At 44.5% G+C, this 72,089-nt stretch overlaps 1 protein-coding gene across 3 annotated transcripts; it reads right to left on the reverse strand.

Moving 5' to 3' along the window:
* Window positions 1-954: 954 nt before the first annotated feature.
* Window positions 955-49,279, reverse strand: TADA2A (transcriptional adaptor 2A). 3 transcript variants are annotated; one of them, XR_005885919.1, is made up of 17 exons: window positions 49,216-49,279; window positions 45,830-45,942; window positions 39,820-39,926; window positions 38,166-38,225; window positions 32,723-32,814; window positions 30,873-31,030; window positions 29,707-29,795; window positions 28,233-28,305; window positions 16,055-16,118; window positions 14,350-14,393; window positions 12,006-12,116; window positions 9,861-9,932; window positions 7,637-7,769; window positions 6,789-6,832; window positions 4,397-4,470; window positions 2,657-3,036; window positions 955-2,094 (listed from the first exon to the last, which is right to left on the reverse strand). XR_005885919.1 is itself a non-coding variant. In XM_041000614.1 (16 exons), exons 2-16 carry the CDS (start codon window positions 45,852-45,854, stop codon window positions 2,851-2,853), a joined length of 1,332 nt encoding a protein of 443 aa, XP_040856548.1. In that variant the 5' UTR covers window positions 45,855-45,942; window positions 49,216-49,279; the 3' UTR covers window positions 2,444-2,850. The 3 variants fall into 3 exon arrangements, 2 of the variants coding, with proteins under 2 accessions (XP_040856548.1, XP_040856549.1); XM_041000614.1 differs by lacking the exon at window positions 955-2,094 and having other exon boundaries at window positions 2,444-3,036; XM_041000615.1 differs by lacking the exons at window positions 955-2,094; window positions 49,216-49,279 and having other exon boundaries at window positions 2,444-3,036; window positions 45,830-45,953.
* Between the last annotated feature and the right edge of the window lie 22,810 nt (window positions 49,280-72,089).

Below are 72,089 nucleotides of genomic sequence, written 5' to 3' on the forward strand. Positions count from 1 at the left end.
ATTGGATAACACTTGTGTGAGAACAACTGGATGGATGCCATTTGTGTGACTGATTGGATATCCTTTGCAGGAGAACGACGGAATGGATACCTTTTGTATAACTGATTGTATATCATCTGTATGAGAACAGTTGAGTGGAAAGCATGTGAATTAGAAAACTTGGTGGGATTAAAAAAAAAAAAAAAAAAAGAGTTCCTGGCCCGGCACCGTGGCCTAGTGGCTAAAGTCCTCACCTTGAATGCTCTGGGATCCCATATGGGCACCGGTTCTAATCCCGGCAGCTCCACTTCCCATGCAGCTCGCTGCCTGTGGCCTGGGAAAGCAGTCGAGGACAGCCCAAAGCTTTGGGACCCTGCACCTGCGTGGGAGACCTGGAGGAAGTTCCTGGATCCTGGCTTTGGATCGGCATAGCATCGGCCGTTGCACTCACTTGGGGAGTGAATCATCGGACGGAAGCTCTTCCTCTGTCTCTCCTCCTCTCTCTATATCTCTGACTTTCCAATAAAAATAAATAAATCCTTAAAAAAAAAAAAAGAGAATTCCAAACAAGAGTATAGAAACAGTTGATGGGTTTTGTTGATAAGCTCAATACCTCCTTCCTTATCCCATATGACCCTCAGTTTATAAAGTCTGATGCCACTAATAAGCTACTGCTTTCGGGCCCAGCAGCTAAAGTCCTTGCCTTGAATGCTCCAGGATCCCATATGGGTGCCAGTTAGAATCCTGGCAGCCCCACTTGCCATCCAGCTCCCTGCGGGAAGCAGTCGAGGAAGGCCCAAATCCTTGGAAGCTTGCACCCGCGTGGGAGACCCTAAAGAGGCTCTTGGCTCCTGGCTTTGGATTGGCTCAGCTCTGGCCCTTGTGGTCACTTGGGGAGTGAATCATTGGATGGAAGATATTTCTCTGTCTCTCCTCCTCTCTCTATATATATATGACTTAAAACAAAACACACACTTTGACTTTTGACCATCAGAGTCCACACGTGTTATTATCAGCTCTGTGCACCAAGTCTATCGCTGTAAGATCAGTGACACTGAACAATGTTCTTTATCCAAAATACAGCTTGGTTTTGGGGAAACCAATTAAGTTTTTACATTTTTACAAAGTTGAATTCCTACTGTTTGAAATCTAGTCATTTGGAATAAGTCAGTAAGTTATTTTCTTACTACCTTCTACTATGTCATTTTCATTATCAAATGATTCCCCGCAACTTTTTCAAGTGCAAGGTTTCCATTAGACAGTCCTCCCATTCAGCTACCACAGCTGCCCCCTGTGTGTTCCAGCCAAATCAACCTCTTGGCACAATTTCCTTACTCCCATTCCTGCCTCCACTTGTCTCCCACCCCCTATGTCTGGAACAGTCTCCCATTCCATCTGCCATTTGTTTCTCCCCCTCATTTTTTTTTACTGCCTCAAAAGCCCACCTCTCCAAAAAAGCCCTCCTTATTGAAGGACTCCTCAATCTACAACAGACATCGCATGACACTGACATCTAATGCAATGAAAATTATCAGAATAGGAATCACCTTCCATCAAAAACGGGTAATCCCTTCATAGCCAAATAGGTTGACAGCAGTGGTGGAATATCTTAAGAGAGATGACTATGGAAAGAAAAGAGCCTATTTCCACAAGCCATAGTTAAACTCGAAGTCCCCCATCTGAATTCCCTCAGATCCTAAGAGTGTCCTTTTTCTCTTCCTCAAGATGAGGTCTATTAGCCAGCTGCACAATCATTTACCTCAGGAAACATGTGAGCAGGTGCTTTCCACAAAGTACACACTGTTTTAATAGATGTCTCCCTGTTGGAGGAACAGCTATCGGGCACAAGTGGCGCAGATTCTATACACAACTCTGCTTCTGATGGAAATGAGATAACCATGACTCTGAGTTTGGCTGCTGCTTCTGCAGAAAGGCTTGAGGATCAAATTTCAGATGTGGTGGGACTACTCACCCTTGTATCTAATGAGCCTCGCATACGAAGCTGCTTTACGCTTGTTTTAAAACAGCTTTTATTGCAGGCCGGCTTTCCACCCTTGAGAAGCCAGGGTCCAACCTCAGTCCAAGCAAAGCCGAGATTAGTTGCATCATCTGCATCTTCAGTGGAAACCCAGGGAAGAACAAGGTGAGTTCAGGACACGTGCAAGGACAGTGCAGCGCATGGGGTGGGCATCTGACACCCCGATATCTGACACACCCACAAATTAAATAGCAAAAACATTTTAATCCATTAACTCTAAAAATAACAGAGACATTTCATATCTGGTGCCACCTCCTCAAAAGTCTACTGCAGAACAGGCAGCTAGACTGGGAAGTACAAAGCCAGACATAACAGTTAAAAATGCAGCTTGGATAAGACCAGCTGGGGAGACCTTCCTCCCCTCTGCTCTTAAATATAAGTTGTCAGCTTAAAAAAAAAAAATCCTTGGAAGGAAAGACAGCTTTCTCACACTCTAAAAACCTTTCTCTTTATTTAAAATCCGTCTGCAGCCTGAAGGCAAAACAGGTACGAGACCAACTTGGATCTCAAGTACAGGGATTTGAGCTGGACTCTTGACCAAAGACTGTGGTTTGGTTTTACTTCTACCAGTACTGTGATGTGAGGTACTATGGTTCTGCTTTTAGTTACAAGAGGTGCTAGGAATGAGTGCCCACTCACATTTAATAATAGCATATGCAGCACAACACCGACATCAGGAGTGTTTCAAAGCGGGGTGGAGAAGGTAGTGGGTATTAACATGTCTTCAGGGTTCCTTGTCCCTCCGCCGCTTTTCACATGGAGAACTCGGGGCCCGCACCGTCTTGTGAACCACATTCCAAATGTGTGATTTCTGACCCCAGCCCATCAGAGCCTCAGGCTTTAGTGATGTGTCCTTCTCGGATGAGGAAATCATAGATTTTCCGGGTTTTGTTCACGTCTATCTTGATGAGTGCTCTTGCCTGGGCCAGCCTTAAGCCTCCTTGCTTGTTACATTCATTCAAGAGTGCAGATTTGTACTCTAAATAGGCTCCAGGGACCAACCTCACCATCTGACAGAGCTGCAAGACACGACAAATTTCACAGACATTAACATCTGTCATTCTCACAGTTTAATTCGGCAGGTTCAGAAAAAAAAAGGTGACCTCATCCTCCAACTATTTATAGGAGCTGTGGGGTGGCCGGGCCACATTCCATTTAGTCTCCTCTATTGAGAGAACACTGCCTAAGGACAGACACCCAGGAAGAAAGGGCCAGGGTGCAATGCCACGAGAGCCTTTGGCCAGGGCAGGCTGCTCAGGGACCTGCGTTTGGAAATCCAAGGATGTGCTCAGAGCAGTTGCTGGCTCAGGCAGGAGTCAAGCTCCTATGCCTGGGACCATGTGAAGAGTTAGGGAAGCATCCAATGCACAGTACAACAGGCATGCCGACACCTGGACTCTCACGTGTGGATCACAGCATTTTTAGAATTGGCATAAAGCAGCAGCCCCTGCTTTTGTGGCATTTCCTTTTTTGGAGGGAAAGGAGATATAGAGACAAGCAGCAGCCACTGTAATTAGTAAAAATCTAGGAAGTTGGCTCAATTCCAGTTCACTTGCCATTACCCAGCAACAAGTATTCTGAGGTCATCATCATGTGGGGAAAGACAAAAATGCTTGCCCATTCCAGGCCATTCAACACTTCAATCAGACTGTCCTGTGACATTCTTCAGCAATATGTGGATGCAACACATATTTCCTTCTATTATCAGACCACTCTTTACTGTTCTGATGGATGAATAGGAATAGTAGCCCTCCCAGGGAACTGAGAGACTGCGAGGGGAGATGTAAAAGGAACAAGACAGATTCTTGGAAGGGACTGCAGAGTCAATATGCATTGCAAACTTTTGATATTGCCTCGGATGAAGTTGGATTTAATATTTAGAACACCCAAAAAACCCACCAAGACAAATGGTGGCTGCACTGGCAAAGAAGTGGGTCATGGCATCTTTTTACGGTAAGAGTCATGAGTTAGCATACAAAGGGGCTGACACTGTGGCACAGTGAGGTAAGCCATTGCTTGTGGCACTGGCATCCCATGTTGGAGTGCCAGCTGGAGTCTTGGCTGCTGTTTCTGCACATGGGAAGGCAGGGGAAGACTGCTCAAATGCTCAGGTTCCTGCCACTCAGCTGGGAGCACAGGATGCGGTTCCTGGCTCCTGGCTTCTCTGGGCCAGCCTGACCTTTGCAGCAATTTGGAAAATGAAACAAGATGGAAGATGTCTTTCTGTCACCCTGGGTCTTTTAATAAATACACCTTCCAAAATTTTTCTGTGGAAGTACAGAGTTTGTTTTCATATGAACTTGTAATGTGTTTTTGGTTACAACTCAAGTGAACAATCTGTCCCTCTTTCCTCTAACCCCCTTCCCTCCTTTATCTTACCTCTTTTTCTTTTTCATTTAGCTTCTCTGTGCCAGGGAGGCCAGTGAGGTTCAACGGTGGTGCACTCCGTCTACCTACAGACACCAAAGAAAAGCAGTGACAACTGGTCAGGTATAAACTATAATGAAGTCCAGTGCAGGCAGACACGCTGAGTATGGGATTGTAATACCCTGAAGTGAGAAAGCTCAAGCCAGCCCCTTGGGACTGCTTAGTGGCAACATGGTTGCTGCAGCGCTCACCTGAAAATGAAAATGACAATTCATGTATCCTGTGCTATGCTGAAATGCAGGTACACACACATGCACCTTAGCATCCAGAAAACCTACTCCCTGCAGCAGAGACCATCAAACCGAGGACAATGTGCCTTCTGAAGCTTGGATGTCATCCAGCGAAGGTCACACAGTGCCTGCCTTGAGAGCTGCTGAATGGAAAGAACCGCTCTGCACCAGAGACATTCCCTAATTCTCACAGGCTGCCAGCAGGACTCTGTAAACATGGTAATTAACCAAGTACCTTAAGCTTTCAGATCAAAGACAGACTGTTAGGCCAGCAAAAAGCCCTTCTTATTTATTATGTGAGTGAGTATCTGTTCCTTCAAAAGTAGCCCTGTTTACCTGCAAGATCCACTCCTACGAACAATGAGCCATTATATCGCAAAGCAGGGGCTAAGGTCAACTCACATAACTGACAAAGAAACCCAAGCAAGAAGTCACTTGCCAAGCCAAGAGGAGAGGCGTGATGTGCAAAACTGTTCTGGTTGTGTTTGGGATAAGGATTCAGCTGGGGATGCACAGAGCAAGGTACGCAGAACAACATGCGGAATGCTCATCAGTTTCACAGTTCTTTTGGGTTGGGCAAATAAAGAGGAGGGACTGTTACAAGCTGATCTATGGGAAAATAGGGCTTTCAGGAGTACCAACAAAGGAAAAAGGTCCAAATGGTCCAAAAGAAATAAGATCTTTTTTTTCAAACATATTTTTATTTTTGAATTATATGTACAATTTCATATAGGCTGGGATTCCCACCCTCCCCCCAAGAAATAGAACGTTGTGATGTGGTGCCTCCTAAGTCACCAGATGTTAGGCTACAACTAATGATGCCAGACTTCTCATATTTCATTATCTTAAGAATAACCAGGAGCCCAAATGACCAGGGGTCTCCTCAGCCTAAGGGTGAAGAAGCCCATGCCAGCCCAGTAAGAAACCGTAATTGAGTGCAGATGATCCAGAAACTCAAACACCAGAACTGAATGATCATGTCAATTAACCAATCATTTTAATTAACCAGTATTAAGTTGCTTGTATATTTTGTGTTTAGAGGAGTAGTTCAAAGTAAGAAATCTGTAAAATCAAACCTGGATTTCAGTCTTGGTGACTCCTTAAACATCTCCCTTCTCTCTCTTAAGCTTTAAGGAATAATTACTTGAACAGAGGAATAAAAGGAGAAAAGAAACCTCAAAACACACCAAACACCCCCTAAGGTGACCTTATCTGAATCCTTTCTGCGCCCCAATTTATTCAGAGGTTTCAGAAAGCCTGCTGTCCAAGCCAACAGGGAATGGCAGAATGGCTGCTCTGTCTCAGATGAAGAGAATGATCCGCATGTTCTAATGAGGCACCACAGCCAGTCTCTCGCACGCAGCAGCGGGAGATGACTGCCAAGAGGAATAAGCATAGCACTCCACGGGGAACGGTGTCGTGCTGCAGCGGGTAAAGCTGCTGCCTGCAACGGATGAGCACGGATTGGTGTCCAGGCTGCTCTGCTTCCAATCCAGCTCCCTGCTAATGGCCCTGCGCCCACACGGAGATCCAAAGGAAGCTCCTGGCTTCTGGCCATTTGCCGGGTGAACCAGGAGTTGGAAGATCTCGCTTTCTCTATAATTCTACCTTTCAAATTAACAAATTATAAAAAATACAACAAACCAAAAGCAAACCACTTATGATCTCGGCTCAGAGATTTACAACTGATGTCTCTCCAAATCTCCAGTCACTGATTACCACACACCAAAATCATCAAAGAGCAAGCAGTTTCATCCTGTTCTGTATACTGACTTCAAAATAGGACATGTCCAAAGAGGTAAAGCTAAGAAACAGAAAAATCTTATTAAGAAGCTTTCAGGTTTCTGGCAGGGACATACTGGAAGCATACAACCTTTTATCCTTCAGCAAGCGCCATAAACTAACCGCCCACTGACACTGGTGAAAGCAGAAGCTCCCTCTCCGCTGTTCTCCCTGCCTCTGCCGTCCTCCTCTCCACTCAGGAAGACTCTGCAATCCTGCAGACGCTGGCCAACTGGAAGAACACCCGATTCCCACACTCTGCTGCGTGTCTGCCCCACCCGAGGGAGGATTCTGGGTCACAATCACACTGAGGACGCAAACCTGACAATTACCTGAATTTGAAGCCATCGGAACAGACGGACTCAGGCCAGAATCACTGCAGTGAAGAAGAGGAATTTAGATTTAGGTCACAGCAAACAAGGTCACTTGCAAAGCCCCTGTGGGATTAGGGACCATTCAGCAGGTCAGTGGCTTTGAAGAAAGGTAAGGAGACTGCATTATGTTTTACAGGATATCTCACTATACTTACTAGGAAGGAAAATCTGTCCTGAGAGAAAATTTAAAACTCCTTCACCCATTAAGAAGAGCTTTTAAGAAGATACATTACAGTATGCATCTCCATTCGCAAACAAAAGATGGACTCCCAATGAAACTATTAAATATTTCTTAACAATAGGATACTGGACTTCCTACCACTGTCTGTATTTACCTACGATGCCACCATACACTTAATGATGGACTTGTGACTGTTACGAAGGACTATACATTACAACAATGCGGGGAAAAACAGTCGGGGAAGGGGAATAGGGAGGGTGGCAGGGAAAAATCCCTGAGCCCATGGAACTGTAGCATGAAAAATAAAAATTAAAAAAAAAATGGAATAAAATGAAAGTTATTAGCCCTGGAACATCACTGACATCACTGGGGGCAGGGTTAGGAACAGGATTCTCAAAGATCACATCAACAGACACAAAGAACAAGGAGGCTGGGGAAGCTCGCTAATTGCTGAAAATACAAAGTAACATAGGGGAATTTTAGAAGCCAGCTGTATTTCTTAAAACTGTCAACACTGCACTGTTTCTAAGGTGGACAGCATTCACCCGCATCTAGGGCACCAGGAAAGGGTTCAAAAGCACCCGCAGCAGGCCACAGCACCCGGAAGGGGGTGTTGACTGCTCACATGTCAGCCTGCCGGCGGAGCCACTGCTGGCACGCCCCGCTGTCCTGGATGTACTGGAGAACCTCAGAGAGCATCGTGCGTTTAAGGCGCTCCTCCTCTCTCGTCTTCTTCAAGTGATCATAGGTTCTGGCACCTGAAAGGACAGAAAAGACAATGAGGGCGTGGCACAGAAGCCTAGAGGCTAAAGTACTCGCGTTGCATGTGTCAAAGCAGTTGAGGACGGCCCAAGGCCTTGGGACCCTGCACCCACGTGGGAGACCTGGAAGCTGCTCCTGACTCCTGGCTTCAGATCGGCTCAGCTCTGGCCATTGCGGCCAATTGAGAAATGAACTAGTAGATGAAAGATCTTCCTCTGTATCTCCTTTTCTCTGTATATCTGACTTTCAAATTAAAATAAATAAATCTAAAAAGAATTATTAAAAAAAAAAGAAAAGATGATGACTGTACTGACAACAAAGCAGAGCTGAGGAGATTCCGGTTTGTTCTCTCTTGGTTCTGCTTTCCCAATTATTCTTCCAGAAGCAAACAACACCAAATGCAATATTTTTATTCCCTTTCTACCATTAAGCAATTGGCTACTTCTCTTAAAAACTTTCTATTTGTGCCTGGTGTGGTAGCCTAGCGGCTAAAGTCCTCTCTTTGCACACACTGAGATCCCATAAGGGCATTGGTTTGTGTCCTGGCTGCCTTTTTTCCCATCCAGCTCCCTGCTTGTGGCGTGGGAAGGCAATCAAGGACTGCCCAAAGCTGTGGGACCCTGCACCTGTGTGGGAGACCCAGAGGAAGCTCTTAGCTCCTGACTTCAGATCAGCTCACTTCTTGCTGTTGTGGCTGCTTGGGGAGAGAACCAGTGGACAGAAGATTTTTCTCTGTCTCTCCTCCTCTCTGTATATCTCACCTTCCAATAAAAATAGATTAAAAAAAAAAACCACTTTCTATTTATGTTATGTGCTTATGTTATGCTTTCTGTTCTTTTTAAAAACTTATATCTCTTTCAATGTCACAAGTCATAAATGTACGTTACTTCAAACAAATCAGAATTTTTAAAAAAGTCACTACTGATTACTTTCCTTCCAAATATTTGCCAAAGCCTAACAATTCAAGGTACTAAACTTGGGCCTTTATACCTGAATGCATCCAAGAAGTTACATAGTATTTGTCTACAAAGGTATCCAGCTTACACATCACTGTAACAATGGGTGCAAACTGTTTAACAGAGCAAAGTCTTGCCAAGCTCTGGAGGCTCTGGGCTCAACACGACAGTGACATATCAAATGTCAGCCCAAGTAATTCCACTTATATCTTATGTGTAGTTTGAGGCTTCACATAAAGTTCACTTCAAACATATTTCCACTGTTGTGCCAGGATGAACTTATCCCCACAGGGCCATGCTACAAGCACAGCCGCCTCTGGTGGGTGGTAACTAACAGCCTTCACACAGGAAGAGGGAGTGAATGCCAAAGATCATTCCAACACCAACAGCAAAACAACAGAAACCGCCATTCATGCAGGATTTCCATGAGCCAGTTACTGCACTACACTTTCACACAATACCTCTGCCTTCATCTTCACACTTACTTGAGACTAGAAAATTCAGACTAGAATAGAATCTCAGAGCCAGTAAAGAGGAGAGCCTGAAGTCGGTCTATGATGTCCAAGAGCACACCTCAAGCCTCTGAATATTATATTAGCACACTGCCTTCCTCTATTACTTACTTGCTCTTTAATCTCTTTAAGCCTTAGATTCTTCAATAAATGAAAATAACTGTACTCCGTAAGTTTGTCATGAGAATTTCATGACATAATCCAGGTGAAATGCTTAGCACAGGGCTTGGTGTGTGGTAAACATCTGACAGATGTTAGCTGCTATTAATACAACTATGCCCATTATTTAAAGTTACTAGAACGCAAGTACCACAGCCAGTTGAGTTTGGTTAATAAACCTTAATAGTGAAGAAATTTACAAAGGTGACTAATGCTTGAAATATAGAATCCATTTTTATTAGGAACCATGGCAGACTCCTTAATATAAAGTATCACCTCTCTTTATGTTTCATGACCTTTATTCTACCTCAGGTAATCCAAACAAAGGTATTTACAGGAGTAAAATACATGAAATTTTCCTGGAAAGACTGAAAACCCATTCTGAAAAAGGAAAGCATGCTTAACAGAAAATAAGCAGACACTTGCCCTCTAAAACAGTACAGGGTTGCAACATACTTACTACAAAAATTGGTGATGCCTGCTGTCCTATATTCCTGGAGTCTCTTGATTTCCCTTCGAAGCTCAAATTCCACTGTTTTTCCAAGAAGAATAGAATGAAAAAAAAAAAAAAAAGGACAACATGAATGTGCTGTGTGTTTTCAGCCACTCTGCTGTGGAGAAGGCTAGGCAATTACACTTAAGAGAATCCTATCTGTTGGTAATGTCTCGTTAGAACTTTTACCTAAGAGCTAAGAAAAAATTATTCCAGTTATCTGTACAGTTAGCAAATAAATAGATCTCTTCCTTAAAAACTTACAGTGGATTGACTGAACTTGTCTCTAAAGGTAACATACAATTTAAAGCTATGTTCAAAGTGAAATAAGAATCTTTTATCCATAGCTTTATTCCCCAAATGCCTACATCAGCCAAGGCAGGGCCAAGGTGAAGCCAGGAGCCTGGATCTCTATCCGGGTGTCCTATGTGGTGCCAGCGACAAAATGAGCCGAGCTAACATGTGCTGCCTCCCATGGTACACATTAGCAGGGAGTCGGGTTAGATGCAGAGGCTTAGAACTTGAACCAGGCACTCTCATATGGGTCCAGGCATCCTAAGCAGTGAATCTAAGTTTTTAAGGATCTGAGTTTTCTTGTTGTATATATCTTCCATTAAAATTCCTATTCACATCACCAGTCCTATTCTAAAATCTGTCTCTGGAATTACCTAATGTGGCCCTGATGCAAGAGAAGGACAAAAGCTCTCCACTCAAGCTCCAGTTAGTTCCTTTATAGCTGTTCTCCTACGGTGACAAAAGAGCACGGAACTGTCCATACACCAAAGATTTCTGCCCCTGTTCAGGGATCACACTGCACTATATGGCTTATGATGTGATACAACACTCGCATGTGGCAGTTTTTGAAGCAGAGGACAAAGGAGAGCCTGCGCATCTTTGGGGCACAGTTTTCCAAAGTGATACATAAATTGGGAGTGACACAAACCAGGACAGAAAGTAACTGATCAATCAACTGGGATAATGACAGCAAAAGTGTCAAAGAAGATGCTGGTGAGGACAACCACCTTGGCTTACATAATGTCTGTGGTGCCAAGCAAGCAGCAGCTGCAAGAGGAAGACAGGATGGAGAGCCATGGCAAAGGACCTGGGTTCCACTTCTGATCTAGCTTCCTGCTAATAGACCTGGGAAAGCAGCAGAGAATGACTCAAGTCCTGTGGCTTGTGCCCCCACAAGTCTTGTGGGAATTCCGGAAGAAGCTCCTAGTTCCTGACTTCACACCAGCTCACTTCTGGACATTCTGGTCACTTCAGGAACGAATCAGTGGATGAAGATCTCTTTATCTAATAGACTTAATCTAAGTCTATTCCCACAAGAATAAGAAAAAAAAAAAACCAAACTATTTTATTTATTTCTTCTGGGTCTCTCATGTAGGTGTACGAGCCTAAGGATTTGTGTCATCCTCTGCTGCTTTACCAGGCCATTGGCAGGGAGCTGGACTGAAAGTGGAGCAGCTGGCATTCAAACTGGTGTCCATATGGAATGCGGTGTCTTTATCTGCTATACCACAGTGCTGACCCACCTCTGTTCCCATGTTTAAGCCAAGCTTTGATACGGGTATGTGGGGTTTATTATATTGTATTGTCTTGTTCTACTTCCACAGTCTCACAATAGTCTCACAGACTCACAGTCTCATGGCAATAGGAGGAATAAAGACAAATTATTTCTTTGGGTCTAGCTCAATGGCTTGATTCGCTAATCCTCTACCGCCAAGCACTGGGATCCCATACAGGCAGTGATTCAAGTCCAGGTTGTTCCATTTCCCATCCAGCTCCCTGCTTGTGGCCTGGGAAAGTAGCAGAGGATGGCCCAAAGCCTTGGGACCCTACACCCATGTGGGAGACCTGGAAGGAGCTCCTGGCTCTGGATTGGCTCAGCTCCAGCTGTTGCAGCCACTTCGGGAGTGAGCTAGTGGAGGGAAGATCTTCTCTCCTCTCTGTAAATCTGCTGTTCCAATAAAAAAAACCCTTCTCTTTTTTTTTTTTTTATAAAGAAAAAAATACCTCTTCGTTTATAAAACTTCATATAACATACATGATTATTTCTAAATAGACACACACACAGATACTTGGTTAACAAGGTCTAAAACCACCTACGTGCATGACTTTCAATGAACTTGTCATGTTCTACTGGTCCCACAATCCTTGCAAATCGCCTCATTGTTTCATAAAGGTCTTGAACCTCCTTGGGGTACCGCCGTTCCATCACTACAGAGAAAGTAAAACACAAGTATTTTTGGGAGCAAGTGAGATCCTTACATTTTCTACTTTTTTTTTTTAATAACAAGGGAAATGACACATTTTTATTCTTGACTTCACATAAGTAACTCACCCATGACACAAGCATAACGTTATGAATGTCAAAATATTAACCACAATAACAGCATCAGAGCAGCTACAAAGATCTCCTTATCACTGGAGACTATCTCTACTCCCTGGCACTACTGGGCTCCACACCTCATCGTCAGGGTAAGAAATCCTGGCAGCCAGGGAAAAGATAAAGGTAGATTGTGCCTCCTTAGAAAAAACACAGGCCAAAATTTCTGCAATTAGGAATCTGGAAACATGGTAGTTGAAGCAAAAGAGGCATAAGGGCTGGGAAAAAATGTGTGCTCTCCTTCATGCTCTACTTGGAACCGTCTCTTTACTTACACTTCCCAAGTAAGGAATGTTTCTTTACTCTCCATGTGGGCCATACTGCCTTTCTCTGGACGAAACTAAGCATTGTGCTTTAATTCACTACTAATGACGCTGTACTTCCCTGCTATACAGTACATGGTCTCACATGCACCGTAACCTTAGTCAGTGACTCTGGAGACCATTGCTGCCTGAACTTGCTATCAAAGGAGGCACCTGCCCAGGTGGGGAGCCACTGTCAAAACTGGAAGGCTGGCACAGCCAGGATCTCTCAATCTGCTATTTGATCATTTTAATCATCAGATAATCAACAAGGTAATAAGATTAATTCTGTATAGTTTAAAGCTACAGGCTTTCATTAAATAATGACAGTTACTCAAATCCTCTTTCTAGATGAATCTTCTTGTTCTCCTGCATGACACATTGTTACCTACAAATACCAATGATGGATTGGATGATCAGCCATCGACTTTTATTTTCACTACAGAAAGAGCCCTCACCATGGGGGCAACACTAATGAATCTGGAGTAAAATTTTTACAATTTGAACAAAAAATTTCCACAACTATAATAAAGTCCCCAGTATATTCAGTGTAGTGGCAACTGAGTACCTCTAAAACCTCAATGCACTTTCTACTTCTACGTCTGAGAAGGGGGCTTCCCCTCAGCCCTCTCCTCGGGAAAAACAAACTGAACAGAGACATGAAGCCAGAGTGACCTCTGTGTGCCAGGTAAAATAGAATTTATGCAAAAGTCAATGTCTACTAGAATAAACATCAAAATAACTGATGTTTATATACGGAAAATACAGGAATTCAGGTAAAGGAATCCAGGATCCATACTACAACACTATGGCTAATTATCATCTATTGAAATCTGATATTAAATTATTGTTATAAATCCATAAGTCTTCTTGAAGACAGAGTTAAACAGGCAAGCTCATACACTGCTAGAAGGAATATAAATTCATACAATCATATTTTAGAAAGCAATCTAGCAGTGTAGGCCACAGATTTTTTAATGATCATAATTTCTGGCCTATTCTATGTCCAGGAATATAACAAAGTAATCAAAACAAACCAAAACCAAAAACCCCACCAAAACCTAAATATAGACATATATTTATTATTCACAAACAAGTTTTATCACATGATTAATTCAATGATTTAAAAACTGAAAATTGGGCCTGGCGCGATGTGTAGCAGTTAAGGTCCTCGCCTTGAACGCATCAGGATCCCATTTGACTGACTATATAGTAGAAAAAAAGAGACGTGGCGAAAAATTTAAAATGGTAATATCAAAGTTAACAATTTTAAAGCCATTATATATTATTATCATTATACAATGTTAAGTGGCATTTGTGTTTCTCTACCACCACGTAAAGTTATAGGCACTCTGCTGCTGTTTCTAAAAATACTTTTAACAAGTTGAAGATCAAGGTTATTCTAACACATTTCAAAATGATTATCCAGCAATTGATCCATTAATATTCATGCTGTAATTACTACACTAATTTTAAAGAAAGAATTCTCATTTAAATGTTGTTGATTATATATTAAGAGTCCTTACCTCCCACTACAGATCAGAATGCCTTGAAGACCTTAAAAGTACAGATGCTCTAGCTCTATTCCCAGTGATTCAGATTTAATAAGTCTGGAATGATCATCAAAGCATCAAAATTTTAAAACTTTTCTAAGTACTAGCATGCAACCTGGATTTATAAGAAACACTGTCATCAAAAATTTGTTAAAAACGACTCAAAGGTAATGAGAAAAACTGCACAATAAGCAAAAGATAATACTTACACTGAAACTTCCTGAGGTTGATTAATCCATGATCTCGTATAATTCTAAAATGAGAACCACGATCACCTGTTAGGATTAGTTTCACAGTAATATCCCCTGCACGTACCTTTTCTCAGACATCCTAGACACCCTGAGGTGTAACATCAAGGTCCGAAGCAGGCAACCCCCACAAACCCATGCACAACAGTGCGTCGCTAGCAAGAGCTCGGGATCTCCTGCACAGCAGGCATAGTTGCCTCTCAGTAACTACTTAATCGGTGAATGAATCAACTGTCTCTCACAAAAACTGAAAAACATCTGTCAGCCACTTAAGGGGAAACAGAAGGGAATCTCTGTCTGCACCATAAAATCAATCCATTCCTCTTGTGGAAATGCTCACTGAGAAGGACCACGTTATGGAAACCACGCTAACCATAAAGAGGCACCATGATCACGCAGGCACCATCACACCACCATTCCCACGGCACTCAAAAGCACTCAAGTAAATACACTTGGTGCAAGCAAAATGCAAGGGCATCATGAAACAGGAGATCTAGTAACAACCTCCACAATCGGGACATGCAGCACCCTTGTCTTAACGTGTGTTTTAAGCAAATTAGAATTTCAGCAAACTACACTGGGCTATGTGACTACAGCCCATAATTTCCATCACGGGTGTTCATGGGCAGCATGAAGCTTCTCAGAGCACCAGGTAAGCCACCTTGGCACTTTCATGGCTGCTAACTTCAGACACAGAACACAGCCATTTTTAGTTTAAATCACATCTGGGTTCCTCAAGAATGTCCCCCACAACCCTCCCCTTTCACCTGCAGAGACACCTCAACGTCTATAACCAGTAACATGACAGCAGCCTCTATGTCTACATACACACAACCCCTCTGGAAATCTCTGGACTGTTAAAATCTCTATAACCCACTAGGGGACTTAATCTGCAACATCTAAGCCTGAAAACATAAACATTAAACATAAACATATTCTTTCTTTTTTTTAATTGAAAGGTTGAGTTAGAGAGAGGGGTCGTCCATCTACTGGTTCGCTCCGCAAATGGACGCAATGACTGGGACTGGGCCAGGCTAAAGTCAGGAGCCAGGAGCTTGCTCCAGGTTTTCCATCTAGGTGAGGATGTTCCAAGCACCTCGGCCATTGGACGTTCCCAGGCCAATAGTAGGGAGCTGGATCGAAGTGGAACAGCCAGGACTCAAACTAACACCAATACGGAATGCAGCAGATTAGTCAGCCAAGCCATAGTACCGACCTTTGAAAGTGTTTTTTTTTTCTTTAAAGATTTATTTATTTTTATTGGAAACTCAGATATACAGAGAGGAGGAGAGACAGAGGGGAAGATCTTCCATCCATTGATTCACTTTCCAAGTGGCCAAAATGGCCGGAGCTGAGGTGATCAGAAGCCAGGAGCCAGGATCAGACCCATCTTCTGGGTCTTCCACGTAGGGGCAAAGTCCCAAGGCTTTGGGCCATCCTCGATTGCTTTCCCAGGCCACAAGCATGGAGCTGGATGGGTAGCAATGCCACCAGGATTAAAACCTGTACCCGTATAGGACTTGGTATGTGCGAGGCGAGGACTTCAGCTGCTAGGCTACCGTGCTGGGCCTGATACATGGGATGAGATATGAGTGGAGCACTGCTACGGACTAGACGCTGTCAACAGTTTACAGCTCCAAGAAGGCTGGCAGTTTTTCATACTTACTTTTTTCGTCTTTGTCTCTCCTTTAATCTGGAATGATAGATATCTACCACAGCCATCTTCAGTGCTACAATATATACATAAAAACAATATATATAAGTAACATAAGCAAATCTTTGACAAAAATTATTCTTTGATCCAAACCATGAACATATTTCTAACTATTCCACACTCACTAGTCTAAGAAATTTCTCTATCAGGAAATATAAAGACACCCTGGCATATGAATTTTTCCATAAAAAAAATTACAGTGAAGTTCTTTTTCCCTATGCACATATTATGTCCAGCCTCATGGCTGTAAGCAGGTAAAGCTGTTGGCCTGCAATGCCAGCATCCTAAATGGTCACTAGTTCAAGTCCCCAACTGCTCCACTTCTGACCCAGAGCCCTATGATTGGCCTGGGAAAAGCAGTGGAAGATGGTCCCAGTGCTTGGACCTCTGCTACCCATCTGGGAGACCTGGACAAAGCTCCTGGTTCTGGCTGGCTCGGTGCTGGCTCTTGTGGTCACAGCGGAAGTAAACCAGAGCCTCAAAGATCTTCCACCCCTCTTTTTCCTTTCTCTGTAACTTTTTCAAAATATATAGACAAATCTTTAAAAAAAATAATAAAACTTTCAGCTTTCTACTAAACACCCCTTTTGGACAACTACATAGGTTAATTCACATGGAGAATGTCTAAACAGAAATCTCATCTATTAGAGTGATCTTAAAAATGAATATCTTGGGCCCGGCAGCGTGGCCTAGCGGCTAAAGTCCTCATCTTGAACATCCTGGGATCCCATATGGGCGCCGGTTCTAATCCCGGCAGCTCCACTTTCCATCCAGCTCCCTGCTTGTGGCCTGGGAAAACAGTCAAGAACAGCCCAAAGCCTTGGGACCCTGCACCCGTGTCGGAGACCCGGAAGAAGTTCCTGGATCCTGGCTTTGGATCGGCATAACATCGAGCTGTTACGCTCACTTGGGGAGTGAATCATTGGACAGAAGAACTTCCTCTCTGTCTCTCCTCCTCTCGTATATCTGACTTTCCAATAAATAAATAAATCTTAAAAAAACAAACAAAAAAAAGAATATCTTTTCTACCTTCACGGCTCCTATTAAGGCATCTGCTCTCAACTTTCACTTCATCCTTCACTTTATTCCTATACAGCAATCCACTTGTATGGTTCCATCAAAACACACAAATTATCTCAAACTCAGATGATCTATTTTTTTAAAAAGCAATTATTATTATTATTATTATTATTTTAAGAAAAAGGGAGGAGAGATTTTCCACCTGGGATTCCCACAGAAAGTAGGGCAGGCAAGGGCCTACACACTTGGACTGTTGCTTTCCCAGGCCATTCTCAGGGAGCTGGATCAGAACATGAAACAGCGCCGGCATGGGCTGCCACGTGCTACCCACTACACCACAACGCTGGTCCCCATATTATGTTTCTAAGTTTCAGAATATTTCACTGAATATTTCAACTTACATGGCTTTCGGTTGTAAATTTGTGTTCTACCCTTATCTCATCTTCCAAAACCACCACCTTGGTTGACAACATCACAGAATGGCTGAGAACCAAGGCAGAAATCAACTTGGATGCTTCCCTCCCTTGCTAGCCACATCTCGTCAGTCTTATCTGTACTTCAATCTCTTTCAAATTTAATTTTGCATTCTATTCCTCAAAGCTCAGGCATCATGTCTCTCTTGTCATCCTCATGCTATTTTTATATGAGGCATGCTTACTGTTTTACTGACTCCATTCTCACCTTACTCCAGTTTATGCCCTCCAAAAGCTACCAGTCACATTTTAAAGCACAATCTTAAAGTGTAATTCCCCTGTTATTCATAATTCTTCAGTGGCTTCCGGCCACGTACAGAAATTCGAACTCTTGCAAGACCCTATACTATCTTCATTCTGCCTACCTTCCCATGATCATACAGCTACTAAATAAAGTGCCAAATCCAAACCTACCCAGCTTGGCACCAGCGTCTAGATAGCAAAAATTCTGAAATGTTTCAACATGTTTATCTGCTCTGAACTAGTTCTATATTCTACATGTGGCTTCACTAAAGACAAAAGGTATATTGAAAACAAAATAAAAACTTTGTAGAAGCAAAACACTCCCAAAGGCTTTATGTACTTCTGAAATTGTTGAGGTTAAGATAAGAACACCAAAAACTTTAGAAGAAACTATGAGTAATGTATAACTTAGCACTATGCTATGCTAAACCACTCTGCTCACTGATGGATTCTACAGGCATCTTAAGGTTTAATAATGTTAGTAAATTTTGGAACTTTCTTTACCTTAAGCACTGGGTAGGCTGAGATTTTGGTTTTCTGTTTTAATTAATTACTGCATGTATTTGCAGAACAAAGAGACTCTAGTGTACAACATACTGACCTGCCATGTGTCTTCTGAAGAACTAATACATTATTCAACGGTTATGTGACTAACTTCTGACATCACACTGGCTTTACAGCAAAGACTGCCTATGTGTAAGACGTTCTTTCATGCTATAAGCGCCATCCTAAAACAGAGCCTAATGAAGCTGAGCCTAGCACCTATAAAAGGTTGGTACAGCCAAACAGTACAACGAATATGAGAACGAAGTTCAAGTATACTCTTTAAAAGGGACAATGAGCCAAAAACAGACTTGTAATTTCTTCTACAGTAAGTCTGAGATACTGTTTTTACATGTTCATAGAAGAGATAAGTCAGATCTGCTCTAGCTGAGCTTCTTTTCAGTACTCTAGCCCCAGCTCCCTTTCACAATAGTAGTCATTGAGGGTACCGCTGATGGAAGCCTGAAACTTAACCTTCTGCTGGAAACAGATTTTAGTATAGGAAAAGGTGGGACCAATCAAGGAAGTGAATAACAGCTCATCGGAATGACCATTTCTTTTACTACATAGAAACAAAACAATGGGCAAATCTTAACCACTGTCAATATGGTAGTCTTGGCATGCTAACAAATAAATTCTGGATACTCCATAATTACTCATATTGCGAATCTTGTGGCTCCCACCTGTCCTAAGGCCAACTTTATATTTGAAGAATCAACACCAAAATCTCATGCTGTGAGCTCATATGGTGAGCTATGCTCATGTGGCGAGCTACCAGCAGATGTACTATACATGCATGGAACTTCACACACTGTGAGATATATTCAGGAACACTTTAGGCTAGTCTCTCTTAAGTCTGAGATAAAAACAGCCTAAATTTCAGTTGGATTATCTAGAAAGGTTGAGTGAGTACAGTTTCTTTAAAAGTTTAATTCAGGGGGAAAATTATGGATTCTTCTAACAAGTCCAAAGATCTAAACAACACTGGTTCATCCTAATTGCCTACTGACCAGAAACAATTCCAAATATGAAGTCCAAGGTTTTTTTTTAAAGATTTATTTATTTTTATTACAAAGTCAGATATACAGAGAGGAGGAGAGACAGAGAGGAAGCTCTTCTGTCCGATGATTCACTCCCCAAGTGAGTGCAACGGCTGATGCTATGCTGATCTGAAGTCGGGATCCAGGAACTTCTTCCGGGTCTCCCACACGGGTGCAGGGTCCCAAGGCTTTGGGCTGTTCTTGACTGCTTTCCCAGGCCACAAGCAGGGAGCTGGATGGAAAGTGGAGCTGCCGGGATTAGAACTGATGCCCATATGGGATCCCGACGCGTTCAAGATGAGGACTTTAGCCGCTAGGCCACACGGCTGGGCCCATAAAGTCCAAGTTTTGAGGCAATGGTTTGTCAACTCTTTTAAGGGTAGCAGAACTCTTTATACAAGTAACACCCTCCTTAGTTTTCAGAGCTGTTCCATATGGAAGTGCAGATAGCACAGGATTCTCCACAGCCTGCTGTTGTTCCATGAAACAGCTCCTCAGGGAGAAGACTTCAGAATGCCCTGCTGCTAGACACACTGTACATGGCTGTGTGCTGCAGGGAGTATGCAGGAAGAGGGAAGAAGGAAAACGCCTCTGGCATATAAATTTTAGAGTGGATTCTGACTTTAAAAGGAAGAAGTATGAAGTCAACAGTTGAAAGCAGAAAGTGGAATACATAACGATAGCTGAATCATACTGAGAACTTACACTGCAGGCTTCCTATATTATTATTACTCAATAGGATGAGTGCAAAAGAAGTGTCTGGAAACCTGCACTGTGTTGCAGAAAACTAAGCTGCTGCCACAACATGAGCATTTCATAGGAATGCTAGTTCCTGTGATTCATCTCACATCTGCTCCACTTTGGATCCAGCTCCCAACCTATGAGCCTGAGAAAGTTGTGGCTGATAGCTCAAGTGCTATACGTATTAAAAATCATTGCAACAATGGCTGGATTAACTTTCTGCCTGCAATGCTAGTGTCCCATTTAAGTTCTAGATGAAGTGCTGGCTGTCCCACCTCTGCTCCAGCTCTCTACTAACGCACTTGGGCAAGCACCAGAAGTCAAATATCTGGGCCCTTGTCAGATGAAGCTCCTGGCTGCAGGGTGCCTAGCCCTAGCTATTGTGGCTATCTAGGGAGTGAACCAGCAGACAGAAGTCTCTTTGTGACTCCTTCAAGTAAATCATTTTTAAATGATTTGTTTATTTTACTGGATAGGCAGAGTTACAGAGAGGAAAGACAGAAAGATCTTCCATCTGTTAGCTTACTTCCTGAATGGCCATAATAGCTGGGAATGGGCTGGGCTGGTCCAGAACCAGGAGCCAGGAGCCTCAAACCTCTTTCTGGTCTCTCATGTGGGCACAGGGGCCCAAGGACTCGGGACTGGTATGATAGCCTAGGGGCTAAATCCTTGCTTTGCATCTGCTGGGATCCTTTAAAGGTGCTAGTTTGTATCCCACTGCTCCACTTCCTGTTCAGCTCCCTGCTTGTGGCCTTGGAAAAGAAGTCACAGACAACCCAAAACCTTGGGACCCTGCACCCAGATGGGAGGCCCTGAAGAAGCTCCTGGTCTCTAGCTTTGGACTGGCTCAGCCGCAGCTGTTGGGACCACTTGGAGAATGAAACAGAGGACAGATCTTTGTTTCTGTATATCTGCCTTTCCAAAAAAGAAAAAAATCTTAAAAAAAGGGGGGGGGGGCAGCTGGAACTAGAATGGCATCATTTGGGATGCCAGCAGACAGAATTTTAGCCTACACCATGGCACTGGCCCGTAAGATAAATCTTAATAATTTTTTTTTTTGTGGTACAGGGGTTAAGTTGTCTACAACATCTGCCGTTCCACCCCCGTGAGAGACCTGGAAAAGGCCCAAAGCTTGGGACTGACCCATCCAAAGCTGTGATGATTTGAGGAGTGAATAATCAGATGCAAGATCTGTTGTTCAAATAAATAAAACTTTAAAAAAAAGAGAAAAAAGATTTTGTTTTAGAATTTATTTATTTTTATTATAAGGGCAGATTCATAGACAGAAGGAGAGACAGAGAGAAAGATCTGTCTATTGGTTCACTCCCCAACTGGCTGCAACAGCTGAAGCTGAGCAGATCCAAAGCCAGGAGCCAGGAGCTTCTGGGTCTCCCAAATGGATGCAGGGCCATTCTTTACTGCTTTTACAGGTCACAAGCAAGAAGCTGGATGAGAAATAGAGCAGCCAAGATACAAACTGATGCACTTATAGAATCCTAGTGGTTGCAAGGCAAGTATTAGGCACTATGCTATCGTGTGGCCTAGAAATTTCTTAAAGATCCAGTGAAAATTATTATTGCTCTTGATAAAACATCTCTGTAATTTTTTAGATTCTAAATTTACCACGTTGTTCTCTAAGAGGTGCATGGAAATGGCATAATTAAAAGACTCCCCCCACAAAAACTAAAGAAATGTTGGGACTCTCCTCAAAATAATAATATTGTTTATAAATAGCTCTACTGCTTGAAAATTTCAGCCGTTTAAACTTCTACAACTGTCTATGAGAACAAAGGGAAAGAGAAAAACACAGAAGCAAATGGGAGGAGAACTGGAATGCACCCAGTGAAAAATTCTATTTGAAGCCATCTCTTTCCTTGCTGAAGCACACACTCAGCACCACTGATGACAAGATGCTAACTGCCTGAGCAGCCCAGGGAGGGTCCAGCACGGCAGAAAGAACAGAGACGAGAAGGCAGACGTCTGCGACTGCACTGAGGTTCCAGAGCAACCAGGGATCACCACACCCCCAGCAGACCCTGCCCGCCGTACAAGGCCTGTGAGATGGCGGCTGGGCGAGAGCTCCCTGGGATTACACTTGCTGACTGATAACGACGTTTCCAAACGGCTAGCCCTAAAATATTTCAAGAAGTGGGCAGAAGTCAGAGGCAGCTCCTTCCCACTGCAGTGTATTTCTAACATGGTTCAAAATAGCTGGCAACATGTTTCTGTTTTCTTGACAGAAGGCACTTACTGCTGGCTTGGCAAGAAAACCGACTCAAGAGGCCGCCAGTGAAAAGAAACCACCAAAATCCTTCTTGCACAAAGACAAACCTGGACTCAGACACACCCCAAGAGCAGAGCTTTTAAGGTATTTTTCCCCTAAGATTCTGCTCAAATGGCAAAAGACAATCTGGTGAAAGGAAAAAGATAATGTCTGCTAAAGGTTAAACTCAGCAACTGGGGAGCCCTAGGTGAATTACTGAACTTCTGTGAGAAATTCCCCATATGCAAAATGGGAAAATATCTACTGGTGCGCAGGAATGTAGTGAAGCTAGAAAACAAATGTGAAACCTCACAAAAAAAGAAATAGCGATAGGGCCGGTGCAGTAGCCTAGTGGCTAAAATCCTCACCTTGTATGCGCTGGGATTCCATATGGGTGCTGGTTCTAGTCCCAGCAGTCCCGCTTCCCATACAGCTCCCTGCTTGTGGCCTGGGAAAACAGTCAAGGACGGCCCAAAGCTTGGGACCCTGCACCCGCGTGGGAGACCTAAAGAAGCTCCTGGCTCCTGACTTCGGATCAGTGCAGTTCTGGCCATTGTGGCCACTTGGGGAGTGAACCATTGGATGGAAGATCTTTCTCTCTGTATATCTGACTTTCAATAAAAATAAAATAAATCTTAAAAAGAGAGAGAGAGAGAGAGATAGAAATAAAACTTCAAGAATCAGGGTAAGCATTGTACCACATCAGAGTAAGCTGCCTGCACACTGGCGTTCCATATAAGCACTGGTTTAAGTCCCAGCTGCTCTACTTTGATCCAACTCCCCTCTACGATGTCTGGAAAAGCAGTGAAGCTGGCCTAACTGCTTGGCCCATTGCTATCCTTGTGGGAAACGGAGATGAAGCTCTGCATTCCTGGTTTCAGTCTATCCCTGTGACTGTGGCCACCTAAGGAGTGAACCAAGAGATGAAAGACCCGGCTCTCCCCTAGGCAACTCTGCCTTTCAAATAGCTCTAAAAATAAAAACAAAAACAAAAAAGCAAGAAAATTTAGACAGTAAATATTATATGCTGTTAAGAACACAGATTCACCCGCGCGCTGATGGTGAGGATTTTAGCCCCTAGGCTATGGTGCCAGGTTCAAGAACACAGTCTCTTGCGGCTGGCGCTGTGAAGGCATTGCCTGCAGGGCCATTATCCCTTACAGGTGCTGCTTTGAGTCCTAGCTGCTCTGATCTACTTAGCTCAAGCTCCCTGCTCATGTACCTGGGAAGGCAGCAGAGGATGGCCCAAGTATTTGAGCCCTTGTGCTCACATGGGAGGCACAGAAGAAACTTCTGGTTCCTGGCTTCTGAGAGGCCCAGATCCAGCTGCTGCAGTCGTCTGAGGTGTATAACAGCAGATGGGAGAGCTTTCTCCCTCTCTCTATAACTCTGCTTTTCAAATAAAATCTTTAAAAAAAAAAAGAAAAGAAAGAAAAGAAAAACACATACTCTGAGGATGGCTCTGCTGACTGGTAGCTATGTGACCTCAGGTAAGCTATATGAACCATGCTTCCATTTCCTCATTTGCAAAATAAAAATGACGTGTAGGGGCTGAGATTGTGGTGCAGTGGATTAAGGTTCTGCCTGCAATGCCAGCATTCCTTATGGGTATCAAGTCTAATCCAAGATGTTCCACTTCTTTTTTTTAAAAAAAAAAAAATTATTTATCTTTATTGGAAAGGCAGATATACAGAGAGGAGGAGAGACAGAGAGGAAGATCTTCCATCTGATAGTTTACTCCCCAAGCGGCCGCAATGGCCAGAACTGAGCCCGTCCAAAGCCAGGAGCCAGGAGCTTCTTCAGGTCTCCCACGCGGGTGCAAGGTCCCAAGGCTTTGGGCCATCCCCAACTGCTTTCCCAGGCCACAAGCAGGGAGCTGTATGGGAAGCAGGGCCGCTGGGATTAGAACCGGTGACCATATGGAATCCCGGCGTGTGCAAGGCGAGGACCCCAACCACTACGCTATCGCGCTGGGCCCAAGATGCTCCACTCTGATCCAGTTCCAACTAGTGTACATAAGAAAGCAGTGGAAGATGGCTCAGTATGTAGGCCCTGCCAGCTATATGGAAAACCTGGAAGAAGTTCCAGTATCTCAACTTTGGCCTGGTCTAGTCCTAGCTGTTTTGGTTATTTGAGGATTCACCAGTGGGATGGAAGACCTCTCGTCTTTCCCTCTTTTCCTTTCTCTGTAACTGTACCTCTGGGGGAAAAGAGGTAACTCGAAGGATTGTGTGAGGATTAAATGACTACATGCCTGTAACAGTACACGGAGTGATGCTTTACTACTGATTGTTACAACAGTACCTTGTTTAAATGCCCTATGTAAAAAAAATTCTGATCAAATAAAGAGTTTTATGCATTCTGTGAACACACACAGAAACAAGGTTCAACCTCAGATCAACTTTTTCTTTTCAAGATTTGTTTGGGGCCAGCACAGCGGTGTAACTAGCTAACCATCTGCCTGAAAGCAGCTGCAACCCATGGGCACTGGTTTGTGTCCTGGCTGTTCCACTTCCCTGCTTATGGCATGTGCCCCTGAGCCTAGCTCCGGACAGCTTCCAACTATGGCTAAATCTCTCTCTCCCCTTCTTTCTCTCTCCATAAATCTCCCTTTTCTTTATTTTTTTAATATTTATTTTTCTTTAAAAAGCAGCAGAGAGAAAAGGAAAAACAGAGAGAAAGTCTCTAATCTGCTGTTTTATTCCCCAAATGACCACAATAGCCAGAGCTCAGCTGATCAGAAGCTGGGAGCCAGGAGCGTCTTCCCAGTTTCCCAGAGGTGAAGAGACCCAAGGATTTGGGTCATCCTCTGCTGTTTTTCCAGGCCATCAGAAGAAAGCTGGATCAGATGCTGAGCAGCCAGGACACAAACTGGCACCCATATGGGATTGCCAGCACCATAGAACAGAGGAGTAGCCTGCTGCACTATGATGTGGGCCCCTAAATATGCCTTTCAACTAAAAGCAAATAAATCTTTTTTAAAAAGATATTTTTAGTTGAAAGGCAAAATTACAACAGGGAAAGCAGGAAAGAGAGAGAAGGAGAGCTCTTCCATTCACTGGCTGGTTGCCCAAATAGCTACAACCTCTGGCACTGAACCAGTCTGAAGCAAGGAGCCAGGAACTTCCTCCAGGTCTCCTACAAGGGTGCAGGGATGCAAGCACTTGGGCCATGCTCTGCCGCTCTCCCATTAGCAGGACCTGTATCAGAAGTGGAGCAGCTAGAACTTGAACTGGCACTATAGGCAGCGGCCTAACCTGCTCTGCCATGCCACCAATTCCTAGATTTACTCTCAAAGGATGTAAAGGCTGAGGACACAGGCCTAAGAAATGCCATCTAAAAACTGGATGGGATCCATGCTTAGCAGAGAAATACTGCTGACATTAATTTTTCCAAGTAGAGGAAAAGTAAACTGCACTACTGCATGACCCTAACAGGTATTAGAAACAGACCCAACACACAGCAGAGGTTTTTAAAGCCTACTGCTGCCTCAATCCATGCAAAAATGGCTAAAAGATGCTGCAGCGAGAACTTCAGGACCCTGAGACACTCAGAAAGAGTGGTCCATCAGTTTAGCAGTTAAGCTGAAGGAGAAAAGGCTGAGAAAGGCTACTCAGCTGAGCACACGCACTGACACTGCTCAATCTGCTGTAAGAGAGTTTCAAGCTATGAGTCCTCTACTTCTCTTTCTGAAGTAATAGTTTCTACATATTTTAATAAGGCAGCCTTAAATGATCTCAGAACTTCCTTATTTTCTTTGTTAGATACAGCATAACTTTCAGTAATTTTTCTGTGCCCATTCTGAAGCCTTCTGGCATGAATTAGCCATCCATTGTATCTCAAGCCTCTGACCATGCAAGCCAATTTTATTAGGCAAATTCCACAAATAAAAGCAAAAATGTTTGTGTAAGGAAAAGGGCTTGGCAGTCAGTATTTTAGATGGGTTATGAATATAAAATCTGGACAAACAGCCTGTTTCTTCTAGTATTTCAAAGTGAGGGAACATAAAAGGAATGTTAATGCCCAGTAATGTTAAGAGTATAATAGTCTGATGGAATGACAATAACACCCATCTTCATTATTTACTATCTTCCACTGAAGGCATTTACACTCTCTGACTAATCAGTGCCACTCTTTACTGGCAGGGGACACAAACAGCGAGCAAGACTCCAAGAACTTAGAAACAAGCCTGAGGCTGAATCCTGTCCTGATGTCTGTGCCCTCTCTGTTTCTTGTTTCAGTCCTCCTGACTTCCTTCTGAGCCTCCCTGGGCTCCTAGACCCCTTCACTGAGTGTTCCCAGCGACTGCTCAGGGCCAACTCCCCGCTGCACACAGCTGTGCTGCCAGAAGAGACACAAGAGCACAGAACCATCAACAAGGGCTCTCTCGTGGTACCAAGTTATCCCTGTCATCTCCAGTGCTGCCAGAACGCTTTAAAATATCACCATCTTGTTAAAAGCACCCAGCTACACATCATATATACACATTCACTACCGGGAAAAGGCTCCTACATAGTGTCCAAGCTACCTACGTTTTAGGATTAACATGGATATTTCAGTTTTAGTACAAAGGCTTTATGAAGTTGTAGAAACTGCAGAAAGAGAACAACTAAAGCATGCCACAGGTTTGAAAAATAAAATTACTGATCAGTTAACTACTTATCTTTGATTGTCCCTTTTGTCTTCACAGAAAGGAACATAAATATAATAAAAGAATGTAATAGAAGTTACAAATTCTGCTTCTACAATGAGGAACAAAACTAAATGCCAATCATTGCTACAGTTTTCTTCATGCTGAATCATAAGAATGAAGACCCTGGATTAGGGCCTACAGAAATGATTCAGCAAGTCACATACATAGGTGAGTCATTATTGACATTAAAGATGTTAACTTTCAAAAGTTTGGTATTTCTAAAAAGTGCTAAAAGAATGACACTTATAAAGACACTCTTTTTTGCATGTAGTAGTCTGGTAAGAAAGATACAAGTCAGGAAACAGTAACATTTTAATTAAGGCTGGTGTGTATGAAGAGAAATAATGAGTGCAATGTGCACACCACCTTGAAGGGAATAACATAAGAGGTGAAAACATAACATGAGTCACTGGGGATGAAAGGAGATTGACATGGAAGACTGAATAAATACAATGGATCTAGTGAGTGCTGAAGTACTTTGCATTCAAGCTTTCCTCTTTTAGTTCAATCTGCGTCACTTTGACTTTCCTTAAATTTGTGTGGGAAGAAAGGGGAGGAATAGAAATTTTGCAAAGAAAACTGCTCAAGAAGTAACAGAGAAAAAACATTATCAGGGTGAAATTTTTCCAAAGATTTTCTTGGTTTCAGAAATGGGGTAACAAATACCCAAGCAACTCCTTTATGAACGAAGAATCAAGTTCCCCTCAGAACAACAAAGTACCAGTTAACACAACACAAAAACTTGACTTGTAACAGTAAGTATTCAGTATTTAGTTATCAGCAGTTGTTCTGGAAGTCTCAAGGTCTTCACACAAACTGCCCCCCTTCTAAGGAGTCAAGTGAGTGCCATTTAACCAATGACCTTATCTCAAACAAAAAGCCCATATACTCCAAAGCACGGGATTAGTTAGACCCAACTACTATTACCTAACCAACATCTCACCATTATCACAACCCTTACTCAATGTGGTCAAGACCCAATGATAAGGGTAGGTTCAGCACCTAAACCCCCTGAGGGCAGTATCCACATTTTATTCACTCTCAACATTCCTAGCATCCAACTCAGTGTTGTCACATAGTCTAAATTCAATAAACATTCTATAAAAGAATTTACCATGTAAAATGTCCGAGTCATCTTCAACAAAATCAATGTCTCTCAAGTCCCATTCTGCATAATTGTCGAATTCCTGTTAAGAGGAAAAATAAAATCTGCATTCAAAATTCATCAGCTATGATTAGTGACTTATAATAGCCATGCTTTAAAAGCAAGCAGAAAATACACAAGCAAAGACATTAACAAACACTAAACAGAGGGCTGGCGCTATGATGTAGTAGGTTAACCCAGGGATTCCATGTGGGTCTAAGCTGCTTCACTTCTGATACGGATCCCTACTAGTGCACCTGGGGAAGAAGATGGTCCAAGTACTCTTGGGTCCCTGCACCCTTGTGGGAGCCCCAGATGAGGCTTCTGGCTTTGGTCTAGCATGGCCATTTGCGGAGAGAACCAGTGGATAGAAATCTATCTCTACCTCTCTCTCTGTAACTCTGCCTTTCAAGTAAAACATGTAAATCTCTGAAAAAAAAAATACTAAATGGGATAAAAGGCCAGAATACTGCCTTTTATGAGTATGAGAAATTAGGGAAAATTTGAGAAACTTGAAGCCAGGAAAAATGAGAATAGTTATGAGTTCAGGAATGAAACAAAATCTACTATTTTAAAAACTAAGGATAGTCTGTTCAATCCTTCTTAAAATGATCTAACCTGGGTTGGGGGAGGTTTTGAATTACTTAGGTAAGAACTCTATCTGCACTAATTCATTTATCTTGGATTATTTTTGACAGCTATATTAAATAACACTGTTGCATAATTCAACGGGTATGTCTGTTCATGGTCTCTTAATAGTACAATTCATGAGATACAAGTCTATGGTACGATCACCATAGTATCATTTTCCATGAATAAAATGCTGACTTTATTATGTGGCTAGCAAAACTTAAACTTCCACATTATGTTTAGGAGCACTGAAGTTGTAGACTTGTGACTATATTCATGTGATTTGTAAATGCATGGTTGAATGAGGAATATGTCATTTTACACACATTCATCATTGTGTATGAGGGTAGGATCTGGCAAACTACTGTGGAGCTCACCACTGTTTTTATAGTTTTACTGGAACACAGATATAATCATGTGTTTATGTATTATCTACAGAGACAGCAGAGTTGCAACAGAAACCAAGACCTGAAAAACCTAAAATATTTACTATTTGGCCCATAACAGAAAAACCTCACCAATTTCTCGTATAGTGTTAACCTTGAAACCTACTAAGTATGACAATAAAGCTAGACTGCAAAAATCCCATCCATGAAAAGAAAGTATGAGCCAGTGTCTGTATGCGACTCAGGAAATAACCCCTGATCTGAAGAACTTCTATTGTTCCATAAGAGCAAATGAGCACAAATGAGAAAAGGAGTTCAAATGGAAGTCAATGCATCTTCCTTAAGGCTTGACAAATTTACACTGCTTTGCAAACATGTTTTGGATGGCGTGGATTCTATAGGCAAGACAGGGTGCATGCTTCTCCTACCTCAATGAAATCTGCTCGCGCTGGCATGTATCCTGCCATGTCCCGAGAAAGCAACGAGTCAAAGGTGGGCCGAGGAGGGTCGTCTGCAGCTGGAAGGATTTAGTTTGTCTTAAATAATAGATAATAAACTAACAGACAATAACTACTAGAATATTGATAGAAAAAAGTGGCAAATTGTCTTTAACTACAGTCTGAAATCTTATTGCTAGTGCAAAACAGTCTCTAAGAGAATAAATGAAAAAGAAAAGGAAAAAATAAAATAAAATACTATGGAAACAAACTGAGCCTCAGGAAAGGAAATTGGATTATCGAATCCAAGTAAATATGGGGAAATTTGCCCAATTCTGCTTCCCTACAAAGGACATCAAGATCTTTAAATATCTACTCTGTCAGCTTCAGCTCCCTATCCCTTAGGGCTAATACCAACTGACATGGCTCATCAACTGAGAAGCCAAAAATCCCCTTGATTTAGAGGTTGGCTGGAAGTGAGTCCAGCTCTAACATACAGTTAGTTATTTCAGCCTTGAGAACCTCAGCTTCCTCCTGTGTAAAGCCAAAGTGCTTGCTCTGGCTATCTCAATGGGCTTGAGAACAGAGTGCTATTCAAGCAGGCAACACCACCTGTCTCTGAGCAGCCATCCTTGACCCTAACTCCAGCAGGAGGAAGGAGAAACAGCCCTGTCTCATGACTTGCACCCCAGCAGTCCACCAGGAAAAACGTGCATTTATAATTCATTATGCTTTGGTTACGGTTCATAAAAAGACCCACCAGTCCCACATGCTCGTGAGATTAAAAGTCTGCCATCACTGCTGCCAACAGGTGAACAAAAACGACAAATTGCTCCTTGGATTTGACACTAGCACAATTAACAATGAGTCAAGCAATGGACTCTTGAAAGCAACTCATTTACAACTCATTCACTGCTATATTCAAGAGACTCGGAGTGGGCCCAATTATCCCCTGGTTTCAGGTACCTGATGTCCAGGCTCTGGGGAAATACTCCCTCTTTGCCACACCACAATGCTTACTCAAAAGTTACCACACCAACTCCCCTTGTTTTCCACATGCTTTCAGCTCTCCAAGTCATCCAATCAGCACATACATCTACTGAAATAGGGCCCAAAGATGTGGTAAGTCTCTCTTACCAAACTAGGGAGGTACTTACAATGAAACGGAATGGCTGTGTCTGCAGTTTTTGCCTCTTCTGCCTGTTTCAAGTTTAGCAGGGTAGATGCAAACAGAGGGTTATTGATGAAATGCTTCATATAGTGCTTCTCACACTCTTCCTTGGTCTTGGTGCACATCTGATTGGCAACATCCTGCCTAGAGTAGGCAGAAAAAGACAGAAGGAAGTGACACTTTCATTTTTCTGCAGTGGTCAAGCATGGCTGCTTCTTATTTTAACCTGCAGGCATACGCCAGCTGCAATTTGATGCCTCTAAACTGAGGCAATGGACATATCTGCAGAATGAGCCAAATATAAGCCTCTTATTGGCATAATCTGATGTTGCAAATTCTGTATTCTGAGATACAGAAATAATAAAATCCCTTTTCTTTCTCTCACACAAACACACAAGGAAGATGACTGAAAAGTCTGTAGACTTCTCTGATCCTCATCAAAGGGAAATAATTCTTATAAATGATAAGAAACCTCTTCAGAACATTCAACACTAGTTTTATTGCTGTGTAATGTTTATAGTTCATAAACCATTTTACATGTGGGCCCAGCATGATACCCTAGTGGCTAAATCCTCGCCTTACATGCACTGGGATCCCATAATAGCACTGGCTCAAGTTCCAGCTACTGCATTTCCCAACAACTCAATTTTTGTCTTCCAGGGAATTCAGATAGTAATAACATCCACATTGTAAGATTAATCCTAGGATTGTGTTTTTATTTTATTACAAAGTCATATTTACAGAGAGAAGGGAGAGAAAGATCTTGCATCCACTAACTCATTCCCAAAGTGGCCCCAATGGCTGGTACTGAGCTGAACCGAAGCCAGGAGCCAGGAGCCTCCTCCAGGTCTCCCACATGGGTGCAGGGGCCCAGGGCTTTGGGCCATCCTCTACTGCTTTCCATAAGCAGGGAGCTGGATGGGAAGTGGAGCAGTCAGGACATGAACCAACTCCCATATGGTACCCTGGCAAACATAAAGCAAGGATTTAGCTACTGAGTCATCATGCCAGCCCAACTCTGACTTGTAAGTGAAAAAAAAAAATCTCAAACATCTACTAATCAGCTCTGTGGCTGTGAGAAACCATTTTAACTTCAAATTCCTCATGAACAAAATATATTTGATAATGCCTCCGTTATCTAGTTCACAAAATAGAAGTATCATTGTGAAGTTCTCCCAAAATATAAGAAGTAAAATAGTAGCATTATAAAATGTGATGGCCTCCAGGGGAACAGAAATGAGCATTGGTCAATTTTGTCAAACTTAGACCAATACAGGTGCTTCAAACAGAAAATGCTTAATGCAACAAGATGGAAGAATCCACCATGGGGAGGGGGGGAAGCGGGGTTTGGGGAGGGGAGGGGGGAATCCCAGTGCCTGTAAAACTGTGTCTCATAATGCAATGTAATAAAAATAAAAAAAAAAAAAACCAGAAAATGCTATTATTACACAGTCTCTGGAATCCCCAACTCAGGAAACTATGACTATGTACCACACGCCCAGTTCACAGATGACTAGGGCATTTACAGCCAAGAAAAACATCATAAAATCATATGGGAACAATAACTAATAAAGCTAAACCTTTTCACACTTCAGGAAAAAAACCACCACTGTGGTCACTGTACAGCCTATGTGGCCTTTTAGAGCTGCTCGCCCAGTGACTATTCCCCATCCCACATCCTGGTGAAGCATCGCAGCCCTGCGAAACACTGGACAGAGGGGCAGAGAACTAGTCTCCAACCCTTGGGCCAATGTGAAAGCAGCAAACACTATCCTCCTTTTGAAGTTTCTCCCTTGCCCTTCAACAGTAGCCACTTCTCAGGGCACCAAGCCTTACCAATTTCCAAAGCCACAGTCCATCACAGCTTCTAAAAGGGCCATTTCTTCTTGAGCAGTCCAGCTGGGATCAAGAACAGGAAAGTCTGAAGTCTAAGGAGAAGAAAATGTTGCCTTAGAATCCAGGGATCCCAACATAGTACTAGTTAACAGGTAATAATTGCCATTCTTATGGCATAGAGAGGCACCCAAGGTATACTGCATCAGTTGTCCACTTCTCTACTTCTATTTTCACTATTACCTACCCTAGATAAAATGGGAGATTCACAAAAAAATAATCTGAACTGACTGGGATGAAACCGATTAGGCCTGAGTTGGTCATTTTAAGCACTAAGTGGTACCATGTGTGAAGGTGGTTACAGCGATTAGCCCCAGATGAAATTCTAGAATTCACACTTTCCCCCTTGAAATGGGTTTGGCCTGTGCTTTGCTCACAGGCAGTTTCCAGCATCATGCTTGCAAGCCGCTACACAAAAAAACAAACCTCTATGCTGGACAGACCCTGTGGAGAAGTGCCACAGGAAATCAAGCAGCCCAGGGAGGGAATCACCCTAAGACAAGCTGCAGAAGAACCAAGGGATTTGTTTCTGTGGACCCCTCAATCACGCTGACCCATCCTAATGAGAGCTGCTGGTACAGGAAAAAAGCCTGTTACTGTCAGCCCCACCACACCACATGGAACTGACAGTCTCCTTCACTGTGCTTGATCTGAATGCCCAACCCACGAAACCGTGTAAGCTAAGAAAATGGTTCTTTTAATTCAAGTGACTTTTAGCATAGCTGTTTTACAATAATGAAGAACACCTGTCTCTCTGAAAAAAAGGGGGGAGGGGTGACACAGAGGTCTTCAGAACAGAGAGGAGAAATGGTTACATCTTTCATCAGTAAATTAATAACGACGACATGGAGCTGGTGCTGTTATACACCAAATTAATGCTGCCACCTGAGACACTGACAGCCCACATTTGGACATTTGCCAATTCCAGCCCCAGTGGCTTTTCTTCCACTTCAGCTCCCTGCTAATGTGCCTGGGGAGGCAGCAGAATACCCCAGCTCCTCTAGCCCATCTAGGGAGTGAGCAATCAAATAAAAAAACCTCTCTCTCCCTTGTCTCTGTCACTGTTTCTTTTAAATAAAATAAATAAATCTTTAACACAGCTGTCACAATTTGTAAAATTACACTACCAATGAGCATTATATTTTTATCTAAGCATGTGCTATGAATATTCCTAGCACATAAGGTAGTCTAATACCTAAGAGAACAACTTCAGAGTCTATATTTGTATTCAATGCATAATAATCACTCCCGATCTGGCAGGCATCATGAAAGCACGTAAACATGCCAACTCATACATCGGCTGAGGAGTTTATGTTACTCCTAAGATTGAATGTTAGAATATTAATTACCCTTCACCAACTTTAGATAAACAATAAAAACTTTCTGTGCCTTACACACACTCAAAGGCATGAGGCAGTTCTTAAAGTTGAATTAATGTTATTCAGCTCCAGGTCCAACATCAACCCAGCTGAACCAGAATCTCCAACAGCAGGGTCTACACACACGTCTAAAAGGCTCTCCACCAATTCTTATGCAATTCTTGTTCAATTCAATTTAAGAATCACTGCTAGAAAGGGTGTGGCAGAAAGAGCTGCCTTCAATTGTTCAAGGTTCTAAGAATTACCAGACAAAAATAGGCACAGAACTCAGAAATTTTGATTAATGCACCACCCACCACTGCATGAGTAACTCCCAAAAATACAGCACTGGGAGATGACAAAAGTACTGAAAATCATTTAAAATTATGACACTTCATATGCAAAAATTCAAATTTTTAGTGACTTCACGTATGGAAAGCCAAAATGCAGCCACCACTCCTACATAAAGAAAGACTGTCTGGGGATAGGTAAGAGTGGTTACAAGAAAGAAAAGGGTTTTAACATCCCTCCAAAGCATCGCAAAGCAAAAGAGAACTCTGAAATGTGTCTGTATGGGTGCTGAGAGAAAATGATAAAATCAGGAGTTAAACAGACTTCACATGAACTTAGCGCTTATGCAGAAGACATGGTGCCCAGAACAGCTCAATAAGCTCCTGGTCAGCTTCCCCAACAGCCCATAAGAATGTCTAGCAACCTACCCAAGCAACTCTGAATTATTCCTTTAAGAAATTCTTTCAACATTTAAATAAGTAAATTTATATGTTGGCTCTAAGCCATCTTGAGTGAGACTGGGAACAATAAGTTTCTGAAGATCTGGTAACTTTGGTGAAATAAACTCAGTCACAACTACTCTGAACACAACCTTCCAACAGTGCATTCATCTTGCATTTCAGAACAGGGGAAAAAATATTCCCAGTTTTACATAATTTAGTAAAACACTAGCAAAAGAACAAAAGGAGGCAGGTGTTTACGCAGTGGTGACAAAACTATGTCCCACACCAAAATGCCTGGATTTGATTCTCAGCTCTGGTTCCTGACTAGAATTCTGCTAATGCAGACCCTGGGAGATATCGGAATAGCTCAAGTAATTGGGTTCCTGCCATCCACATGGGAGACCCTGCCAGGCCCAGCCACAGCCATTACAGACATTTGAGGAGTCAAACAGTGAATGGGGGAGCGTGTGCTCTCTCTGCCTCTAACAAATTTTATATATATATAAATGCATGCACTGGGATCCCATATAGGCTCTGGTTCTAATCTGGCAGCCCCGCTTCCCATCCAGCTCCCTGTTTATGGCCTGGGAAAGCAGTTGAGGACAGCCCAAAGCCTTGGGACCCTGCACCAGCGTGGGAGACCTGGAAGAGCTCCTGGCTCCTAGCTTTGGTTTGGCTCAGCTCTATTTGTTGCGGCTGCTTAGGGAGTGAAGCCACGGACAGATCTTCCTCTCTGTTTCTCCTTCTCTCTATATATATATATCTGACTTTGCAATAAAAATAAAATAAATCATTAAAAAAAGATCAGGCCTAAAGGGCATAAGAGGAAAGCTGAGAGGCTAACCAGTCAGCTGCAGTAAATTAAGAACCTATTTTCCATTAATTTATTATTGTCTAGAATCTTGCAGGATTAAAGGTGCAGAAACTCATTTTAGTAGGATTCCAGAAATGATCAAGCTAATTCAAAAAGTTCCTGATTCACTCCCTCTAGATTTTTAAAGAAACTAAATACCAATAGTGCTATTGTAGGCAGAATTCCAAAGGCATTTCTCACCTCCCAAGATTTCTGTCCTCTGATTATCAAATACTAATGAGGTGCTGCTGTGAAGGAACTTTAAAGTGCAAGGTTACGCATCAGCTGACAGAACGGAGAGAAGACCCTGTATTATCTAAGTGGGCCCAATGTATTATGCAAGAGCCCTTAAAAGTAGAAGAAAAAGGTGAAAAAAACATCAGATTCCACAGAGGAGAGATGAGGCAGAAGTGACAAAGATTCCAAGCATTTCATAAACAATCCTCAAGGACTCTGCATTGTCCGCTCTGAAGACACACAAAAGGAGTCAAGAGCCAAGCAACAGAGGTAGTGTAAGGACGAGAGAGCAAGCCCTGAACAATAACCCAAAAGGAAACAGCAGGTGTCATTTCTACAAAATTAAAGCAGTGAATTCTGCCAACAACCTGAATAAACCTCCCCCAGGCCTCGAGATTAAGAGCGCAGAGCAGTCAACACCTTCATTTCAGATTTATGAGATATGGGGCAAATCAGCTGAGCCTAACAGTCATCTGACGGACAGAATTGGAGGCTGCACACTGGGGCACAGCGGACTAAACCACATACTGGCATCCCTGGGATTGAGACTCACCTCTGTTTTGCATCCAGTTTCCTAACATGCATGGTGACAGGAAGCAGATGATGGCACAATGTTGGGTCTACGCCAACTATGTGGAAGACCTGGATGGAATTTCTGTCTCCTGGCTTTGGCCTGGCCTAGCTGTTGTTGGCATGGGGGAATGAGCTAGCAGACAAAAGATCATTGTCTGTTGCTCTGCCTTTCAATGAACACATTTAAAAATGACCTACTACCTATGAGCTAGTAAATCTGAATTGTGCTAAATCCCTTAATGCCTGGTAACTTGTTACAGCAGCCACAGAAAACAAACATAGCACCAAATGATTAATCTACAAGATTAAATTATTACTGCCAAGTCAGCCAACATTCTTTCCTGTCAGAAATACTACCTGGGAGGCCCAATACCAGAAAACTGCTTGGTGAACCAAGGGGATACCTGTTTTCTGTGCTGTAAAAACTGAGAAAATTATGTTGACAAAAGTATAGATGATTGTCCACTTCAGCAGTTAAACCACCTCTCCCCTCCCTGGCCAGGACTAGAAGAACCCCAGCCCTCTCACTCTTTCTTTAAAGGTGGCAGACGAGAAGCAACCTAGATATCCATCAACTGATGACCAGACAGACAATGTGGTACATATAAAGACTGGAATATTGCTCAGGCATAAACATGAATGAAACCCTGTCTTTTGTAACAAAATGGATGCAATTAAAGGCCATTATACTTACAAAAACAAGCCACACCCAAAAAGACAAATATGTTTCTGACTGATTGTAGCTATACAGAGTAAAAAAAAAATAAATAGACAATGTATATTGAGATAAATTGACATCTTGCAATGTAATTGTTGTCTACAACTCTTGCCTATACCACTGTGGGACAATATCTATTTATCTTTTACTTGTAGAGTTATTTGTTTAAAGAACATTGAGCTTGTGATTATAAAATCAATCAGAAGTATGTTATCACAAAAAAAAATTAAAAGAAAAAAAGAAGGAACGAGGAAGAGGGGAAGAATTAGGGGTGGCAAGTATTTCATTTTTGAAATCCTATATATGAAATTCATGAAATCTACATACTAACATAGATTAATATATTCCTCCTATATTAATAAATTTTAAAAGAATTAAAAATAAAGGAAGCAAACCACAAAAATGAACCCTGAACACTCTCTCAGCCCCCTGAAGAAGTGGCAGCACAATCACAGCCAGAACTTATCCTGCACCGTAAGTCAGTCTTCAAAGCAATTTTACACACTATATTAAGTCATTTACTTTCTGTTCATTTTCTAACTCTCAAGAGGGTAACTAACTTCCCCAGGGTAGAGGGTTGCCAAACACCAGTGTCGTCACTGCCACTGTGAGGCACACTGGCCACACATACTGACATGACCATAGTCAACACCAATGGCAGCACATCTGTTATGTTCATATTACACAACCTCACAAACATTCCCTGTCTTCTATGCTGAAAGCAAAAATCAGTAGACAAATCTATTTTTGTACACAAACACCTTAGTAGTTCCATAAAACCCTTATAAGACTTATTGGATGATTATCAAACTCAGAGGAAGAAAAAAAGGGAAAGATATTTGAACACAAAGAAAACCAATTCCCAGTCTGATATTTGTAAAACGAATAAAATTCCCAGCAACTTCATCATTACCATTATTTCATAAGTATGATCACTTTGGTGTTTCTTGTATTCAAATCCTCGAGTGAAACACTGTAAAGAAAACAAGTTTAACTTAAAATCTTTTAAAAGATAAAAGATTTAAAGGATTAAAAATAGTTTTGCATACTCTACTGTCATGATAGTCTATACACATATGCATACAGAAGCTAGCATTGTGGCATAGCAAGTTAAGCCCCTGCCTATGACGCCAGCATCTCATATTAGAGCACTGGTTCATGTCCCACCTAACTTCATTACTGATTCAGCTCCCTACGAATACCTGGGAAAGCAATGGAAGATGACCCAAATACTTGCGTCCTGGCTACTCATGTGGGAAACCTGGATGGAATTCCAGGCTCTGGGGTGCAGCCTGGCCCAGCCTTGAGAATAAGCCAGTAGTTGGAAGATCTCTATCACTCTGCCTTTCAAATAAAATAAATCCTTAACACAGACAGACAAAATTTTGAGTGATGCACAGTAATCAGACATGTTATAGGGTACAGTGTGAAATTTCAATAAACGTATACAATTTGTAATACCCAGATCAGGTTAACTGACATCCTACCACCTCAGGCATTTATTGTTCTTTTTCATGCTTAGAACATTTGTGCTGAGTTGTTTTTTATTCCAAAAAGAATTAATTTAATTTTGTCTGAAGTTATAACAGGATGGTACGTTATGGTCACAGTTTTTCAGTGGCTAAGAGAAAACACAGTCTGAATAAAAATATGACAACTCATCCCTCAGTAAGTCTGAGCCCTAGAATCAGACTGCTGAATATTGAACTTACTGTACTCCAAAAATTCCAAGGCAAATAACAATTACACATTTAAAAAAAATTTTTTAAGGACTTATTCTGAAATAATAAGAGAATAAAGACAGAGACAAGTGAATCTTCCATCAGCTTGTTTACTCTCCAGATGACCAGTTGTATTATATCTCAATATTTCTGAAATATGGTTGCTTTTAATTTTTTAAAGATTTACTTATTTTTATTGGAAAGTTGAATTCACAGAGAGAAGGAGAGACAGTGAACTGCTGGTTCACTCCCCAAGTGGCCTGCAAGGGCCGGAGCTGAGCTGATCCAAAGCCAGGAGTCAGGAGCTTCTTCCGGGTCTCCCACACAGGTTCACAGTCCCAAATATTGGGCCATCCTCTACTGCCAGGTCACAATGAGGGAAGTGGAGCAGCTGGGATATGAACCAGTGCCCATACGGGATTCAGCAGCATGAGGGGTGAGGACTTCAGCCACTAGACTATTGTGCCAAGCCCAATATAGATGCTTCTTACAATCAGTAGCGCTTAGCGTTTGATCAGACGTGATTATCATGTGACCTTGTGCAAACAACCAAACTTTCTTTGCTTGAGTTTCTTTTTCTATCAAGCAGAAAGAAAAAGGACTGCAGTAATCATTTAAGGGGCAATTCATGCAAAGTATGCTGTAATATCAGTGCTAAGCATTAGGTTAACAGACATGCAGAATAGTCAACAGTCTGCCCCATCCATCTGCTGGGTTCCCCAGGTCTTTACCGGTAAAATGGGTAATTCAAGATTGCATGGAACAGACTGAACAAGGTATGAGCTATCGATGGCAATCTCTGCTGTACTCTACCCATACACCAGGGGATTGACTTGACTGAGTTACCTGCAAGCAGAGGAAAAAAGGAGGTGGCCCACATTCAGCACACTTGATGTAAGGTTCCATCAGATAGGAGGAGCAGCCTCGACAAGGTGGCTTATCAGAGGGATCATCTAGGACACAGAGAAAACAAACACACTGCTTCAAAACACCTATGCTTACCTCAACAACAGAAGGATGAAAAACACAAATGCCTACACAAAAAGTTGCATAGAAAAAGTTCACGGAAATATGATCGGCTCATCCAAATAAGAAAAAGCAAAAACTTCAGGGCAGCTTGCTCCCTTCTACACTGTACTTGTTATTCTGAACATCATATAAACAAATAAGGCCCCTGCAAAGAAATTTATAAATACAACTTTTAAACATCAAAAACAATTATACCTACACAAAAACATACACATAAAGTTAATCAACAAAAGGTTAACAAGTGCTGAAACTTAGTAGCAAGCATGCAAATATCACTGAACCATCTTTCCAATTTTTCTGTAAGTCTGGAAATTTTTAATAATACAAAATTGGAAGGAAAGAGGAAACCCTAAATGCTTGCAATGTCTCTGAAATACCAAAGCAAGCAGTACACTCAAATTCTCTGAACTAGTAACAGTGCAAATATGTCTCAGGCTGTCTTGTCAAAACCAACCTAGCAAAATTAACCTCTGTGACCAATTGTAGGAGTCCAAGAGAAAAAAGGCTGTAAAAGTAAACAAAGGGATCTATAAGAATTTGGTAGCCTGGGGTAGAGTTTCTGGTATGTATGTATATACATATATACATATTCATATATATACATATATGTATACACATACATTTTTTTCCTGAAGATTTATTTATTTGGGGGCACAGTGTGATAGTTCAGTGGCTAAAACCTCGCCTTGCAAAAGTTGGGATCCACTCAAAGTCTAGTTTGTGTGCTGGCTGCTCCACTTCCCATCCAGCTGCTTGCTTATGGTCTAGGAAAGCAGTAGAAAATGGCCCTAGTCCCTGGGACTCTGCACCCACGTGGGAGACCCGAAGGAAGCTCTTGGCTTTGGACTAGAATCTTCAAAAATCTTAAAAAAAAATAAGTTTATTTGAAAGACAGATTTAAAGAGAGATCTTTGATCCACTGTTTGTTTGCTCCCCAAAGGGGAGCAACAGTCAGAGCTCGACTGTTTAGAAGCCAGGAACCAGGAGTTTCTTCTGGGTCACGTCCATTTCTTTCCCAGGCACACTAGTAGGCAGCTGGACGGGAAGTGGGGCAGCCAGAACTCAAAATGAAATCCACGTAGGATATGGTTTTACCCACTACACCACAGTACCAGCCCCCCACAACAGCATTTTCCTCCCACTAGCTGAAGCACCACTGTACATGTCTTACAACCTATTGTTCTTTCCACCATCCCGCAAACACTTAAAAAAATAAACTATAGAAAAAAATATATCTATTGTAGAGGCCAGAGTATTGGTATAGTAGGTTAAATCTTTCTGAGGTACTGGCATCCTTATGGGCACTGATTTTTTTGTTTTTTTCTTTTTTTGTTTTATGGGCACTGGTTTAAATCCCGGCTGCTCCACTCTGATCCAGCGCTTTGTCAGCATGTTTGGGAGAGTAATGGAGGCGACCCAGAGGAAGCTCCTGGCTTCTGATCAGTCCAGCTCTGGCCATTGCTATTCTCTGGGGAGTGAAACAGCAGAGGATGGCTCAAGGCCTTGGGCCCTTGCACAGAAGCAGATCCTGGCTCCCAGCTTTGCAGTGACTCAACTGTGGCTGTTGTGGCCACTGGAGGAATGAACAGGCAGATGGAGGATCTTTCTGTCTCTCCCTTTCTCTTTCAAGTAAAATAAATAAATCTCTAAAAAGAAATTAATGTAGAGGGTCAATATTGTGGCATAATGGGTTAGGCACTGCTTGTGAAGTTGGCAAACAGGAATGCCAACCCTGACTGCTCCACTTCAATGCAGCTTCCTAAAACACCTGGTCGGGCAGCAGGAGATGGACCAAGTGCCGGGGCCCCTGCTACCCATGTGTGAGACATGTACAGAATCCTATCTCCTATCTATCTGGGCTGTCCTGGCTATTGTGGCAATTTTGGGGAGTGAATCAGCGTTCCCTCTCTGTCACTGTGCCTTTCAAATAAGTGGGTAAATCTTCAGTAAAACAAAAATCAAACAACAGGTTATGAAGATTTTTTCTATATCAAATACAAATAAATCTCATTTTTTGGTAATATTCCATTGTGACAATCATCTAAAGGAATGATTCTCAATTTCTCCTTAAAAAGAAACTGTAGAAGTCTGGGGTGCTTCTTCATTACCACAATGACTAGGGAGCACTACCAGTACTTGGGCAGGGGCCAAGGATTCTGGGCATCCTGAAATACTCAAGAAATTGCTACACGTCAAAGCATAATGTGGTTCTACCTCACTTTCAAGGTGACCCCAGACGGTAACCAAACGTAACTTGAGAGTACACTGTATTTTGTTTTCTTCAGAACTTAACCAAGCGTTACTCATTCCTGTGGTGCTTCTTATAAACACCGCAATACACCTGAATCACTCTGCTTCTATAGTTGCAGCAAACATCTGGCTACTTCATCTTCTCTTGCAATCATGTCGAAACGTGTTGAGATACCTCATTTCATTATAGATCCCTTACCTTCTCCTAGGGTAATTCAAAAAGTTTGTGGAAAATGGAAATAGAAGATGAGCCTATTGTGGTGCAAAACAATTCTGCAACCATGCATACGTGGGGTCTTCAAAATGCAAATTATGAAAGAACTATGCAATGACTTCAATTTTTTGCATCAAAATCAAGTTATATTTTTACTAATTTATTTATTTTTTTAAGATTTATTTTTATTTTTTTTTATTGGAAAGGCGGATATACAGAGAGGAGACACAGAGAGAAGATCTTCCGTCTGATGATTCACTCCCTAAGTGAGCCGCAACGGCCGATGCTATGCTGATCCGAAGCCAGGAGCCTCTTCTGGGTCTCCCACGCGGGTGCAGGGTCCCAAAGCTTTGGGCCGTCCTCGACTGCTTTCCCGGGCCACAAGCAGGGAGCTGGAAGGGAAGCGGGGCTGCAGGGATAGAACCGGCGCCCATATGGCATCCCGGGCGTGCAAGACGAGGACCTTAACCACTTGCGCCATCGCGCCGGGCCCTACTAATTTATTTTTAATTTGAGAAGCAGAGATCAATCTTTGACCTGCTGCTTCATTCCCTAAAAGCCTACGAGCAGCCAGAGCCGGGCCAGGCAAAGGGGGAGCCCACCCTTCCATGTGGGCCTCCCACAGTGACGGCCGGAACACAAGTACTTTAGCCAGCATCTGCTGACTCAGGATATCGAGCCAGGACTTGACCAAGCGACTCGAACACAGGATGCGGCGATCCCAAGCCCAGTCTGACCTGCTGTGCCAAAAGCCCTACCCAAAACTTCCCTTTGAATTCCATGTTTCCACAAACTTCTTAAAGCTTTTCATCTCCTTTCTTATACCTAGGATGTATATATAATATGTATTATATAGTTTATATATTACGTAATAGTTTGTATTATATATTATATGTGTTTGTGTTACATAATTGTATGCTATGTAATATAAGTAAATACCATTATTACTTTAAATGTTTGAAATTCTGGGTGTATTTCACTTCCAATGGCAAAAGGGGATACTACAAGACCAGTGTGCCTCATCAGGCCTGGAACAACCAGTTCCGCGACAGCTGGTCAGCTTTATGTTGTTTCCAATTTTCCACTTTTAAAAAGAATGCTGAGGTCCCAGCGCGATAGAGTAGTGGTTAAGGTCCTCGCCTTGAACGTGCCTGGGATCCCATACGGGTGCCGGTTCTAATCCCAGCTGGCCTGCTTCCCATCCAGCTCCCTGCCTGTGGCCTGGGAAAGCAGTCAAGGACGGCACAAAACTTTGGGACCCTGCACCCGCGCGGGAGACCCAGACAGGCTCCTGGCTTCGGACTGGCTCAGCTCCAGCCGTTGCGGCCACTTGGGGAGTGAATCATCGGACTGAAGATCTTCCTCTCTGTCTCTATTCCTCTCTGTATACCTAACTTTCAAAATAAAAATAAATAAATCTTAAAAAAAAAAAAAATGCTGAGATGAACAACTTTGTAAGTACAAAATTTCAATTTATTCCTCAGGATATATATTTCCCTTGTCCTAGAACTATCGAGTGTACAGTAGTGTCCTGGCTGCTCCACACCCCTTCCAGCTCCCCGCTATGGCCTGGGAGGGCTGTGGAGGACAGCACCCACACCCACATGAGAGATCCACAAGAGGCTCCTAGCTTTGAATCGGCTCAGCTCCGGCCATTATGGCCACTTGGGGGATGGACCAGCAGATAGCAGATCTTTCTCTCTGTGTCTCCTTCTCTCTGTAATATCTGACTTTGTAATGCAAAAACAAATTAATAATAATAAAAAAGATTACTTATTTGAAAGGTTAAAGTGAGAGAAAGAGACAGGCAGGCAGACATCTTCCATCCCCTGGTTCACTCGTCCAAAAAATGCCCAACAGCTAGGGCAAGGCCAGGCCGAGGCTTGTAGCAAGGAACTCCAACAAGTCTCCCATGTGAGTAACAGGGGCCCAAACACTTGGGCCATTTTATGTTGCTTTCCTAGATACATTAGCAGGGAGCTGGATTGAGAGTGGAACAACCACAACTCAAACCAGAACTCCTATGGGAAACTGATGTTACAAACAGAGGTTTAACGACACAAGCCCCTGCTGCAGGATTTTGAGGGGGTTTATATATATATACAGACACACTGTTTTTTCAGGGGCCGCCCGTGATGTGGGTATCGCATACCAAATGGAGCAGATGACAACCCAGCTGCTTGGGTCCTGCACCCCACACGAGACCAGACTGGGTCTCTCCCTCCCTGACTGAGCCTGGCCCAGCCTCAGATGCTCTGGACATTTAGTGAGTAAACCAGGAGATAAAACATCTCCCCTCTTTCTCCTTCCATCTCTGTAGTTTTGCCTTTCAAATTAATTAACTAAAAATGAGAGCTATTCCAGAATTTTTGCAGAACCTAGGAAAGACAGAAAGATTTTTTTTTTCTCACCATTATTCATAATCCAGAGGCATTAAAAACACCTGTCTAGCCATAACACCAATCACCCTTTCTGCGAAGGTGGTAGAAAGTCCCCATTCTCAGGAAATAAATCCTGAAGTACTTCATGACAAAGAATCACCATGTATGTCACCTACCTCAAAGTGACTTGGAAAAACCACAAGAGCACCTATTCATAATGCAGGGAGCGAGTGAGCTGGAAGCTCACAGGGTACCAGCTCTCTGTATCCTGATAACTTCAGTAAGCTTAAAATTATCTCCAAATAAGTTTAACAACTGTCTTTTTCAAAGATAAAAGTAGTTTTAGTTTATATCCCTTGCACTGGATTTAGATTTTTCATCCATGGAAGAGTAAATCTAGATGTTTGAGACCACTCTATTCTATCCTGAATTTATACAGAGAGTATGTGGAAAATAGAGCAAAAAGCACTTTCCAATCGTTCTCACTGGGATACAACTAAACACCTAACAATATAATTTTTATTTCTGGCAAATTTCATATCTTCAGAATCAGAGACAGAAGTATTTATGTTTTATTAGCAGTTACAGTGGCTACCCAAATTCATTTCACATACATGCCGTAATTCTTTGCATTATTTTTACGCTGTGGTTTTCAATGAGAGCACAAGTTCCACTGGATTACTTCTTATTAAGGGGTCTGCAGGATGTTACAGGTTCAAAAGAGAAACCCCACTGCGGTTAAGTCTAACTGCAGGATAATCAGACTATGTCCTACCCATTTCAGCTTCGGTTTCTTCCAAAACTCAAGTTAGCAGGTCTACATCATGTCTTCAACGGCAGTCAATAAATACCAAGTGATTTTACTTGATACTGTTTTAATTTCTTTAGGATTAGTGTAACCTGAAAATGCTTATCTTTTTCCGTCTTGATCAACTCTGACTGGAGTCTGCTATTATTATTATTCTGTTCCCACTGTACTTACTGCTAAAGGAACCCAAACGGTCCATTGGCAGAGACGGCTGCTGTATTCCTCCTCTGGGCAGAGCTTCAAGATCTCAGAACTGGCCAACACAAACACCACAGCTTGATGAGTCCCTGGGAACAAAAACCAAAGCGGCACGTGGATTAGAGAACAAATCAAAGTGAAGAGAATCAGCTCCATTTCATTCCAGCTTTGTAAAGCTGAACAAACTCTTTTACGTCTCTAGGCCCATTTCCTCCTCTGTAAGATAGACACATTAGTACCTGCCTGCACAGGCTGCTGGGAGGATTACATGTCATAACAAAATACCCGGGGCAGAAAGATCTAGAGGAGTCTTCACAAGAGCCATCATGAGCATTGGCTGCTGAGAGTCTCATTGCCTGGGGTGGGGGGGCCTACCTGCATAGCTCTCCCCCAATTTCCCTTTCTAATAAGATTTCAACCTGAGTAAGTTTCTGGTTTTGTTGTTGTTGCTTTGTTTTTATTTTGAAAAAGTTATTTTGAAAAAATATTACAGAGAAGGCCAGACAGAAAGACCTTCCATCCACGAGTTCACTCCCCAGCGGCTGCAATGACCAGAAGTGAGCCAACCAAAAGCCAAGAGCTCCCTCCAGGTCTCCCACATGGGTGCAAAGGACTTCAGCCATCCTCCACGGTTTTCCCAGACCATAAAGAGGGAACGGGATCAGAAATGGAGCACCTGGGACTTGAACTGGCGTCCGTATGAAATGCCAGTGCAGCAGTCAGAGGATTAGCCTGTGAGCCACTGTGTCAGACCCATGTTTCTATTACAGAAAGCAAGAAGTCCACTCCATTATAAGGTATATTTCTTCACTAATTTACTCCTTCACAACAAATGTACAGGAGCAGGCAATGCTGTGCAGTGGGTTAAGCCACAGTTTGTGATGCCAGCATCTCATCAGGGTGCCAGCTGGAGTCTCAGCTGCTCTGCTTCCAGTCCAGTTCCCTATACTTGTGGCAGCGAAAGCAATGGCAAACCTCCCTAGTCCCCGGGCCTTTTGCCACCATCGAAGGGAAGGAAACAGAATTCCAGGCTCTTGACTTGCACCCGGCCCAACCCCGGCCACTGCACCCATCGGGGAGTGAAGAGGCAGATGGAAAATTAAGTGCGCTCTCTCTCTCTGTAACTCTTCAATAAATGAATATTTTAAAAAGAAAGAAAGAAAACCCAAATGCAGAAAGTATCCTTTTTGAAGGTAGAAATGAAATCATATTTCACACTAAGCTAGCTCTCTTCTATGTATCCACAAATTTTTAGTCTTTTTTTTGTAGATTTTTTTCTGGGATTTTTCTCATTCTTCTTTGTAAGAATATCCTCTATACACTTTCCCCTGATTCTAGTCTAAAATAAATGAAAGCAGGGACCACATCCAATACAAATCTGTACAGCTTTAAAGCATCAAGCACTGGGCCCAGTGCAGCAGCCTAGTGGCTGAAGTCTTCACCTACTACCCACCAGGATCCCATATGAGTGCTGGCTCTTATCCCAGCTGCTCCACTTCCCATCATGGGAAAGCAGTGGAAGGAGGCCCAAAGCTTGGGACCCGGGGCCTGTGAGGAAGACCCGGAGGAAGCTCCTGGCTTCTGGCTTCAGACTGGCTCAGCTTTGGCTGTTGTGGCTGCTTGGGGAGTGAACCAGCAGATGAAGGATTATTTCTGTCTCTCCTTCCCTCTGTAAATTGGACTTTCTAAAAATAAGTAAATAAATCTTTAGAAAAAAAAATTTAAGTATTAAGCATTATGTCAAGCATGCAGAGAAAACTCAATAAAACTATCAATACTGGACAAATGTTAGGTCTACATAAGGATAACTCCTGTTTAGTTCTGCAGTGACGTTTAAACAAATATATTTAGTGGGGACCCGGCGCTGTGGCCTAGCAACTAAAGTTCTCTCCTTGATCCCACCGGGATCCCATATGGGCACCGGTTCTAATCCCAGCAGCTCCACTTCCCATCCAGCTCCCTGCTTGTGGCCTGGGAAAGCAGTTGAGGATGGCCCAAAGCCTTGGGACTCTGTACCCTCATGGGAGACCTGGAGGAGGTTCCTGGCTCCTGGCTTCGGATCGGCTCAGCTCCAGCCGTTGTGGTTACTTGGGGAGTCAATCATCAGACAGAAGATATTCCTGTTCGTCTCTCCTCCTCTCTGTATATCTGACTTTCTAATAAAAATAAATAAATCTTAAAAAAAACATTTATTTAGTGGAAGGGCAGAGTTGCAGAGAGGGGAAAGAGGACAAAACAGAGAGGTCTTACATCTGCTGTTTCTCCCCACCTAAGAGCAATGGTAGGAGCTGGGCTGGTCCTGCTTGGAGCCAGAAGCTTCTTCTGAGTCTCCGGGGTGGGTGCAGGGGGCCCAAGCTCTGTGCCATCCTCTGCTGCTCTCCCAGGTACAGCAGCAGGGAGCTGCACTAAAAATGGAGCAGCCACTGGAACTGGCACTCACTGGGCCTGCCAGCCTTGCAGGGAGCAGCTCTACCTGATACACAGCCAAGCCGACCCCTGGTGCTGCGTCCTTCCCCTAGGTCTCTCCCACTGGCAGAACCACTCAGGAAACGCCAGCAACGCTGAGCTCCCACGGCTGCCAACCAACTTTATCCTGTGTAGCTCAGGTGGAAGGGTTTCCCTCAGCTCAAAGTCAACACTGACCTCTGGAGAGAAAGGAGCTTCAGAAATACAAAGGGACATTTACTGAACTGTGCCAGTTTTCCAGGTGCTGACCGGTACCACTCCAGGTGGGTTCTCTCCGAACCCTCCCCAACTTTCTGAGGAAAGGAAGCTACGAAACATGAGATTACTTTCACAGCGTCTCCCAGGCAGTGACTAGCCCAGCCATTTCAACTGCAGATGAAACGAGATGCAGCTGGCAGTCTCAGGACCGCCCCAGCTCACACACGCTCCTGGAGCAGGAGCAGGAGTCTGCATGCTGCAGAGGACCAGCGCAGGCTGTCGAGCCACCCAGCCAAGATGAAAAACCCGAATTGCCTTCCTGAGCCCTACGCTCTTGGGCAAGTCACTCGCTCTGAGCCCTAACATCCACCAGGGAAGGCCTCTTTGGAAATTCAATGGGTAAGGCCGAGGACGCGCACAGGATGTAGCTGTTGCCTGATTACGGAGCTCCTCTGCAACACCGAAGCTGGGATTCGACCGGGCCGCCCCGACGCGGGGCGGGGCCCGAGGGGTCAGCCCGAGCCCGGCGCCGCCCTCCCCCACAGCGCGGCGGGACACGGCCCGCCCGCCCGCCACGGCCCGTCCGCCGCCAAGGCCGGCCTCCTGCAGCCCGCTCGCCTTCGCCCCCGCACCCCGCGGCCCGGCTTCCCGGCCGCCCCGCCGCCCGCACGCCGGCCCTGCGGCGCCTGGCGCCTCACCTCTCCTCGTCTCCCGCCTCCACGCCGAGAATCCGGCAGCGGAGCGAGCGAACGCGCGCACGCGCAGACCGCGTGTGCGTGCGCGCCCCCGGGCGCCGCCGTGCGCGCCCCCGCGTCGGGGCGCCGCCCCTTCCCCCTCCAGCCCGGCCAGGTCCACCGCCGCGCCGCCTTCCCGGTGCCCGAGCGCCGCGGGCAGAGGGCTGAGCCGCTGCCCCGACTTCTGAGTCGGAGCAATAATCACTTTCCCCGTGTGGCTTGTGGCCCCGTCGCCAGAGACTTCCCGGTTCGCGGTGCCGTTCGATCCCCTCCGGAGTGCGGTGAGGCGGACCCGGCCGGTACTGTCTGGGTTTGGGGGTACCATTCCCACCTCCACCCCACCGGCAGCCCAGGGAGGCTGTGGGACTTGGGCCGTGGCCGCCTCTCCCGGCCGGGCCTCGTGGATTTTCCAAGCTGAATGAATGGCTTAAGGGGTGAGGAGGGCACATTCCACTCAGATGCTTCTGGATCGTGGAGATTGTCTTCTTTGGAGAGAACCAGTCCCACTTTGGGCTTCAGAGGCCCAGATGGAGGCGCGGTGATGAGAGAGGATGTGGTGGTCCACTCTGATGTCATTCTTGAGGTCTAGGTAGGTCCCGACACCTCTGATCACTTACTACTGTTGTTAGCACGGTAACCCGTAACCGCCGCGTGTCAGTGAGTACCCACTGCGTGCCAGGCATTGTATAAAGCAGGTTATGCACAGAATCTCATTTAAGACTACCGTGTGAGGTAAGCACTAACTAGTACTATCCTGTTTTCCAGGTGAAAAGACAGTGGCAGTCGCATAGAGATTACCTTGCTATGCATACTGGCTAGGGCACTGCGAGTCAGCCTTTCATACGGTGATGTCTGTTTAGAAGTCTGTCTGATAAATATTCTCCTCTATTAGAATTCACTTGCCTTTCTTACCTATGTGGTCCCTTTATTCTTTCCTTTGGTATATGGGTAAGTTAGTTGTCTTACAAATTTTTGTGCATGCCAAAAAATAATGAGAAAACTACCTTCTATCATGCTGAATGCAGATAACAGCTGGGTAAATGCCCTTACAGGCATGTTCTTATGCATCCTGTCAATAAATGTATTATACATTGGAGCTATTTTACCTTTGCTAGGTGGTAGAATCTCTTTATTCATTCAGTAGCTATTTAGTGAGCAGACCCTTCTGGGTGCTGGGAATTCAGCAGTGAACTAAGCGAAGTCTGTTTCATGGAGTCTGTGTTATAATGAGATTGGCCATGAGCAGTATGCATATAACTACATAATAGATAATGATCAATAATGTACGATTTATGCCGCTAAAGGGATAAGAGTGCTACTGGGATTTCTTTGAGTTGGGGCAGATAAGGAAGGCCTCAGTGGAGGTGGCCTGAGCAGCAATGTCATGATCGAATGAGAAAGGGGATGGCTGGATTTCCAGAGTTAAATTATTCCAGGGGAAGAGAAGCAGCAGGTGGCCCTGAGGTGGAGCCTCTCTGGGATGGAGAAGCTGGGAGACCAGGGTGGCTGGAACACAGCCAATTAGAGGGGTTACATGGCAAACCTGTGCAGGAGCATGTGTCCTTGTGTAAGCCATAGTTGGACTTCACGTTTCATCAGGAATGCTAGACTAGCAGGAAGGGGTGCTACCCAGGGAATAATCAGGTTTGTGTGCAAGGCTTCACTCCGGGGGGGTTGGGGGGAGTGGATGATAGAAACAGTAAGAACTCTGTTGGAAAGCGTAAATGATGCTGTCACACAGCAGTTATTCAACAGATAGTTTACAACACTAGTGCGTCACCTGTATCTTCACTCCTTTAAAGCCACTCTGCTCCGCAAAATGGAGACAGGTTCAGTCACTTAGGACACAGCTTTACGCTGCATCTTTTTTCTCACCTTAATTGAAATGTTGGAGTCTGGCTAGAACATACATCCCAATCTGCATGATGTAGTTGTTAACAGACTGAATACTCTGTTGTTGTACCACTCTAGGAAAAAAAGCAGGCCTATGTGAATAATGGGATGTATTCACTAAAAACAGCAGTTAGGGGCTAGTGTAGTGGCCATAGCAAGCTAGTCCTCACCTGCAAGTGCCAGCATTCCATATGGGCACCAATTCATGTCTCAGCTGTTCCATGCATGATTTAGCTCTCTGCTTATAATCTGGACAGCAGTGGAGGATGGCCCAAAGGCCTGGCCTGGGAAGCCAGGAAGAAGCTCCTGGCTTTGGATCAGCTCAACTCTGACCATTGTACGCATTTGTGGAGTGAACCAGTGGACAGAAAACCTCTCTGTCTCTCCTTCTCTCTATAAAAATCTGCCTTTCAAATCAATAAATAAAACATAGCGTTTAAACATTGGGAAATTGTCCTTCCTCCTCAATTAATTTTAGGCCATGCTTGGATTATTCTGAGCTGTCAGGACTGGCATTATGGCATAGGGGGTTAAATTGCTACATGCAACACCCCATATGGGCACCAGTTCCAGTCATGGCTGCTCCACTTTGGACTCAGGTCTTTGAGAAAGCAGCAGAAGATGGCCCGAGTGCTTGAGCCTCCGCACTCATGTGAGAGACCCAAATGGAGCTCCTGGCTCAGCTTGACCCAACCCTGGTCATTAACAGCTTTTTGGAAAGTGGAACCAGAGATACAGCAGATGGAGGACTTCATGCTGCCTGCCTGCCTCACCATACCCTGTCTATAACTGCCTTTCAAATAAAAGGCAGTGCAGTGGCTCAGCATGTTAATCTTATGCCTTGCAATGCCAGCATCCCATCTGGGTACCAGTTCATGTTCCAGCTGCACCGCTTTCCACCCAGCTCCCTTTTGATAGCCTAGGAAAGCAACAAAGAATGGCACAAGTGCTAGGGACCCTGCACCCACTTGGGAGACCTGAAAGAAGTTCCTGGCTTGAGATCTGCTCAGCTCTGGCTATTGCTGCCATTTGGGGAGCAAGTCAGTAGATAGAAAGTCTTTCTGTATTTTTCCTTCTCTCAGTAAATCTGTATTTCCAATAAAAGTAAATCTTAAAAATAAAAAATCTGAGCTCCCAGAGACTGACATTGTGACACATGAGCTCAGCGGCAGCTTGTGACATGAGCATTCCATGTTGAACCACTGGTTCCAGTCCCAGCTACTCTACTTCTGATCCAGCATGCCTCTAACCTGCCTGGGAAGGCAGTGGAATATGACCCAGCTACTTCAGCTGCTTTGACCCATGTGGGAGACCTGGATCAAGTTCCAGACTCTTAAAGGGCTTTGACTTGGCCCATACCTGACTGTTGCAACCATTTAGATTGTGAACCAGCAGATGGACGATACCTTTGTCTTTCCCTCAATCTCCATAGCCTTCCCTTTCAAATAAGTCAATAAATCAATGTTTAAAAGAAAAATTTAATTAGATCCGTATTTTGCATTATGACTGGAAATGACAGGAGCTGAAAGCTTGGTGGAGACAATCATGAACTATATTAGGATTTTTTGTATGTCTTCCCCAGACAGAGCGTGAGGATACTGCCCTGTCTTCTTAGTAACCTCGGTAGCCAGAAATGTATCCGCAGGAAATATTGGGGAAATGGACAAGTAAAGACCAAGGTAAAGATGAAGTCAGTTAGGCAAAATGGACAAGGCAGAGGGAGAAGACAGGCATCCTGGGCCTTCAGTGAAGGGACAAGCACTTGAACGTCACCTCCAAATAGAGTGATTAATTCCTCTTCTACCAAGGACAGTTCCATTTTCTACCTGCTGTCCTCAAATGATAATTAATACTGTTCTGTTTCACTATTTGTTTTTATTTTTAGTATTGTTCATAGAGCTGAGAGGGATGCATGCCCATGTGGACTTTCAATTAGGATGGTGAGGGTCGAGGTATAGAGGAAGGGGGCTGGGACAATTGTCTCAGTTTTTTTTTCCCTCCTGCTTTTTCATTCATTCTACCTTCCCTCCTAAACTATCTGAGCTTTCCCCAACTTCCTTTGTTGAAGTGCCTCCCACTTCAACCTGAACATTGCTTCCTCAGAAACCTCTCCTGCCCCCTCGAGCTGTATGAAGTAGTCCTCTGACACGCTCCCAGAGTAACCTGTATTTAACCTGTCACAACAAGAATGACTAAGTGCCTTCTTATTTCCTCACTAACCATCGCCATAAAGGCACATGAATAAACATCTTTTATCCTCTTTGGGTCAGAAATTTCCATTGATAATTACTGTTATTGCAATAATATTCAGATAAGTCCATTTTGGACTAGTATTTATTTCAAGGATTTATCTTTTTTTTTTTTTTTTATCTGAAAGGCGGGTTTTACAGAGAGAGAAGGAGAGATGGAGAGAGAAGGTATTCCACCTGCTGGTTCACTGCTAAAATGGCCACAATGGCCAGAGCTGAGCTGATTGAAACCAGGATCCTAGAGATGCCCCTGGATTTCCCACCCAGAGGCAAAGTCCTGAGGTGTTTGGCTGTTCAAGACCATAGGCAGAGAGCTGGATGGGAAGGAGAGCATCCAGGTTACGAACTGTTGTCCATATGGGATGTCAGTGCCGCAGAGTGAAGGATTAGCTTGCTGTGCCACCGCACCAGCCCCAGGATTAGTATGTCTGAAGATTAACTGTCCCGGCTCTAATGTGAACTGTCTGGTGTTGTGGCCCAGCCAGGCCTGTCCTGCACTCCGTCCTGGTTCTCACATCTGCCAGTGTATGTTATCAACTAGCCCAGTCTTCCCAGCCCTGCCCACAAACCTGACCCCCATGTATGTGGCAGGTACTGTTACCTGTCTGGGCTGCTCCCAGCCTTGATTCTTGCACTCACCTGCAGGCACTGTGTCCTGATAGAGGAGTTACATATTAGAAATTATAGGAGTTCATAGAGGAGTCCATTAGGACCTAGACTGAGGGCAATCCAGGCTGGCCTAGGCAGCAGCACCCAGCAGCATCAACTGAAACTGAGGGCAGGCCGGGCCAGGCAAGGCGACAGCACCCACCGGCAAATGCCAAGGTGAGGTGAGTTGTGTGAGACTAGGCCAGAGCACCCACCAGCGCACATAAGACCCAGGAAAGGGGCAATGCAAGCCCAATGGGAGGCAACGAGGACTCCCCTGTTGTGTCACTGCTCTTGCTGGTGAGCGTGAGACTGGGGCAGACCAGGTTAGGCATGGTTACAACACCTGTTGACCTGCATTTGAGCTGGGTGACAGGGAGAGCCGAACTGGGCTAAGTGACTGTATACATTGGTGCAGACTTGAGTCAGAGTAAAAACAGGTTGGTTGGGCTTTGCTGCAGCATCAGCTGACAAGTGCTGGGAACAGTGATAAGTCCTGTCAAGCTAGAATGCAGAACCACCTGCAGAGGGCAAGATCTAGGGCTTGGAGTGGGCCTAGTAGGGAAACTGTGGGCACCTCTCTGATGGGCTGCAACTCCCACTGGTGAGCATGAGAACCAGGGCTGGGATGGTGCTGGTTGGGCAGGCGGTAACACCTGCCAGAGTAAAGGTGGGCTGGATAGTGGAGTCGGATAAGTTGAGCTAGGCAGAAGCACCCATTGGTGTGTACAAAAGCTAAATGGGATGCTGGACAGTCTGCTGGGATGAAGCAGTCTGCTACATATAGTGGCACGCACAGGAACCAGGGCTAGGGGTGGACCTGATAAGGGTTATTGGGGGTTACTCCACAGGGCTGCACTTCCCGCTGGTATATGTGAAGGCAGAGAAAGTGGTGGGCATGGTTGGGCTGGGCTGTAACATCCTTTGATGTACATAAGAGATGGAGCTGGAGACAGAACTGATCCAGCAGTTGCAACTACCAGTGTGTATAGTCTGACGTGGATGACGGACTGAGCTGGACCCCGTACTGGCAAGCACATACAAGAGTCAGATCTGGGATCACCTCAGACAAGGCTTCTTTGGAGACCCCCATAACCGATCCACTGGACTCAGAACTCTAACCATAGGGAAAATCACAGGACCTGTGATCTGACCATGGAGTGCATGTGTCAGAATTGGGTCTCAGTAGCTGAAGGTGGTGCAGTAGGCAGCATGCCTAGATGCACATGGGGGATATGGCAGTCTCCTGGGACCTGCAAAGGACATCTAGCACTATAGCAGAGGATGGAGGGCAGAATAAATTGGGCAACTCTCCCAGCAAAGCGTTGGCAGCAAGTATCTGGGTGAATGGAGACTCTAAAGGCGGACTATGATAGCCAATGGACCTTGGCAGGATTTCCTCATTCTTGGAGCAACAAAATCAACAGCACTTCAGAACTGTCAAAATCACTTAACCAATACCCTCGGAACATGCTCCACATCAGGGACTCTGGGATGGCATTGGGTGGCGTTCCCCATCCCTGGGTACTGATGCAGTTAGGATTCTGAGTGTGGCTTCTCCTCCTCTCTTCCTCCTTCCCCCAAGTACAGGAAGAAGAAAAACAAAGTTTGGAAATAATGGTCTCATCCACTTTCCCCCATTCCTCGCCCCTTCCCACACTAATCAGTAGTCTCACGTGGGCTTGCATCCTTCTCAACTATGCAAACGCCATCAAAAAATATTTTTAAGTGCAAAAAAAAAAAAAACTTTCAGGGCAGACTAATGTCAAATTCTCCAAATACTTTCATTCTTAATTAACTAGAGGAGTTGACCTTTTTGTAGATTTATTTGTTTGAAGCAGAAAGACAATCTTAGATCTGCTGGTTTGTTCCCTAATGATCACAACAGCCAGGTCCAGGCCAGGCCAAGAACAGGAGGCCAGAGCCCAGACAAGCTGTCATCTGCTGTTTCCTCAGGTGTGTTAGCAAGGAGCTGGATCAGAAGCAGAGCAGCTGGGACTTGAACCAACACTCATATGGGATACACACATCACACAGCTTAACTTACTGCACCCAACACTGGCCCCAAAAGTACATTTTTAAATTAAAAAAAATCAACAAGCAAAATTATATATTATAGTCAAGCTGTAAAGCATCACTGCCACTTACTTAGAGCAAAATATTCCCAAAGCAGCTCCTTTCCTAGTAAGCTGCTATGGTTAAAATCAAGATATATTTTTTACGTATTTTATTTATTTATTAGAAAGGCAGATCTACAGAAAGAAGGAGAGATAGAAAGATCTTCCATCCTCAGGTTTACCCCCCAAGTGGCTGCAATGGCCAGAGCTGAGCCAATCTGAAACTTGGACCCAGGAGCTTCTTCCGGGTCTCCCACATGCGTGCAGGGTCCCAGGTCTTTGGGCCATCCTCGACTGCTTTCCCAGGCCACAAGCAGGGAGCTGGATAGAAAATGAAGTGGCTGCAACAGGAACGGTACCCATATGGGATCCCAGCAGATACAAGGTAGGATTTAGCCACTAGGCTATCGCGCTAGGCCTTAAAAATGAAGATGTTTTAAGATGTATTTATTTGAAAGGGAAAGTTACAGAGAAGAGAGACTTGGGTACAAAATTTTTCCATATGCTGGTTCATTCCTCAAATGGTCACAATAGCTAAGGCTGAAGCCAGAAGCCAAGAGCTTCTTACAGGTCTCCTTTTCTTGCAAGGAGATTCCTAGACTGCTATACAAAGCAGGGGATGCAGAGAGCTTGTGGGAAATATACGTTCACTTGTTTTCTTTCTTTCTTTCTTTCTTTTTTAAAGATTTACTTATTTAATTTATTTGGATAGCGGAATGACAGAGAGAAGGGGAGTAAGCAACCTCCATATGCTGGTTCACTCCCCAGTTAGTTGCATTGGCTCAGGCTGGACAACACCAGGAGCTGGAGACCCCATCAAGGTTTCCCACATGGGTGGAAGGGGCCACAGAACTTCAATGTCATCTGCTGCCCCTTCCTGCCCCAGGTGCATTAGCAAAGAACAGGATTGGAAGAGGAGTAGCTGAGATTCGAAACAGTGCTGCCAAGTGGGATGCTGGCATCCTAAGTAGTAGCTTAAGGGGCAGGTGCAAGGCCTGGCGGTGTGGCCTAGTGGCTGAAGTCCTCACATTGACTGCACCAGGATCCCATATGGGTGCCGGTTCTAATCCCAGCAGCTCCACTTCCCATCCAGCTCCCTGCTTGTATCTGGGAAAGCAGTTGGGGATAGCCCAAAGCCTTGGGACCCTGCACCCACATGGGAGACCTGGAGGAAGTTCCTGGCTCCTGGCTTTGGATCGGCACAGCACCAACCATTGCGGTCACTTGGGGAGTGAATCATCGGACGGAAGATCTTCCTGTCCATCTCTCCTCATCTTTGTATATCTGATTTTGCAATTTAAAAAATAAATAAATCTTTAAAAATGGGGGGGGGGGGGGACAGGTGCAATGGCTCAGTTGGCTAGTCCTCCGCTTGCAAGCATTGATACAGCCCCATCCTGTGTTGGAGTACCAACTCAATCCTGGCTCCTTGCTTTTTTTTTTTTTAAGTATGTATGTATGTATGTATTTTTGGGAGGAAAGGCAGAATTACAGAGAAAGGCAGAGATGGAAAGATCTATCAACTGGTTTACTCCCCAGGTCGTCACACAGCCAGAACTGGGCCTTTCCGAAGCCAAGAGCCAGGACCCTTTTCCGGGTCTCCCACGTGAGTACAGGGTCCCAAGGTTTTGGGCCGTCCTTAACTGCTTTCCCAGGCTTCAAACAGGGAGCTGGATGGGAAGCAGGCTGCTGGATTAGAACTGGCACCCATATGGGATCCCGGCACATGCAAGGTGAGGACTTCAACTGCTAGGCTAACATGCCAGGCCTGGCTCCTTGCTGCTCATCTAGCTTCTTACTCATATATCTTGGGTGGCAGTAGAGGATGACTCATGTATTTGAATCCCTGCTACTCCCATGGGAGACCTGGATTGACTTCTTAGCCTCTGGCTTTGGCCTGGTCTTACTTTGCTTTGGGCATTTAAGGACTGAACCAGCAGATGGAAGATTTTCTCTCTCTCTCTCTCTCTCTCTCTCTCTCCTAGTACCTTTCAAATAAATACAGACATTTTTAAAGAGCTGGATCTTGGGGCCGGCACAGTAGCCTAGCGGTTAAAATCCTCACCTTGCAAGCACCGGGATTCCATATGGGCACCAGTTATAATCCTGGCAGCCCTGCTTCCCATCCAGCTCCCTGCTTGTGGCCTGGGAAAGCAATCGAGGACGGCCCAAAGCCTTGGGACCCTGCACCCGCGTGGGAGCCCTCGAAGAAGCTCCGGGTTCCTGGCTTGGATTGGCGCAGCTCCAGCCAATGCAGCTGCTTAGGGAGTAAACCAGCAGATGGAAGATCTTCCTCTCTGTCTCTCCTTCTCTCTGTATATCTGACTTTCCAATAAAAATAAATACATTTTTTTTTAAAGAGCTGCATCTATTCATATAGCCGAAGCAACAGTCAACAAAATGAAGAGATGGGCCAGTGTTGTGGTGTGACAGGATCAGACACGCAAGCAGTGCTAGCATCCCATACGGCCACTGGTTCATGTCCCACCTGTTCCACTTCTGACCCAGCTCCCTGCTGTGCACCTTGGAAGGCAGCACAAAATGGCCCTAGGCTTTTGCCCCGAAAACCTATGCAGGAGACCCAAAAGACGCCCCGGCCCCTAACTTTGGTCTCACGTGACACTGACTATTGTGGCTTTTAGGGGGATTAATCAGTGAATACAAGATCTCTCCCTATCAGACCCTCTCTAACTTGGTCTTTCAAATAAATAAAGTAAATCTTTTTATTTATTTATCTATTCAATGAAAAGACAGGGACGTGATGTAGTAGCCTATTGGCTAAAGTCCTTACCTTAAAAAAAATAATAAAGTCCTTACCTTGCACGTGCCTGATTCCATACAGGTGTGAGTTCTAATCCCAGCTGTTCCACTTCCCATTCAGCTCCCTGATTGTGCCCTGGAAAAGCAGTGGAGGATTTCCCTTGCCTTGGGACCCTGCACCTGCATGGGAGACCTGGAGGGGGTCCTGCCTCCTGGCTTTAGATCGGTTCAGCTCCGGCCGTTGCAGCCGCCTTGGGAGTGAAGCAGCAGACAGAAGATCTTTCCATCTGTATTTCCTCGCTTTGTAAATCTGCCTTTCAAATAAAATAAACATTTTCTAAAAAGTGTTCAAAGAGCCCCCCAAAATTTCTCAAAAACAAAGTTAGATGCAAAAAGATATTTAGATAGTCAACAGGTATGTGAAAAAATACTCATCGTTATTGATCATCAAATAAATGCAAATTAAAGCAACACTGCATTATTACCAAACATCTATTAGGGTTGTAATTATCAAGATTACAAGAAATAAGGGCTGACATAATGGTTTAACTGGCTAATCCTCTACCTGTAAGTGGAGATGCCATAAGAGTGCTGGTTCATGCCCCAGTTTTTCTACTTCCCATTCAGCTCCCTGCTTATGGCCTAGGAAAGCAGTAGAGGATGGCCCCAAGTTCTTGGGACCATCTACCCTCATGGGACACCTGGAAGAAGTTCCTGGATTTGGATCAATTTAGCTCCAGCCATTACAGTCACTGGGAGAGTGAACCAACCGATGGAAGATCTTTCTATCTCTTCTTTTCTCTATAAATCTATCTTTCCAATTTAAAAAACATATATTTTTTAAAAAATTATAACACGGGCCTGATGCAGTAGCCTAGCAGCTGAAGTTCTTGCCTGGCATATGCTGGGATCCCATATGGGCACCGATTCTAATCCCAGCGGCCCTGCTTCCCATCCAGCTCCCTGCTTGTATCTGGGAAAGCAGTCAAGGATGGCCCAAAGCCTTGGGACCCTGCACCTGCGTGGGAGACCTGGAAGAAGTTCCTGGCTCCTGGCTTTGTATTGGCTCAGCTCCAGCTGTTGCAACCGCTTGGGAAGTGAATCAATGAACAAAAGATCTTTCTCTGTCTCTCCTCCTCTCTGTATAGCTGACGTTCCAGTAAAAATAAATAGATCTAAAAATTACAAGAAATAAGCTTTGGTGGCTGATACACTGGCACAGTGGGTTAAACCTCCACCTGTGATGCTGGCATCCCGTGTTCCGGGTGTTCTACTTCCGATAAAGCTCCCTTCTAATGCACCTGTCATGCCGCACAGGACAGTGCAAGGACTTGAGTGTCAGCCATCGATGCAGGAAGGTCCTGGCTCCTGACACCAGCCTGCTCCATCCCTAACTGTTGCTGCCATGAAATGAAGCAGTTAATGAAAGACGCCTCCCTCTGTGTCTCCTTATTCTTCTCTAACTCTGCGTTTCAAGTAAATAAATGTGAAGGGAAAAAAAGAAAAAGAGAGAGGGAAAGAAAGAGAAAGAAAAAGAAAGAAAAGAAACGTCGATAAGGATCTGGACAAGGGGCAAACTTTGTACAATCTTGGTGGACTATGAGTACAGCCACTACAGAAAACAGCGTGGGAGTTCCTTAAAAGATTACAAACAGTGACGAGTGACGGACAGTCACTGGGGGGTATCACGAGGAGATGAGATCCATATGTCCAAGAGATATCTGTACTTACACCGTGATTCCGGCATTATTCACAATAGCCAAGATACAGAAACAACCTAAGTGTCTATCAATGGATGAACAGATAACAACAATGGGGCCCGGCGCGGTGGCGCAGTGGTTAAGGTCCTCACCTTGCACGCCCGGGATCCCATGTGGACGCCGGTTCTAATCCCGGCAGCCCCGCTTCCCTTCCAGGTCCCTGCCTGTGGCCCAGGAGGGCAGTCGAGGACGGCCCAAAGCTTTGGGAACCTGCACCTGCGTGGGAGACCTGGAAGAGGTTCCTGGCTTTGGATCGGCATAGCATCAACCGTTGCGCTCAATTGGGGAGTGAATCATCGGACGGAAGATCTTTTCCTCTCTGTGTCTCCTCTCTGTATATCCGCCTTTCCAATAAAAAGAAAGTAAATCTTTAAAAAAAAAAAACAATGTAATACATAGATGTTCAGTGGAAGAATACTGAGCCTTGGAAGTGAAGGACCCCAGTAATTTGCAGCAGTGTGGGTAAACCTAGAAGTTGTTATGCTGAGTAGAGCAGGCAAATGCTGGAGGGTTGGCATTGTGGCATAGCCAGTGAAGCCACTGCCTGCAGTTCTGGCATCCCAGATGTGTGCTGGCTTGTTTCCCAACTGTTCCTCTCCTGATTCTGCTCTCTGTTAGTGGCCTGGGAAAGCAGCTGAAGGTCGCCCAGGAACATGGGTTCCCGCACCATATGGGAGACCCAGAAGAAGCTCTTGGAAACTGGCTTTGGACCAGCTCGGCTCTAGCGGTTGTGGCCATTTGGGGAGTAGTTAAAAAGTGTTTCTGTCTCTTTCCCTTCCTCCCTCCCTCTCTCTCTTTCCCTCACCCTCCGTTACTCCATCTATAATTCTACCTTTCAAATAAAATAATGTTTAAAAAGACAAATATTGCATGTATAACTTGTGGAATCTAAATGTGAAGCTCATAGAAGGGGAAGTAGGACTCTGCTGACAGGTTGACAAAAGGTTACAAAGGTTTAGTTAGGATGCACAAGTTCACGAGATCTGCACAGCCAGTGACTCTACTCTAACAATGTATTATTGTACACGTTCAGTTGCTAACAGAGTCGATTTAAATGTACTAACTACAAAAAAATGAGCGAGGGAGGGAATGAATATGTTCATTAACTTGATTCAGCCATCCCCAGGGAACACGTTTATGAAAACAGTCATGTTGTATACCATAAGCAAATATGCTTTTTGCCAATTTAAATAATCTGGTTTTAAAATATATACTCATGTGCCATACATAAATTAGTAAAAAAAAAAATTCTTTTTAAAGAATGCTGCTTAGAAAAAAACAAACCACCCAAACTGTCCCAATATAAATAAACGCTTTCTCTCACTATTTAAAAAAGAAAGGGTAGGGCCCAATGCGGTGGCCTAGCAGCTAAAGTCCTTGCCTTGAATGTGCCGGGATCCCATTTGGACGCCAGTTCTAATCCCAGCATCCCCGCTTCCTGTCCACCTCCCTGCTTGTGACGTGGGAAAGCAGCCGAAGATGGCCCAAACTTTAGGACACTGCATCCATGTGGGAGACCCGGAAGAAGCCCCTCACTTCAGATCGGCGCAGCTCCAGCCACCGAGGCCACTTGGGGAATGAATCATCAGATAGAAGCTCTTCCTCTCTGCCACTTCCTCCTCTCTGAATATCTGACTTTAGAATAAAAAAAATTAAATAAATCTTGAATAATAAAAAAGAAATTCAAAGAAAGGGTAGCAGGAGTTTCAGAATTTCCATAGCTATTAAGCAATTTCCAGGAATCCTGACCTTTGTTACTCATTTCTCTTCGTCTCCATGCAGTACAACACACCTGGCTCATGCGTCGCCAGGCTTTGGGTAGAACCCAGAAACTCAGGCGAACTAGAACTGTGTTACTGCAGCGGGGATCTGCTCATTGGGACATGTAAGCGTGCCTGCTCGGCAGCCGAGCTACATATTTTTCAGCCTGACATTCAGGGCCTCCACCTTCTGACTGTCAAGACAGGCTCCTGAGGTATGTTACATCCTATGGTGACAAAGCAGTAAGGGCCCAGCAAATGTTTTAAATAGTCCTAAGAACTTTGACCCAGTTGTGAGAAGGCATGGACTTTAAAGCTTGCCTGAACTTGAATCCTGCCTCCACCTTGACTGCTTTGAAGAATTGAGGCAATTTATTATTTCTCATTGTATCCTTTTCCCTCTGATATAAAACAGAAAGCTCAGAAGCCTGCTCGCTTCTCTGCAGCCAGGCGGCATCGGCCCCCGCTGCGCAGTGTAGACAGCTGTGGAGGCGACTCACTTCCCAGCTGTGAGATCCTGAGCTGTGCTGGACTGGATTCACTGTGTTAGGCTTTGTCTTGATATAGGGAGCCTCGTTATAAATCAACATCATTCAAATAAAGCATTTTGTTACAGAAATGAAAGAAAAGAATATGATGATATATGCAAGTATAGTACTTAGGACAGGGAGCAAAGCAATTTTAACTGTGATTTTGATTCTGCTGGGGCATTCTTGTGCTTGCTTAGGATTTGTTCTGTGGAAGGGCAGTTAAGGTTTGATACGCCTGCATCCCACATTGGGGTTTATGTCGGTTCCACTGCTGGCTTCCAGCTTCTTACTGGAGCATACCCTGAGAGCATCCGTTGATAGCTCAACTGGATGAGTGTTTGTCACTGCCAGGGAGACTTGGATACAATTTTGGGCTTCTGGGCCAGTGTTACAGTGTTGCAGGTAACACCACCATCTGTGACGCTAGCTAGCATCCCAGCTGTACCACTATGATCCAGCTCTCAGCCAATGGCCGAGGAAAGCAGCAGAGAATGGCCAAGTGCTTGGGCTCTTGCACCCACATGGGAGACTCAAAAGAAGCTCCTGGCTCCTGGTTCCTACCAGTCTGGTCCCCGTCACTGGTGGCCATTTGGAGAGTGGGTCAGTGGATGGAAGATCTCTATCTTTTCCTCTTTTTCTGTGAGTCTGCATTTTAAACAAACAGATCTATTTTGAAAAATAAAAAGTAGGTAATTTGGGACTCCTGTCTTCTTTGGCCTGGCCCAGGCCCAGCTGTTGCAGGCATTTGGAAAGTGAACCAGAAAAATGAAGGATATCTCTATCTTCCAAAAGATACAGATTACCAGGGGGAAAAAAAAAAAAAAGGAACTTATTCCAGGCTGACGAGGGCTTAGCATTAGAATTTTTTGTTCCAGCCCAGTATGATGGCTCAATTGGCTAAATCCTCCCCTTGTGAGCACCGGGATCCCATATGGATGCCTGTTTGTGTCCCAGCTGCTCCACTTTTCATCCAGCTTCCTGCTTATGGCTTGGAAAAGCAATGGATGGTGCCCCAGAGCCTTGGACCCATGCACCCGCATGGGAGATCTGGAAGAAGCTCCTTGCTTGTGGCTTTAGATTGGCTCAGCTCCGGCCACTGTGGTCACTTGGAGAGTGAACCAGCGGACAGAAGATCTTTCTGTCTCTCTTCCTATAAATCTGTCTTTCCAACAGAAACAAATCCTCTTTTTAAAAAAGATTTATTTATTTTTATTGGAAAGTCAGGTATACAGAGAGGAGAAGAGACAGAGAGGAAGATCTTCTGTCCGATGGTTCACTCCCCAAGTGAGCGCATCATCTGGGGCTGAGCCAATCCGAAACCAGGAGCCAGAAGCTTCTTCCTGGTCTCCCACGCGGGTGCAGGGTCCCAAGGCTTTGGGCCGTCCTCGACTGCTTTCCCGGGCCACAAGCAGGGAGCTGCATGGGAAGTGTGGTCGCCAGGATTAGAACCAGTAACCATATGGGATCCCGGTGTGTGCAAGGCGAGGACTTTAATCACTACGCTATCGCACTGGGCCCCCAATAGAAATAAATCTTAAAAAAAAATTTTTTCCCTTGTGTGAATCAAGAATTCTTCTCTACTGGAAACCTGTAGTTTTGTAAAGCAGCAAGTAATGAAATAGATATCTTTTGCTGCCTGTTTCTTCAGCACCTTTCTCCAGAAAACTAGAGAAAGGTCACAGGACAAATGCCAGTAGCAATCTAAGATGGACAATCCCACCTTGCCTTGAATGGAGAGCAGACTCAGGAGCTGTGTCCCAATTAATTCATATAAATAGTGAACAGACTTATGCAATATGAGCAATTAATTCAGTAGAAGACTTTTTCGGAGTGTGTACAGAATGAGTACTTGACTGTTGCATTCAAATGCAGCCTGCAGCGAGGCCGAGCTGACGCCTGTTCAACCCTCTGTGTCATTGGCATGCTGCTGTGTGGTAATTAGGCTTCCAATACTGTTTACATAACCATAATTGGTTAATTTCACATAGCCATACACATTTTTTAGTGTTTGCTCATTTGATTAGCATTATGGAGTCTATAATCATGCCAGTGGTTACAGGTTTTTGTTTGTTTCTCTGAAACTTTACATGTAGTCAGGCAGTCACACAGGCGCGCTCTGCAAGGCGCACGGCAGCGCTCCCTTCCCGACGTGGTCCTAACGGGGGCGCTGTTCCAGACTGTGTTCTCTCATTTCAGTTCCTAAGAAACTCCCCAGAGGGGCTACTGTTCCCATTTTGTTGATTCGCTCACTGATATTCAGAAAACGGAAGCAGGCAGAGGAGATTCTCCTGGCAGCACGTCATACCTCCTGGGAGGATGAAGTTACTCCCTGAGGCACCGCGGCCCTCGGAAGGGACATCAGTCAGCTGACTCCTTCGGAAGGAGGGAGAGGCTCGCCATGGAACCTGTTGCAGCTGACTTTTGCAGTGCCTGCTACAGGAGGGGCGCCTCCTAAACGAGGGGCGCCTCAGCTAGTGATGTCAAATATCATCACCCCACGGCGGCCTGCTGCATCGCGCAGGTCCTCAGCAGCCTGAGGCCATCGATTATTGGGATTGTAGAATAAATTCTCGATATTTTGATCCCTTACAGAAGAACTCTAGCAGTCAAGCTACTGATTTTCAGCCTTTTTTATTGCAATGTTCAGTCCTAAAGGGCCTTGTTTGTAGACAATTACTTTTCGCCTCATGAGGATTTAATGTCATAGATATACCATGCGTCTGTTTATGTTATTTATATAATACATAATACATATTTTGTACGTAAGAAGAGTAAAATTATTGTGCCCTTAGGATTGAATTTTTTCTCTTCCATTAAGTATGCACAAGCTAAACAATGGCCATCAAGAATACAGCTTCCTTTCCCTTCCCTCCAGGAGGTGCCGGTGATAGAGGGAGCTGTTCGTGTGGCAGTGCCATCCCTCATAACGTTAGGAACCGATACTTTTACCCACAGGCTTGGTTACTGTGACTTGACCTTGATTGCCAGGCCATCTGTTCAAGGAAAAGGAGCATGTGCGCCTGTGAGGCAGCAAGCCAGCCTCCAGAGACACCACTTTACTTGATACTTCTAGAACATTCTTTTTAAAAAGTATTTATTTAAAAGAGTTACAAGGGAAAACAGAAAGAGATGAAGATATGGATCTTCTATTCACTCGGTCACTCCCCAAGTGGCCACTGTGGCTGGGACTGGGCCAGGCTGAAGACAACATCCTGGAACTCTATCCAAGATTTCCACATGGCTGGTAGGGCTCCAAGCACCTGGCCCGTGTCATCCTGCCATCACAGGTACATTAGCAGGGAGCTAGGATTGAAAATGGAATAGCAGGGGGCCCGGCACAGTAGCCTACTGGCTAAAGTCTTCGTCTTGTATGTACTGGGATCCCATGTGGGCACCAGTTCTAATCCCGGTGGCCCATTTTCCCATCAGCTCCCTGCTTGTGGCCTGGGAAGGAAATGGAGGAAGATGACTCAAGGCCGTGGGACCCAGCACTCATCTGGGAGACTCAGTTGAAGCTCCTGGCTTCTCTCTTTGGATTGGGTCATTTCCAAACCATTGGGGAGTGAACCAGCAGACAGAAGATCTTTCTCTCTGCATTTCTTTCTGTAAATCAACCTTCAATAAAAAGTAATAAATCTTAAAAAAGGAAGAAAGAAAATGGAATAACTGGGACCCTAGCTGCCATTCATATGGGCTGCCAGTATCACAGGCAGCAGTTAATCCTACTATACCACAACATTAGTCTTTCTAAAGCATTCCTTTAAAAAATATTTATTTAAAATAGTTATAGACGGCCTAGCGCGGTGGCCTGGCAGCTAAAGTCCTCACCTTGAACTCACTGGGATCCCATATGGCCACCAGATCTAATCCCAGCAGCCCCACTTTCCATCCAGCTCCCTGCTTGTGGCCTGGGAAAGCAGTTGAGGATGGCCCAAAGCCTTGGGATCCTACACCCGTGTGGGAGACCCGGAAGAGGCTCCGGGTTCCTAGCTTTGGATTGGCTAAGCTCCGGCTATTGCGGCTGCTTGTAGAGTGAATGATCAGATGGAAGATCTTCCTCTCTATCTCTCCTCCTCTCTGTATATCTGACTTTCCAATAAATAAAAAAATAAATCTTAAAAAAAATAGTTATAGACAGAGGGAGAGACAGCAGAGAGAGAGATCTTCCATGTGTTGGTTCTTTCCCCAGATGGCAGCAATGATCAGCACAGGGCTAGCCCAGTCAGGAGCTTCCTCAGGGCTCCCATGTAGGAAGCAGGCACTCAGGTACTTGGGACATCTTCCACTGCTTTTCCAGGCCCTTGGCAGGGAGCCAGGTTGGAAGCAGAGCAGGTGTGACACCATTTTGCCCCAGTATGGGAAGCAGCATCGCCGATAGTTGTTTTCTGTGCTATGCCACAACGCCACACCTTGGGGCATTCTTACAGTCAGTTGGTAAGTTTTTATTTCATTTTGCTAGGCCAAGAACCATGGCAGGTGCTAGGGATTCAAAGATTAGTAAATTAATCTTGTAGCCTGGGAAACAGTCTTATACCCAAACGTGACCAGATTTATGAGCTGCAACAGAATTGCACTGTGGACACGGAAGGCTCCAGAAGGTATTAGTTAACGCTAAGAAGAACTGAAGACTAAAGCTCTGGGAACTGATGAGGTACATCTTAGAGAATCAGGAAGGAAATAAACACACACACACACAACAAAGTATGTAAAGAACCAGAAGCATTGGGCCCGGCGCGGTGGCGCAGTGGTTAAGGTCCTCGCCTTGCACGCTCCGGATCCCATATGGGCGCCGGTTCTAATCCTGGCAGCCCCGCTTCCCTTCCAGCTCCCTGCTTGTGGCCTGGGAAAGCAGTCGAGGACGGCCCAAAGCTTTGGGACCCTGCACCCGCGTGGGAGACCTGGAAGAGGCTCCTGGCTTTGGATCGGCATAGCATCGACCGTTGCGCTCACTTGGGGAGTGAATCATCGGACGGAAGATCTTCCTCTCTGTCTCTCCTCTCTGTAAATCAGCCTTTCCAATAAAAAAAAATAATAATAAAAATAAATCTTTAAAAAAAAAAGAACCAGAAGCATGAAGCTCACCCTTTGGGACTGCAGCAGAGCACGGAAGAAGGTCATGGTTGATAAAGCAGTTCAGGTCAAATCTTACAGGGCTTTGCACCTGGCTGCCGAGCTCCTGGGGAGCCGCTGAAGCACTCCGAACGAGGGAGTGGTGCTGTCATCCATCTGGGCTTTGCAAGCACCTCGGCCAGTGCTGTGAGCCAAGATGGCAACGCGAGAGGTAGGAGTTACAGCAGTCGCAACGGCAGAGGATGAGAGCTCGAATAACGCCCCTGGGATGGGCATGAGGAAGAGGAAGAGTTGCATTTAGGGAGTTTAAGAAGTAACAAATTAGGAAGAAAAACGTCAAGTGGGAAGTCACCTAATGATTTTTGTGGAAGAACAACACGATCCCACTTGTGTTTTGAGGAGCTCGCTCTGGCTGTGGGTGGAGGTCCGTGTGCAGGGTGAAGGAGGCCGGAGCGCGGGGAGGCCGGCTGGGAGGCCCTGCACTTCAGCCCAGCGCCCGCCGTGCTTCCTAAGCTACTTGTTTTCCTAAAACAACATCAGCAGAAGCCTTTTATTCTTACGTAGTCAGCTTGCATCAGATAGTAGCTATCATTTCATTTACAATTAGAGATAAAAGGCTTAAAATTAATCCACTAAGAAAAACGATCACCATGGAGTGAAAGGATCTCATTGAAGCAGAGACACCAGAGTCGGATTCTTCCTGCATAGGAGGGAGGGGGCGGGGGGTCAAACGTGATAGCGCACTGGGGAGGAGGGGAGGCCCGACTTTCTCACAGGCTTTCCTACCCAAGGTTATCTTCTCTGTGCTCAGATAAAAATGTTGGGCAAAGGCACTTTATGGCTTACCCTGGCAGGCACATAGCTTTTTTTTTTAATGATTTATTTATTTTTATTGCAAAGTCAGATATATACAGAGAGGAGGAGAAACAGAGAGGAAGATCCTCTGTCCAATGATTCTCTCCCCAAGTGGCCACTACGGCTGGAGCTGAGTCGATCCGAAGCCAGGAGCCAGGAGCTCTTTCAGATCTCCTACACAGGTGCAGGGTCCCAAGGCTTTGGGCCGTCCTCTGCTGCTGACCCAGGTGATAAGCAGGGAGCTGGATGGGAAAGGAAGCATCTGGGACATGAATCGGTGCCCATATGGGACCTTGGCGCTTGCAAGGGGAGAATTAGCCAGTTGCGCCATGGTGCCGGGCCCAGTACACTCTTCTTTAACCCCATGGCGTACTAGCACAAGATCAGATCCTTTCTCCTGTTTTAATTTTTCGCAAGAGGACAAATTTTGGCTGTTGTGAATAATTTCCCCCATCCATGGGAAAATTACTTACCTTGTGAGAATTAATACGGACTTTCCATTTGTTATGATCATCTATTTTACATTTATTTACTTATTTGTGGCCTCTGCCTTTAGTTACAGTTAGCAACTTCAGCCACTGGATGGCGGGCTTTCACAAGAATTCCCCAAGTTCCTAAATTAAATGCAAGGCCACAGCAACACTGCCCCAGGTGAAGAAAGGCTTAATTAAAAAAAAAAAAAAATGTTTGAGCTGTAGACCAGGAGGGATGTCTCAGTTGGCTAGTCGTCCCCTTGCAACCAGGATCTCATATGGGCAACAGTTCATGTCCTGGCTGCTCCACTTCGCATCCAGCTCCCTGCTTGTGGCCTGGGAAAGCAGCAGAGAATGGCACAAAACCCTGGGACCCTGCACCCACGTGGGAGATGTGGAAGAAACTCCTAGCTCCGGACTCCTCACTTCGGATGGGCTCATCTATGGCCGTTGTGGCCATTTGGGGAGGGAGCCAGCAGATGGGATCTTTCTCTGTGTCTCTCCTTTCTATAAATCCGCATTTTCAATACAAATCTAAAAAAAGAAAAAAAAAAAAAGAAGAAGAGTTTTGACCTAAAATTTTTGGATAGACATGTATTCAAGTTTCCTGGAAATTCAGACTAGAAGAAATCTTTAACATTACAAGACTGATAAATTATATCATTGAAAAGATGAAAAAAAAAAGTTGGAACAATGAGGAGAAAAAGTTAAATAGGAGAGACAAGAATACAAATCCATAGGACTCTGTCTTTCCCTCTCTATAAATCTGGAGAGAAGGTATACAGCCATACAGAGGTAAGAAGACACAGAAAGGAACAGCTTCCGTCTGCTGGTTTGCTGCCCAAGCGGCCACAACAGCTCCCTGCTGAGGCATCTGGGAAAACAGTAGTAGGTGATCCAACAGCTTGGGCCCTTGCACACACATAGGAGACCCAAAAGAAGCTCTTGGACTGTGGTTTTGGACTGGCCCAGCCCAAGCCATTGCAGCCACTGGAGATGAAAGGTGTCTCTCTCTCCCTAACTGTGCATTTTAAATAAATAAATACATCTTTTTTAAAAGAGAGTTTTTGCAGGGAGCCTTCTTTTCAAAAGAAAATACAGGGCCCAGTGTGATAGCCTGGTAGCTAAATCCTCACCTTGCATCTGCAGGGATCCTATGTGGGCACCAGTTCATGTCCTGTTTGCTCCACTTCCCATCCAGCTCCCTGCTTATGCCCTGGGAAAGCAGTCGAGGATGGTCGAAAGGCTTGGGACCCTGCACCCGCGTGGGAGACCCGGAAGAGGCTCCAGGCCTCCAAAAACCAGGAGGTTTTGGATCGGGTCATCTCTGGCCATTGTGGCTGCTTGTGGAGTGAATGATCAGATGGAAAATCTGTCTCTCCTTCTGTTTGTAAATCTGACTTTGCAATAAAAATAAATAAATCTTTAAAGAAAATGAAGGAAATGATCTTTTTAAAAAGGAAATACTGGTACTGTCCTTCCTTTGTAATATAGCCATGCACGGCCAAGGAAGAGAGTTTGAGTCCAGCAAGCATCTTCCATTACCAGGAGCCTTTCTCACCAACCTTCTCACCGCATAAACGGCAAACATAAACGGCCTCTTGGTTTCCTGATCCGTGAATATAGGTTGAAATCTGCTAAATCAAGCTTCAAGAGCAGCCTTGGTGGGGAAGCGGGGTGGGAAGAGGTGCAGCTGGCACACAGCAAGCCACCTGAGGCTGGGAAGGTAGGAAGCCGCAGGCATGGAGCTCCGTGCCTCTCACTCTGTCATTCAGCAAGTGCTCACCGAGGGCCTGCCCCGAGCCAGGCGCTGTTGTGCAGTGAACAAAGCACAGGAGAAACCGGGGCCGCCTGGAACAGCGGCAAGCAGACAAAAACACAGCTGGAAAATGAATGGTGCAGGATAGCCACAAACAGTATGTAAACATATAAAGTAATTAAAGATTATGGTAGTTGCAAAAACACAAAAACAAACAATAGAAACAAAAAACAGGATGGGCCCCAGGGTGGAAACCTCGTGGTTAAAGTCCTCTCTTTGCACACACCAGGATCCCATATGGTCGCCGGTTCTAATCCCGCCAGCTCCACTTCTCATCCAGCTACCTACTTGTGGCCTGGGAAAGCAGTGCAGGACGACCCAAAGCTTTGGGACCCTGCACCCGTGTGGGAGACCTGGAAGAGCCCCCTGGCTCCTGGCTTCAGACTGGCTCAGCTCTGGCAGTAGCCGCCGCTTGAGGAGTGAATCATTGGACAGAAGATCTTCCTTTGTGTCTCTTCCCTGTATATCCGCCTTTCCAATAAAAAAAAATAATAATAAAAATAAATATTAAAAAAAAAAAACTCAACCAAAAAACAGGATGGTGGAGGGAAAGATTAGTGGTCGAGGCCCTTTGGGTAAGACAGAGGAGGAGAACGTTGCTCGGGAAGCGGCCTGTAGGTTAAGAAAAGCAGGAGTGCGGAAGTCACAGGAATTCGAGGAAAGAGCGGCGGGCTGATCAAACCCCGAGCCTGTGGCTCATGAGTGAGCATGTCCGCCGGTCTTGGCAGTTTTGTCACAGCAGTTGCAGTGAAGTAGGAGTTGTTTGAGAAGAAGTTGGAGTAAAAAAGTACAGATAATGTTTTCAAAAAATTCTGCTGTGAGAGTGTCCAGGGAACATAAATATCTCAGGTCTTTCTCAGTCCAGAGCAAATCTGTGTTGCTCCGGTTCACTGTGCCTGTTTCA

The sequence above is a fragment of the Ochotona curzoniae genome, unplaced genomic scaffold, assembly GCF_017591425.1.
Source record: "Ochotona curzoniae isolate NIBS_2020 unplaced genomic scaffold, NIBS_Ocur_1.0 scaffold_2453, whole genome shotgun sequence".
NCBI classification, from domain to species: Eukaryota; Metazoa; Chordata; class Mammalia; order Lagomorpha; family Ochotonidae; genus Ochotona; species Ochotona curzoniae.

Coding starts and splice junctions, on each gene's coding strand:
- TADA2A (XM_041000614.1), bottom strand. CDS start 45,854: ATGGACCGTTTGGGTTCCTTTAGCA. Junction 32,815..38,165: donor ATCATACTTATGAAATAATG/GTAATGATGAAG, acceptor TCTTCTCCTTAG/ACTTCAGACTTTCCTGTTCT. Junction 9,933..12,005: donor GTTCATTGAAAGTCATGCAC/GTAGGTGGTTTT, acceptor TTGGAAAAACAG/TGGAATTTGAGCTTCGAAGG.